The 72,089-nt window shown below is 33.4% G+C and overlaps 1 protein-coding gene and 2 pseudogenes across 1 annotated transcript; all 3 read right to left on the bottom strand.

Annotated features, from left to right (window-relative positions):
* Positions 1–7,565: 7,565 nt before the first annotated feature.
* LOC149159484 (putative pectate lyase 18) lies at positions 7,566–8,756 on the bottom strand (annotated as a pseudogene).
* Positions 8,757–25,239: 16,483 nt separating this feature from the next.
* On the bottom strand, positions 25,240–26,476 carry LOC149159483 (putative pectate lyase 18). The gene is made up of 3 exons (XM_089433493.1): positions 26,034–26,476; positions 25,830–25,933; positions 25,240–25,709 (listed from the first exon to the last, which is right to left on the bottom strand). The coding sequence occupies exons 1-3, from the start codon at positions 26,382–26,384 to the stop codon at positions 25,349–25,351; spliced, it is 816 nt and encodes a 271-aa protein (XP_089289619.1). The 5' UTR covers positions 26,385–26,476; the 3' UTR covers positions 25,240–25,348.
* A 318-nt stretch (positions 26,477–26,794) lies between these two features.
* Positions 26,795–67,593, bottom strand: LOC149159482 (arginyl-tRNA--protein transferase 1-like; annotated as a pseudogene).
* Between the last annotated feature and the right edge of the window lie 4,496 nt (positions 67,594–72,089).

Genomic DNA, 72,089 nt, shown 5'->3' with positions numbered 1-72,089 from the left:
ATCTTGGTTGAATATCTTTTTTGGTGAGATCTAGTCCAGATCTATGAAGGCGAATCTTCTAATGGACTGTGATCTCTATGGGCATGATCAGATTTGTGGATCTGAGTGTTTGGGTTGGTTCTGAAGTCCTCATATCTTTTATATCTGAAGGGACGCAGGTTCAGTGAAGGGAAAGTGCGCCGGGGACGCAGTACAATAAAGGCTCAGGTGCGTCTCTGAGGCAAAGGACGCGGCGCGACTGTGTTATTGGGTGCGTCTCTGAAGCAAAAGACGCGGCGCGATAGTGTTTCTGGGTGCGCCGGTCGCAGCAAAGCATAGAGGAACAGTGCGTCGGCACGCAGAACAGTGGAAGGTAGACTGCGTCCAGTCGCATAGGTCACAGAAAGAAAATATGCGTCCCTGTCTTAAGATGATCTGTTGACTGTATATTTCTGTTCATAAGGTGTTCTGGGTTATTTCTGTAATTATGATCTGATATCTGTAGTGGACTGTATCTGTTGTATACTTGTTGATCATTTAATTCTTCATGAAAAGAAGTAGGGGGTTGTAGCTCCCTTCCAGGAGAGACTGGAAAACGAGAGAGAGAGTTGTGCTCTCTGCAGGTTGCAGCCTGCGTGCTGGTAAAGGACTGCACCAGTACAAAATCATTGTAAAAAGAATTTCTTGAAAGAAGATAGAGAAATATTGCAGCAGGTGGTTTTCTCCCGCATTGGGTTTCCACCTTACATCTTGTGTTCTTTGGTGTGACTGTCTATTTTCTTTATTCATGCTCATTATTTTTATGGTACTGATATGCAGAATAATTCAAAAGATCAAATAAGGAGATTTGGTAAATTGCTTGATAATACTGATTCACCCCCCCTCTCAGTATTATTTCCAACAATTGGTATCAGAGCAGGTCCTTCAAAAAAGCTTGATCGCTTGAAGGTAGATCGTTCATTCATGAGCAACTACGAGAGAGAGAGCATCAATCAGGCCACCAGTTTTTGATGGGACAAACTTCAATTATTGGAAGGTAAGAGTTACTGCATATCTTCAATCTCTTGGTACTGAAGTTTGGACATTGTAGAAAACAGGCTATGCTTTTCCTTCAGCTACTCCTACAGATCCAGCTGAGAAAAAGAAGTATGAAACAAATGCAAAAGCAGTCAGTACTCTATTAGGAAGTATATCCAAACAGAATTCATGAAGGTAATGCACTTCAAATCAGCAAAAGAAATATGGGACAAAATGATCACAAGCTATGAAGGAGATGAACAGGTAAAACAAGCCAAACTTCAAACTCTCAGAATTCAATATGAGACTCTCAAGATGTATAATGATTGAAAGTGTGGCTAATTATTGTCTTCGGGTAGATGAGAATTGTAAATTGTATGAAAATTTTGGGGTGAAGAAGTAAAGGTGTCTCTAGTAGTTTTCAAAAGATTCTAAGATCATTATCCCAAGTTTGAATCCAAAGTATCTGCAATAGAAGAAAAAGAAAATCTCGTGTTCTTACTATGTCTCAGCTACATGGAATTCTAACTGCTTATGAAATGAGAAAGGGAGGACCATCAGAGAGAGGGAGGCTGCTTTTAAAGCATCAGGCAAAGAAGATTACTATGAAGCAAGCCATGATCCAGAAGAAGAGGAAGAAGAATCAAATTTTGTCAGAAATCTTCAAAGAGGTTCTGGAAGGTTCAGAGGTAAGCTACCTTTCAAATGCTTTGCTTGTGGAAGAGTAGGTCATTATGCTGCAAAATGCTCTTATAAGGATAAAGGAAAGGAACCAGTTAGATGGAACAAGAAACAAAGCGCAAATAAGAAAAGCTACTACACCCATGAAGATAGTGATGGCTTATCAAACAGTGATGAAGATGAACAAGGTAATAAATATAGGTTGTTAATGGCATTTGAAGATGATGATTATGAGGATGCTGTAGATGTGGATAACCTTTATGATGAAATTACTAGACTCAAGAGATGCATAGAAGAAAAGAACATGATTATTGATACTCTACAATTCCAAATTGATGAAAAGGAAAAACATCTTGAAAAATTAGAAGGTGAAATTGTTGGTCTTAGAAAGAAATTGAGAAAACAAAAACTATTAATCTCAAGTTTGTCAAAGGATCTGAAACTTTGGATGAGATTATCAGTGTGCAGCGGTCTCCACTAAATAGACAGGTTTGGCTATAATGGGAGAAACTTCTCAAGCATCCACTTCAAAAAGTTATCTTGATGCAGCAAGAAGAAATGAGCAAGAGCACAAGGAAGATCATCAGGTAAAGCAGGGACAAATGTCAAGCAGAAACTATCAGGGGCAATCCAGCTTAAGGGTGAAAAAAAGCCACAACCAGCCACAGGTAAAATCTTCTCAATTTGGTTCAAGAATAGATGAAATAGAAATTACAATCAGTTGGCTGGTAGATAGATCCAATAATCGCAGAAGCTTCTTCAATGGACAATGCTTTTCTTGCCATAACTTTGGTCACAAAGCAGCTCAATGTGTTGCGTATAAAACAATCATGACTAGGGAAGCTCAAAAACAAAGAAGTATGACAGGGATTACAAAAAGGACCTATAACAACTTTTCAGCTCTTGAAAATGAAGTTGAATGTTCTATTTGCAATAATTTTGGACATAAAGACTTTGAATGCAGAAGCAGGTTTCCGGAAAGAAAGGTACAAGAGCAGAAAAAGGAACAAGCCTCAGGCGCCAAAACATGGAGAATAAAAGGAACCTCAAACAGAAAGATGTGGGATAGCATTTTATGCAGAAGGACAAGAAAATCTATGGTACATTGACAGTGGATGTTCGAAGCATATGACAGGTGATAAAGAAAAACTTGAGTCTTATTCTAATTTAGAAAAGGGAAAGAAAGTCTCTTTTGGAAATGATACTCCTGCAACTATAAAAGGAAAAGGTATTGCTCCTTTAAAAGAAGATGTTAAGGCTGGAAATGTTTTGTTTGTTGATGGATTGAAGCATAATCTACTAAGTGTCAGCCAGATGTGTGATCAAAGAACCGAGGTTATATTCAGATCAAATGGATGCCTTGTTCGTGATCTTGATACAGGTAAAACAGTTCTCAAAGGAAAGAGAACTCCAAATAATCTATACATATTTGATGAAGGACAACAACAATGCTATCTAAGCAAGAATGAAGAGCACTGGTTATGGCATCGAAGGTTGGGACATCTAAGCTTCTCACAAATAAGGAAAGCTTGCAAATATCAGGCAGTTCGCGATCTTCCAGATATCAAAATTCCTGACAACACCATATGCAGATCATGTCAGTTTGGAAAACAAACCAGAACTAACTTTCCAGAGAAAGAAGGATCAGCCAGCATGCCTCTTGAGCTAGTACATACAGATGTATGTGGACCATTCAGAAAAAGAACACCTAGAGGAGAGGAATACTTGATATTATTTATTGACGACTTCTCCAGGTTTGTTTGGTTAGGACTTATGAAGCACAAAGATGAAGCATTCGAAAAATTCAAAACCTTCAAAGCCTTGGCTGAAAATGAATCAGGTCACAAAATTAAGTGCCTCAGATCTGACAGAGGTGGGGAATTTACTTCAAATGAATTTTTCGATTTCTGTGATGAACATGGGATAAGGAGAGAATTCTCTACAGCTAGAACGCCTCAGCAAAATGGAGTTGTTGAAAGAATGAACAGAACAATCCAACAAATGGCTCGTGCTATGCTTGATGAATCAGGAACCCCCGCAACCTTCTGGGGTGAGGCTGCACATACTGCGGTTATTATTCTCAACAAGACAATGTCCGGGTAAACAGCACTCAAACCCCTCATGAGCTCTGGAGTGGTAAAACTCCTTCGGTAAAGCACTTCAAAATATTTGGGAGCAAATGCTATATCAAGAATACTGAGGAGCAGCTTGGCAAACTTGATCCTAGAGCAGATGAAGGCATTCTTCTTGGCTATTCTCCACATAGCAAAGCATACAAATGCTACAATAAAAGACTTGGCAGAATTGTTGACAGCATTGATGTAGTGGTTGATGAAAAGGGATATATTCCTAGGCAAATACATCGTGAAGACATCGAAGAAGATGAGAGCTACCCTCAAAGACAGAATGATGAAGAAGAAGAACCTCAAGAAGAATCTCAAGAAGAACCTCACGAAGAAGCAGAAGAACGGACAAGAATAGAAGAAAAGACTCCATCCAGATATGTTCAGAAGAACCATCCAGAATCTCAGATCATGGGACAAAAAGAAGCAGGTATACAAACTAGAAGAACAGTTGCAGAAGCTTCAAGCTATTTGGCATTACTTTCCTCCACCGAACCACAAAATGTGAAAGAGGCATGCAAAGATGAATGTTGGGTGAAAGCAATGGATGAAGAACTTGAGCAAATCGAAAAGAACAACACTTGGGAGCTGGTTCCTAGACCAAAAGATAAGAATGTTATTGGAACAAAATGGGTCTTCAAAAATAAATTGAATGAAAATGGAGAAGTAATTAGAAACAAAGCCAGACTCGTTTGTAAAGGGTATGCGCAGCAAGAAGGAATAGACTTTGAAGAAACTTTTGCTCCTGTTGCAAGACTTGAGGCCATCCGAATGTTCCTTACTCTCTCAAGTTTTCAGAACTTCAAAGTATTTCAAATGGATGTGAAATCAGCCTTTTTGAATGGAGACTTGGAAGAAGAAGTGTACATTGAACAGCCAGATGGGTTCATTCTTGGAAATGATCCAAATCTTGTATGCCGATTGAAAAAGGCTCTCTATGGTCTCAAACAAGCTCCAAGGGCTTGGTACTACCGGTTGGACAAATATCTTCATCAACAAGGTTTCTTAAAAGGTTCAGCAGATAGCAATCTGTATATAAAAGTTGAAAATGACAAATTGCTAATACTTGTTGTGTATGTTGATGACATTATTTTTGGCAGTAATGAAGAAGCTATGAGTCAAAGCTTTGCCTCAGTCATGCAGAAAGAATTTGAAATGTCCTTGCTAGGAGAACTGACATATTTCCTTGGTTTGCAAATCCAACAGAAGGAAGGAGGAATCTTTTTATCTCAAACCAAGTATCTCAAGCAGATTTTAAAGAAATATGGCATGGAAGATGCAAAAACCAGTATGTACACCCATGGTCACAGGATGTAGTCTCAGTGCAAATGATGAATCTGTAGCAGTACATCAACCAACCTACAGATCTATGATTGGAAGTTTACTATATTTGACAGGTACCCGACCAGACATCATGCATGCAGTTGGAATAGTTGGAAGATTTCAGGCAAATCCGAAGGAGACTCATCTTCAAGCAGTGAAGAGAATTTTCAAATATCTTCAAGGGACTCAAAATTATGGCTTATGGTATCCTAGAGATACAGATCTTACTCTTCATGCCTATACAGATGCAGATTGGGCCGGAAGCGTGAATGACAGGAAAAGCACAAGTGGTGGTGCGTTCTTTATGGGTCCCAGACTGGTCTCTTGGTTCAGCAAGAAACAGAGTTCAATTGCCTTGTCTACAGCTGAAGCGGAATATGTTGCTGCTGCATCTTGTTGCACCCAACTTCTTTGGATGATGCAGACTTTGCAGGATTATCACATCACTTGTACACCTCCTATTCCTATCTTATGTGACAACACAAGTGCAATCAGCATCTCAAAGAATCCGGTTATGCATTCAAAAACCAAGCACATACCAATCAAGTACCATTTTCTCCGGGAACAAGTACTTGAACAGAAGGTCAAGTTGGAGTATGTTCCTTCTAAGGAACAAGTTGCTGATATTTTCACCAAACCGTTTGCCCAGGGACACTTTGAATACCTCAGGCAAAAGCTGGGGGTTGTTGATGCATCATCTTACTGTTGATCATCTTCCTATTGGTGGTATAGGCTCAGGGGGAGCACATAATGCATTGTTGGCATTATGGAAAAGGAGATCTTGGAAATAGCTGCAATATGTCTCTATCTTACAGATCTGGAGATGCATGAGCATAGGGGGAGCATACCCTTTTCCTTGATGTCAAAAGGGGAGAATGAAGCTGAAGATTATGTGGTTGCCATCAAGTCCAAAGGGGGAGATTGTTGGCATTATGATTCAGGTGTTGTCCTTGATGGCAAACCCATTCAGGTGATAAATCAAGAAGGACGCAGGAAATATGTTCAGCAAGTGCGTCCCCGCAGGTATACCATACAGAACCCGCGTCCAGGGACGCAGGCCAGCCGTTCAGGAGGTGCGTCCGCCCAGTGCACACATTTCAAGGCAGAGAAAAGCACGTGGGGGTTTCTTGTGTGGTATCTAGCCGACGGTTTTGTGTTTCTATGGTGTCGGCTCGTGGTTTTGTTCCATGTTTTGGGGAGAAGCTTGCTTATATAAAGCAAAGGAGTTCATTTGGATTATGAATTATCTTGGTTGAATATCTTTTGGTGAGATCTAGTCCAGATCTATGAAGGCGAATCTTCTAATGGACTGTGATCTCTATGGCGCATGATCAGATTTGTGGATCTGAGTGTTTGGGTTGGTTCTGAAGTCCTCATATCTTTTATATCTGAAGCGACGCAGGTTCAGTGAAGGGAAAGTGCGCCGGGACGCAGTACAGTAAAGGCTCAGGTGCGTCTCTGAGGCAAAGGACGCGGCGCGACTGTGTTATTGGGTGCGTCTCTGAAGCAAAAGACGCGGCGCGATAGTGTTTCTGGGTGCGCCGGTCGCAGCAAAGCATAGAGGAACAGTGCGTCGGCACGCAGAACAGTGGAAGGTAGACTGCGTCCAGTCGCAGGTCACAGAAAGAAAATATGCGTCCCTGTCTTAAGATGATCTGTTGACTGTATATTTCTGTTCATAAGGTGTTCTGGGTTATTTCTGTAATTACTGATCTGATATCTGTAGTGGACTGTATCTGTTGTATACTTGTTGATCATTTAATTCTTCATGAAAAGAAGTAGGGGGTTGTAGCTCCCTTCCAGGAGAGACTGGAAAATGAGAGAGAGTTGTAGCTCTCTGCAGGTTGCAGCCTGCGTGCTGGTAAAGGACTGCACCAGTACAAAATCATTGTAAAAAGAATTTCTTGAAAGAAGATAGAGACATATTGCAGCAGGTGGTTTTCTCCCGCATTGGGTTTCCACCTTACATCTTGTGTTCTTTGGTGTGACTGTCTATTTTCTTTATTCATGCTCATTATTTTATGGTGCTGATATGCAAGAATAATTCAAAAGATCAAATAAGGAAGATTTGGTAAATTGCTTGATAATACTGATTCACCCCCCCTCTCAGTATTATTTCCAACACACAAACATTTTATATTTATGAAATTGAAAAGGTAATAATATCATATGAACATCCATATATTGGATAACTTAGGATACAAGATAATGTCTAGTAATTGCTCCTCATTATTAGCTAAAGTTGCAAACCGTGAATAGGACTGCCGATAATTTTTGGAATTAAGAACTGTGAGAAGGGGGGCATTCAAGAATACACGGTTTTGAAAATTAATGACAATGTCTATAGGCACTCAAATGCCAGAGGACACAATTTCGAAAAGAAATCACAATGTTTGAGAAAAGTCAAATTCATTCGTGATAATGGCTAGCAGGATGTTGGAATTAGCAGGCAGTTTCTTTCTTACATGAGAGCACACCTGCATTCCTAGTGAGCATTTCCACAAGGGATGAACTCTTTGGTTTGGCACTATATGCGGTTGCATAGGTCGAAGGCACTTGTGATCCTGATGGCGTGAAATATGCACCATTTAGCAGCACATCCTCTTCTGATATCCAGTTCCTCTTTTTCCATTCACTTTCTATGGCATTTTGCCTCTTGGTTAATTCTTTAGCTAAGGGATGTGCAGATGCCATGAATCTATTTCCCTGACTCAGTATGGTGGGGTTTGAACTTAAACCAATGGCATACATTCCCCACTTATTGTAATCATTGTTAAACACATGGAAGTATCCAAATCGGCACCTACATCTAGTTAATTCATAATTTAATTTCTAAATAACATAATAGTTATTTCATACCTTTCCTTCACAAAAAATTCAAAATAAGATGGGAAATGAATGAGATAACTATTAAATTATTCACCTTGGAATTCGTTGGACGAGACCTTGGCCAAAATGGTTGAGTGAAACCATTTCCTACATAACATTGTCATGATGGTGGTCGTGACTGTGACCCAATAGCATCACCTACCATTGGAGAAAATCAGAGCATTGTGAAAGTAGAAGATAAGGAATAAAATAGAGTGAATTTCAATTAATGAATGAAAGAGTATGTGAGGTCACCTCATTGTGGCGAGTGAAATAACTGTTGGAAATGTTGATATAGGTGGATGACTTGACTACGTCAGTGAGGCCATCTTCACAGTTAGACATAGAGAAGTTTTCCACCCATATGTGCCTCGCTGTCGAGATGGAAATCCCATCTCCATGATTTATTTTTCTTGACCCACTCTTCAAAGGATACATATTTACTACAACATTTCCTATACTTTTACAGTCATGAATGTGGATCCCATGAATGATGATGCTTGTCACATATTTTATGGTGATAAATGGGCCCTTACCAATGTGGAATTTGGTGCCTCATCCATCGATTGTTTTGAAGCTGTGAATAACAAGCTCTTGCTTGAGTTGGATGAGCATGTCATTGTGGAAGATGATCCACAACGGCTCTGTCTGAATCACAGCATGATGCGGTGTGCCATGGGATGGATTCATGGCATCATCCCCAACATTTGTAACCACATAAAACTTGTCATTTTTGCCTCTGATGGCATGCTTGCCAAATCCAATGCTGCAATCTTCCAGTTGTTTTCTGTTGCACTCCCAATTGCAGTCGCAATGCCAACAGTCATCAATAGGATTACTCGTTGCACATGACAACGTGCACGACTCATCTCCTCCTCTTGTGTTCTTGTTAATAATGCTTCTGCTTCTATTTGAATATGCATACATTGAAGCATTTAGTGTCAATTCAACCTCCAACAATGAATAATTAAAAAAGAAAAATAGAAATATTGAAAAAATGGAATGTAATGTTGCATTGAGCGATTTATTTACTCTTGAATTATTTTCATTATGTTTCTCTCATCTTTCTCCACATGAAATGTGGACCTACTTATATTTCCTGGTGGCTCTACTATCTTGCGTCCCATAAACTTATCTCCATATTTTGATCCAAATGGCTTTGGCGCCCCACCATGAACGTAGCGGAGTATTCCTATCAACAGCACGCAGCTCAAAATACTAATTGGATTGCTCATTTTGACAACCAGGACTCAGCTTTGTCTTCTCAAGAGAACAACAACACTAACAACACTAGTAGGGGTTGCTTCTGCTCTAAGCCACTCTTGCAAATGTCGGGGCCTTCTTATAGTATCTACCATTTTTTCGTTACTATCATGATTTCATCACACTTGGTAAATTACACTATGAATGTAGGGACATGCATCCACTGGAGGAATATGTCAAACATAAGTTGTGATATATATATATATATATATATATATATATATATATATATATATATATATATATATATATATATATATATATATATATATATTCACATTATTAATTTTTATACTTCAATCATTATAATAATAAACATACATATTTCTGGTAAATGTTGCATTTTATATTCTACATTGACTCTAAATATGAAAAAATACACTATAGCCATTGTCTATTCATACTTATTAATTTATCACTAGGTAAATGTTTATAGACAAACATGTATTACATTCTTTAGGTTGTAGGAAGGTAATCTAATTCTTTATGCAAAACGCTTCCCCTTTACAGAGAGAAATAACAAATGACAAAGCATCCTAAACTCACATATTTATAAATATGTCATCATTTATATAGCATACAATATTTTCAACATTCAATATATACACATTTTATTAAATACCAATATTACTTCACAATTTTCTAGAATTCGAGCATGCACTACAAGTTAAAATATTTTATGGAGATAGTTTCTCTTCCACAAGGATAAATATAACTAGCAATAAATAATTGTAGTTATTGTTAAAAGACTTCATTTGAACAATATTTAAGAATTGTTGAAACCAATTGTATTATTATTTTAACAATATATGCTTTAACAATAATGTAAATTTGAACTTTGATTGTCTATGACTTATTTTTAATTTGTATTTAATTGTAGCTGTAAAAAGTTATAACACTTTTCTTTTGTCTAAAATATGTGATTTTGTAATAAGTGTTAAATATTTTGATTTAATGACATTGTATTTAATTTATGTTTTATATATTCATCATTTAGATAAATGTTTTAGGTTAACATTATTTGATGTAACCTTTGGATATCATGCACATATTATAATTGATCCCATGTTCATTATTCATATTTATATTCATGTTTTATCCCCAAATCTATTATTTTTTATGAAATTTGAAATAATTTAAGATTCATTAAATATAGTTAATATATTATTTTAACAACGTGATGTTATTTTTTAGAAAATAATCAGATTATGAGAGTGTCAATAGTGTATGTTGATAAAGTAAATATATATTTTTAGTATTGTAATTCCTTTAGTTTCATTGTAATTTACACTAATAATTGAGTGCATTCCAGATTTGTTAATTACCTAACTTTCTTGATTGATGTGCTTTGACTAGATTGATGTTTGGCACTCTTTTGGATTATACAATCATTTAACAATTCTTCATGTCATGAATGTATATGAATCATGAACATATTAAGAGTTACTTAATGATTGGATATATATGATATTGTACTATTGCAGTAATCTACTTATACAAATATATTCATAACCTTTCAAGTGGATATGAAGAACCAGATGGATATGTAATAAAATCTGAGTTAAGTTACACACCTAAGTTGTGCATTAGACATTATCTATCAATTTGAATATGAAGTTGTGAACATGCTAATATGATTTAAACTTGCTGGAAAATGAACTATTTGATGTGTATATGTAAACTCCTATGAATATATAAATAAACATTGCTAATTATTAATAGACATGTGTAAATGTTGTAAAGAGATGTTAATACATGATAGAGAAATCACACCTCAATGACCACGAGCCTCTCACTATGACTAAACGGAATGTAGATAACATAGAAATTTTAGATGTTAAATTAATTTCCTTCCTAAAATAAAAATGCCTAATTAAACTATATGAGTAAATTAAACATAGATAACATAGAAATTTTGGCTGTTATATTAATTTCCTTCCTACCATAAAAATGTCTAATTGAATGGATGATCATAACCTAGCCATTGATACTGATTATATTGGAATCAATAGTAATGTTAATATACTGATTATATTGGAATCAATCGTAATGTTGATATAAATTAAATATTTTAAGAAAAGTATCCTTTATGTGAATCCAATTGAAAATTACATTATGAACAAGTAATTTGTGAAAATAATATTTATACGAGGATAATTACATGCATTTCATAAGAGTACGCATTCAAGGTAAAAATAGATTTTATTTCTATGTGGAATTTGAAATGGAAGTTGGACATTAACAATATGTATTAGTATAAAATTAATATATCTTTTTTTAAATGAAATAACACATTAAAAAATAAAGAAAGTTATAAAAGATAATAAAAAACATTGAAAATTGGAACAATTGTTGAGAGGGGAAATAATAATATACATTTTCAGAAATTAGAATTTTTTTAAATGAAATATTAGATGAAATAATCAAGTTAGAAAAGATAATAAGGAACATTGAAAATTGGAACAATTGTTGAGGGATGAAATAATAATATACATTTTTAGAAACTAAAACTATTTATGGAAGAGAAATGTGGATGGATGAATAATAAATATATTAGTGAATACATAATTAAAAATTTTGGATGAGTCAACATATCTTATTTTGTAAAGTAATGTAAGAATAACATAACGAGCTGCTATATAAGACATCTAACTTTCTTTTTTTAGAAAATTTCAAAATAAAATGTTAAATATTTTTCTCATAATGATATTAAATTTTTGATTAAGTTTTATTTTAAAATAAATATTCCATATCCCGGATGCAGGTGATTAGAGGCACATTCACTGCGATGGGACTGGAGTGGGCGAAGCTGAGACGCCACCTGCCAGCCATGTACAGAGGACTGAATGCCATGTGGGGGTAGGATCATGCACAGGTGGGAGTAATAGAGTGTAAGGGAATGTCTGGGCCAGCATTAATACGCCATCCCTCCTCACATGCGATGACTGTTATCGACCCTTGGCTCCCATGAATGCCATAGTTATGGCGGGAGGGTCTCGAGGTAGAGGAAATTGTTTATTAGCCAGTTTCCACCATGGCTATACGCTGCTGTTTCTTATGCTGTTTTGGATGGTTGTGGGTGCTGCTGGTGCAAAGGCTTCGTGGTGGTTGGGCTCTGGCTCTTATTCACAGTCCTCAGTTATGGTTGTGGGCTCCCGACCGCAAGCTTGTGTACTCGATCCGCGTTGTACCTCTCCTGTTGTTTGTGTTGTTTACATTCAAGCTGCTGTCATGACTAGGCCCCACCAAAGGATGCTCAGTCGTAGAGGCTCAGCGCGGGGTGCTCCTTCATGCCCTTCCTCCGGTGACACCGCCTCGAATCAGGAACCTCGATCACGCAGTGGAAGAGGGGGCATTCTGAGGCCTAATCAATTCCTCAAACCCAGCTCTCCAGGCTCTTCGACTTCGCCCTCCTTCGGCTCTGCTATCTTCACCTTCAATTGCTCCCTTAATCGCCCTCAGATCACTGCACATGTTTCTGTCCTCTTTCTAGAGGAAGCCCAAGAAGAGGGCGATCCTAGTGCTCCAATGCCAATTACAGAGGATGCCCATGAAGAGGGCGAACCCAGTGCTCTGATGCCAATTGCAGGCTTGCAGCAAGAGATGGAACCGTTGGCCAACATTGTCAGTGTCAATCCAATGGCGCCTGTTCCTCCAGTCACGCGCGAAAATGAGGCGACCCAAGCTCAAGACCTGGCTGAAGGGGGTTGGTGCAAGGTCGTGGAGGAGATACCAGATGTTTAATCAAGCTTTGCAGCTTCTTAACAGGTTTTGCGGCCCAATTGAAAGGCCTTTCTTGTTAAATGTGTCAAACTCTGTTTCTGCAATCGTGTCGAGGTCAATCTCTAGTTTTTGTTGTGTTTTCTTGCTATTTGTGTTCTTCTGGATCCCCTGCGTGGGACTGCAAAACAATATCTCTTCCAATTTCTCAGTTTTGGACAATGTATGTCTCAAACGGCCTTCCTCTCAGGCTAGTTGGCTCACTATGCTCAACATGTTGTAATTTTACTCTTTTACTATGAATAATAGTATAGTCTTATTTAGAAAAATAAAAATAAAAATTCCATATCTCTTTTATAGCTATATAATTTGTTACTTAAAAAGCGAAATTATTTAATTATTATTAATTTATACACTTTTATATCACCCTTGTAACTTCAAAAGTAACTCCACTCCCTCTTCCGTTCACAAGGCTGAACAATAAGAGAACCCTTATCAAGTAGTATGGAAACCATATCTTCAATTTACGAAAGAAATAAAATTCTCCAACAAAATGTTACAACTTATATTCATAAAATGGATAAATTAAAAATATAATACATACAAATTTAGTAAACATAAACTCATTTTAATATTTTTGAAATTTTATGTTAGCTTATTGTATATTCATAAGATAGCTGAATTAAAAATAATACATATAAATTTAATATACATAAATTCATTTTAATATCTTTCAAAGCTTTATGCTAACTTATTGCTAACTTGTACACATTCCCATAATCTTTTTAACTTTAGGATGGCCAATCCTCACACCCTGTGATTGTATCTTGATGCTAACTTTAAGCATTACATGAGAAAGCGATGAAAGCTAACGATCCCTAAAAGTTTGCAATATTCAATTATCTTTGGAAAAAAATGTGAATTTTTGGAGGCTTAAAAGTCAAAAGATCGAAGTTTGTTGTATTCAGATGCAAATTTAACTGACATGTGGAAAGCCATTGGTTTTTCGAATCCTCATTGCTTGCCGTCAGATCTCTATAACAGTATTTTCACATGACATAAGTTGCATTGCACGTTTAATATGAATTTAAGCACACCTAAATCTAGGTAAATATCTAATCATTAAAAGGATCATGTTTAACATGTAAACGGTACAAAAATGTCAATAAAGATTAAGCTTAATCTATAAATTTAAATTGAGCTAAAATAATAAAAATAAAATATTTATTAATTTAGCGAAAATAAATTTGAAATTAATTAAAATAAAAGTAAGATTATTATGATGGTAAGATTATTATGTTATATTTTTAAATTTGTTTTTAATTTTATAAAATTTCTATTTTTATTTTTTATTTTTTAAACATTATAATAATTTTTAATAATATATTTTTAAAAATAATTAAATAAATATAATTAATTAATTTTATATAAATATATTTATTAATATTTAATTTATTTTTTACTAATTTAATATATTCAATTTTATTTTGATCTCTCTTTTAAACATAAGAAGAACATATCATCACCTCACTCAGACACAAACACTATGTCAACAACATAAAAAAAACTATATCCTCACTTCACCCTCACACAAACACTACTTCAGCCCAGCGCAATCACACATAAAAATAGGCAAAAACAAGAGCTCGTGTATGCAAGTGAACGAGAAAAACTTTTCTTCAAAACACTTAATCAATTTTTATTGGAATATAAAGATGCACATGTGAATATAAAGATATATTTTTAGGAATGAAGGTTTAAGTTTATATATATAAATGATATCGTTACGATTGTAATATTTGTGTTTTGATATTTTAAATTATATATAAGTTTATATAGTTAATAGATTTATCTGAAATTTTATTTGAAATAGAGTTAGTTAAAATTTATATTTTTCAAGGTTTTATAATTTGTAATGGTGTAATTAAGTGGCCAAACTACAACTAAATGATTTGTATTCATGGACTTGAGCTTAGTGTTGATTTGTATTTATGGACTTGAACTTAGTGTTGTACATTATGCCAAAATGTAAATCTTGACCTATTAAATGACCATGATCTTGACTACCATGATATTGACTCTCATAATAGACCTTTAACCTTAACTCCAAACTTTTCCATGCAAAACAAGCACATGCATGACAATTGAGAGAGTCAAAGGAACCTACTTTTGGACAAGAGCAAAAATTGTTAGCTTCTTAAAGTATTTAAATAGGGATTTACACCTCTTAACTTATAACGATAACATTGAAAAACCTCTATGATAATTTCACAACGACCATTAACAAGTTCTCTAGGAAGGTGTCATATAGAAAGAATAATAGAACTGCCAATCTTTGGTATGATAATGATTGCAAAATTTCTAGAAAAACTATTAGAGATGCTCCTAACAAAACCTTAAAGCTTGATAATATAAATACCTAGAAAACCTCTATGATAATTTCACAATGACCATTAACAAGTTCTCTAGAAATATGTCATATAAAAAGAATAATAGAACTATCATCTTTGGTATGATAATGATTTCAAAATTGTTAGAAAAACTATTAGAGATTCTCCTAACGAAACCTTAAAGCTTGATAATATAAATACCTAGAAATTGTGTATTAAAAGAAAGAAAATATATCTTACAAATAAAAAGAAAGAGAAACTACTACACCTCTTTGAGTTTGATCCTAAAAAGTTTTAGAGGAAAATTGTCATTCCTAAGTCTAAAGAAAAATTTTTGATTCCTTTGAAGAACTAGAATATTTACCTTTAAAAAGTCAATGGATCCCCTAACACCATGGTCACGATTTTGAATTCCTTATAGAGAATCATATATTTTCTTTGGAGGATATCGAGTTTGGGGTTAAGAAACTTGCTAGTGAGAAAGCTAAGAACGTTGAAGGATACAAAGTTGAAATTTTTGAAATGGGAGAATATTTCCTCATCTTGCACATACGCAACCATTTTAATTTCGTAGTGAACCAGTTCTTCCCTATCACTTGGATATAGAGCCTTATTGCTTCTATATTTAAAAGCGAGGATAAAATAATTCTGTCTAATTACAAGACCTTGATGTTTAGCCATATTTTAGCCAAACTATATGTGCTTATTTTTGAAAAAGAAGATTAGTATTTGGCTTGAAAACAATGGTAAAAGAGCTAACGGCCAAGTTGGGTGTAAGAGATATAATTCAACCATGGACCATCTTGTTACTCTTAGGATAATTGGAGAGGAATGCTTCAATAACGAAATTTATCTCTTTTGTGGTTTTGTTTACTTTATAAAAGCTTTTGGCACTATTCCTAGAAAAGAGTCATGGAAGAGGCTAGAAGAGGTAATGGTTCCTATCGAGTTCAAATATTTTATGGCAAGGCTATATGAGAATTATATTGCAAAGTTTATGGCCACTCAGGGTTGTTCGGAGGAAATTATATGAAATATTGGATTTAGGTATGTTTTTCCCATATCCCTTACCATTTTTGGCATATAGATGTATAAGTTCTAAGAGATTTTGGAATATGTAGGTTGGGTTGGCCCCAAAGTCACTTGTATGATCATTAAACTTCTCCTTTACATTGATTATATTGTTATTTCTCCAAGGAACTATTATGATCATGGGAAGAAACTCAAAAGCCTCCAAGATTTTTACTTCAAATGGATATGACTACAAATACGAACAAAACCAAAGTCATAATATCCAAAAATATCATCTATGATATTTTCATTCATGGAAAACAACTCCTTGCAAGAAGTTCGTTCATACAAATATCTGGGAAATGACATCCATAAGAAGCACAATTGGAATTATAACATTGAGAAAAGGATAAATGGAGGCTAGAAATTTTATTATGGGTTGAAAATGATTGTAAGTTGGTAGATTTTTAGATTTCGTATAAAAAATATCCTCTTTGAGACTCTTGTCACTCCTGTTGTTTTACAAGGGTGTGGGGTTTGGGGTTGAAATATATCTAGAGATTCATGGAAGAAGATTGAAGCAATAGAAAAGTATTTTATTGCCTAAAACCTCAAGAATACAAGACTCTCTACCCCGTCCTCCTAATTCAAGAAAGACATTCCCACATAAAAACTTGGTTTTTGACTAGTTTTCATATGTATAAGAAGTCATATAACATGGAGGGCAAGAGGTTTCCCAATATTCCTTCCAACTCTACTCAAAATTCCCTCCTTCAAGTCAAAAAGGGTGGCATAAGGATCACGAGTATTGGCTATATCATTGAGGAATAAAGGAGGAGATCATGTTTCACAATTTGGATAATACTAAAAATAATATTACTTCCAAATTTAAGGAGAAATTAAAGAAAGATATCATATTTGACAATTTGGATAATAATCAAAATATTATTACTTCCAAATTCAAGGAGAAATTTTCGGAAAATAAAGAGGTGGAGGGGAAAAAAATACGATGTTATAAGGAGGTGATTAACCCCAATCTCAAAAACCAAAATTATCTCCCTGCCTTGACTAGTGCTAAGAAGAAAATGAACATTGTCAATATTAGAAATAATTATCATGAGGTTAAGAGTGAAACTAGGTATTGATTATTTTCCAAAATTCCATAAGATGAAAGAGTTTATCACCTCTGCTATCCTCAGAGGGTTGAAGAGGGAAATCACTTTCTATTAGATTTTGCATCTTATACTCATATTATATCTAATATTGAAAATATTTGTAATTATATAAACCTTTTTAACCTTTTAACTCAGTAAAATGATGGTGATCTAAGAGTTCTCATGGAATTATATTTTCTTTTGTGGAAATCAATTTTAGGTGAATTATGGATTTCACGGAGACACACTTTGCTTTGGCATGCTAGAAATTCTTTTTGGTTTGTTGGTGCAAAGAGGAACTTTGTTTCTTTTTTTTGAACTTCATTTTCTCTCCACTTAATGTATTTCAGCTATGAAAACAATTTAGATAAGTACTTAGAGACTTGATCTCATTTTGTCTTGTTTGTTTCCATTTTGGAAATGATAACTATGCTAGATGTAATGGAGTGATAATTTTTGTCTATGGCTTTGTTGTACTCGGGTTGTTGGGTTGTTATGTTTTACTGGATGGATCTAAATGTCAAGCTCTATAGTCACTTTTTTCAAATGAAATATAAGTAATTCAATTTACCAAAAAAAAAAAAAATGGAAATGAGAACTAAAAGGAGAGGGATACTATTTTGAAAATAATCAAAATGTTTGAGGGTGCTTGAATTCAATCATGATATTGGGTAAGAAGTTGTAGTTAACTTTGAGTCTTTTTATTTGATGAGAGAATTCTTGTATTCCTAGTGATTTATTCCATAAGGGCCAACATATTTGGTGTGAAACTATATGCAATTTCATATCCCAAAATCTCATGTGATATGCATAGCTAAGCACCACATCAATTTTTGGTTTCTAGTTTAAATTCTATTTAATTTCATTATTGTTTTAAATTGGCTTAAATTAAAATAGTGGGGTTTGAACTTCCATGGATGGCATACACTTTCCATGAATTCTAGTTATTTTTAATTACATATATGTGTCCAAACCAACACCTACATTCATGTAATTCACAATTTAATCTACAAATAATAATATTAACAATGTTGTTCTTTCAAAAAAATGCAAAATGATATAGGAAGTGGTAGAACGAAAAAAATAAAATAAAAAAATTAATATTCACCTTGTTTTTTGATGCTCAGTACCTTCACCAAAATGGTTTCTTATACCCACATAATTCTATCATCATGGCAATTGTTAGTTTGACCCAACATTAACACCTACAATAGGAAAAAAACATTCCAACCTAAATATCTTATCATTGTCAATCTATAAGAGACTGAATAAAGTAGTGTGAATTGTAGTGAATTTATTAGTTAACACATGGTCCGTGATTGAATATTGAAGTTCGCCTTGTTGTAGTGAGTGAAATAATTGTTAAAAATTGGAATAAACATGGGTTAATTTATTATGTCAATGAGACCATCTTCATAGTTAGACATGGAGCAATGGTCAACCCATATTTTCCTCCATGTGAAGATTGAAGAGATATGTTTACTATAATGTTTCTTACATGCTTATAGGTTTGAATGTGCATGGCAAGAATGATTATGTCTATAAAATTTTTGTTATCATTATACAAAAGCTCTTAGAAATACAAATGATGGTTTCTCATTCATAGATTGTTTTGAAACTATAAATTATCAACTCTTACTTTAGTTAGATAACCATGTCATTATAGAAGATGGCCTAGAGTGGCTCCACTTGAATCACACCTTCTGACACCCCACTATCACCTAGCTAAGGGACATTAGGAATCAACTTTTCCTTTATTACCACATTTTTATAGGAAGTAAACTTAACTCAATAATACATGAATGTGACTTGAAAATGGACTAAATAAGAGGGTAAACCAAGTATATAGGTTGATGGTATAGAATGGTTGATTGTGTAGTTGAGTAAATCAACTAATGGATATAGTATATTAGAGTAACACATACGCCAACCCGCGGGTGTAGACTCTTGTCGAATTCAACCTTTTATCAGTCTAATTTTGTATTTACTATCGATTCAATTTTTAATTTTTAACATGGCTCGCAAAACTTTGGATTCCAATGCTAATCATGCCATTAGTATCTAATTCCTATTAGCATCATTTTAAATACTTAGTGACATATTGAGGGTGAATTACTAACTAAATTATTCTGTTCTAGTTCCCCTATATCATGATTTTCATTTATTATGAGTGTGCCATCATGAATTCAGTAATCTAGGAACAAGTGAGAATCTTTAAAAAGATGTGCATGTTCATAATGTTATCGATTTAGTACTCCCCAGATCACCTCACATACATGTCAATTTGGATTTTAAAGAACATGTGCACAATTTCAATTGCTTGTGAATGCTTTCAAGAATGTTTATGCATTCAAAAAGCATGAGTTAGGCTTCAACAATGCATGGGAAATCTATAAAAAAAACACGCTTTCAAGAATAAGTGTGTATTTTCAAAACATGTATGTTATTTTTATGTCTAGAATCATTAAGATGTATGGAGCGAGGGAGGGATAGAGGGGTAGAGTTGGGGTTTGGTTGTTAAAAAAGGAATAAGGAAGGGGTGGAGGGATGGAGGGATAGATATGGAAATGAAGGGAGTGGAGTGAGGGTGGAGAGACAAAAGATGATAAGGATGGGGAGACATGAGAACAATGCTATAAAGGGATAAAGAGGGAGTTAATGAGTGAGAGGAAATGAATAAAAGGGAGATAGAGTCACGAGGTAGAGAAAGAGAAGTAAGAAGAGGGAGACTTAGAGAGGGAAAGGTGGGTGATAGGGGGCATTAGGGAAGGGAGTTAGAGAGAGAGTATGGAGGAGAGAAGAACAAGGAAAGAAAGAGAGTGAGCATGTGTGTGTGTGTGTGTGTGTGTGTGTGTGTGTGTGTGTGAGAGAGAGAGAGAGAGAGAGAGAGAGAGAATTGTGGGAGATAAAGCGGGGAGAGAGAGAGGGAGAGATGGGAGTATGTACACAATGGCTAATATATATGTTTTAATAATTTCATGATATTTTTTTTTATAAATGATCACATTATGAGAGTAACAAAATTGTATGTTGATAAAGTTAATATCATTATTTTAGTATTTTAATACAATAATAAATGATTGCAATTTAGATATTTTAATTACATGACTTTATTGATTGATGTGCTTTGGCTAGATTGATGTTTGGTACTCTTCAGGATTACTGTAATCTAAAATTTTATCATGCCATGAATATATATGAAACCTGAACGTATCAACAATTATATAAGGTTGTTGGATAGTTTTAATGGGTGTTTGAATGATTGAGTTGATTTGACATTGTATATATATGATTTGTACTATTAAGGTAACCTACTTCTACAAATATATTAATGACCTCAAGTAGATATGAAGAACCACATGGATATGTAATGAAAATGAGATAAGTTACACACCTATATTGTGGATAGGGCATTATCCATCAATTTGAATATGATGTTGTGAACATGCTAATATGAATTAAAGCTGGTTGGAAAATGAGCTATTTGTTATATATATATATATATATATATATATATATATATATATATATATATATATATATATATATATATATATATATATATATATAATTCCTATTTAACCGTAGATATTTTTAAGATCTAAATTGGAATAAATAAAAATCAAATTATTATTAAGTTATTATTATTATAATAAAAAAGATAGAGTGATGAGTATTATTATATTAAAAATCCTGAATAGATAATATTTTCAAATATATATTAATAATAGAATTTGATTTTTTTTACAGTTGTCAAATTTCAAGGATTTGGGTGTCCCAAAGGTTTTTGATTTGGTTTTTAACCTTTTAACTCAATAAAATGATGGCGATCTAAGAGTTCTCATGGAATTATATTTTCTTTCGTGGAAATCAATTTTAGGTGAATTATGGATTTCACGGAGACACACTTTGCTTTGGCATGTTAGAAATTCTTTTTGGTTTGTTGGTGCAAAGAGGAACTTTGTTTCTTTTTTTGAACTTCATTTTCTCTCCACTTAATGTATTTCAACTATTAAAACAATGTAGATAAGTACTTATAGACTTGGTCTCATCTTGTCTTGTTTGTTTCCATTGTGGAAATGATAACTATGCTAGATGTAATGGAGTGAGAATTTTTCTCTCTGGCTTTGTCGTACTCGGGTTTTTGGGTTGTTATGTTTTATTGGATGGATCTAAATGTTAAGATCTATAGTCACTTTCTTTTCAGATGAAATATAAGTAATTCAATTTACCAAAAATGAAAAAAGTGGAAATGAGAACTAAAAGGAGAGGGATACTATTTTGAAAATAATAAAAATGTTTGGGGGTGCTTGAATTCAATCATGATAGTGGGTAAGAAGTTTAGTTAACTTTGAGTTTTTTTATTTGATGAGAGAATGATTTTATTCCAAGTGATTTATTTCATTAGGGCCAACATCTTTAGTATGAAACTATATGCAATTCCATATCACAAAAGCTCATGTGATATGCATAGCTAAGCACCACATGAATTTTTGGTTTCTAGTTTAAGTTCTGTTTAATTTCATTATTGTTTTAAATTGGCTTAAATGAAAATAGTGGGTTTTGAACTTCCATGGATACATACACTTGTCATGAATTCTAGTTATTTTTAATTACATATATGTTTCCGAACCAACACCTACATTCATGTAATTCACAATTTAATATACAAATAATAATATTAAAAATGTTGTTCTTTCAAAAAAAAATGCAAAATGAAATAGGAAGTGGTAGAACGAAAAAATAATTAATATTCACCTTGTCTTTTGATGCTCAGTACCTTCACCAAAATGGTTTCTTATGCCCACATAATTCTTTCATCATGGCAATTGTCATTCTGACCCAACATTAACACCTACAATAGGAAAAAAACATACCAACCTAAATATCTTATCATTGTCAATCTATAAGAGAATGAATAAAGTAGTGTGAATTGTAGTGAATTTATTAGTTAACACATGGTCCGTGATTGAATATTGAAGTTCGCCTTGTTGTAGTGAGTGAAATAATTGTTAAAAATGGGAATAAGAATGGGTTGATTATGACAATAAGACCATCTTCACAGTTATACATGGAATAATGGTCCACCCATATTTTCCTCCCTGTGAAGGTTGAAGAGATATGTTTACTATAATGTTTGTTACATGCTTATAGGTTTGAATGCGCATGGCAAGAATGATTATGTCTATAACATTTTTGTTATCATTATACACAAGCTCTTAGAAATACAAATGATGGTTTCTCATTCATAGGTTGTTTTGAAACTATAAATTATCAACTCTTACTTTAGTTATATAACCATGTCATTATAGAAGATGGCCTAGAGTGGCTCCATTTGAATCACACCTTCTGACACCCCACTATCACCTAGATAAGGGACATTAGGAATCAACTTTTCCTTTATTACTACTTTTTTATAGGAAGTCAACTTAACTCAATAATACATGAATGTGGCTTGAAAATGGACTAAATAAGAGGGTAAACCAAGTGTATAGGTTGATGGTATAGAAGGGTTGATTGTGTAGTTGAGTAAATCAACTAATAGAACTAGTAGATTAGAGTAACACATACGCCAACCCATGGCTGTAGAAACTTGTCGAATTCAACCTTTTATTAGTCTATTTTTGTATTTACTATCGATTCAATTTTTCATTTTTAACATGGCTCACAAAATATTGGATTCCAATGTTAATCATGCCATTAGTATCTAATTCCTATTAGCATCATTCTAAATACTTAGTGATATATTGAGTGTGAATTACTAACTAAATTATTCTGTTCTAGTTCCCCTATACCATGATTTTAATTTATTATGAGGGTGCCATCATGAATTCACTAATCTAGTAACAAATGAGAATCTTTGAAAAGATGCACATGTTCATAATGTTATCGATTTAGTACTCCCCAGATCACCTCACATACATGTCAATTTGGATTTTGAAGAACATGTGCACAATTTCAATTGCTTGTGCATGCTTTCAAGAATGTGTATGCATTCAAAAAGCATGAGTTAGGCTTCAACAAGACGTGGGAAATCTATAAAAAAACACGCTTTCAGGAATGAGTGTTTATTTTCAAAACATGTATGTTCTTTTATGTCTAGAATCATTAAGATGTATGGAGCGAGGGAGGGATAGAGGGGTAGAGTTGGGGTTTGGTTGTTAAGGACGGAATATGGAAGGGGTGAAGGGATGGAAGGATAGATATGGAAATGAAGGGAGTGGAGTGAGGGCGGAGAGACAAAAGATGATAAGGATGGGGAGACATGAGAAGAGTGGTGTAAATGCATAAAGAGGGAGTTAATGAGTGAGAGGAAATGAATAAAAGGGAGATAGAGTCACGAGGTAGAGAAAGAGAATTAAGAAGAAGGAGACTTAGAGAGGGAAAGGTGGGGGATAGGGGGCATTGGGGAAGGGTGTTAGAGGGAGTGTATGGAAGATAGAAGAACAAGGAAAGAAAGAGAGTGAGCATGTGTGTGTGTGTGTGTGTGTGTGTGTGTGTGAGAGAGAGAGAGAGAGAGAGAGAGAGAGAGAATTGTGGGAGATAAAACGGGAAGAGGGAGAGAAGGAGAGATGGGAGGATGTACATAATGGCTAATATATATGTTTTAGTAATTTCATGATATTTTTTTTTATAAATGATCATATTATGAGAGTATCAATATTGTATGTTCATAAAGTTGATATCATTATTTTAGTATTTTAATGTCTTCTTTTCACAATAATTTACAATAATAATTGACTGCATTTTAGAGTTTTTAATTACATGACTTTATTGATTGATGTGCTTTGGCTAGATTGATGTTTGGTACTCTTCGGGATTACTGTAATCTAAAATTTCATCATGCCATGAATATATATGAATCCTGAACATATCAACAGTTATATAAGGTTGTTGGATAGTTTTAATGGGTGTTTGAAGGAGTGAGTTGATTTGACATTGTATATATATGAATTGTACTATTAAGGTAGCCTATTTCTACAAATCTATTAATGACCTCAAGTAGATATGAAGAACCACATGGATATGTAATGAAAATGAGGTAAGTTACACACCTATATTGTGGATAGAGCATTATCCATCAATTTGAATATAATGGTGTGAACATGCTAATATGATTTAAAGCTGGTTGGAAAATGAACTATTTGTTATATATATATATATATATATATATATATATATATATAATTCCTATTTAATCGTACATATTTTTAAGATATAAATTTGAATAGATAAAAATCAAATTATTATTAAATTATTATTATTATTATTATTATTATTATTATTATTATAAAAAAGATAAGAGTGATGAGTATTATTATATTAAAAATCTTGAATAGATAATATTTTCAAATATATATTAATAATAGAATTTGATTTTTTTACAGCTGTCAAATTTCAAAGTTTTGGGTGTTCCAAAGGCTTTTGATGGGGCTAAATCTATTTCCACCATCAAAACCATAATTCAAAACCATAATTCAAATACTATTGCTGCAAAATTTTTAGGAAAAAAAATTAACCAAAGAGTCAAGACACTTTGGCACATAATTCTTCTGATTAAGTCCTTCATTGCGGACAAAGTTTAAAATGATTATTTTTAAAATTTACATTTTCATATAAACATGAATCTTTTATACTTGCGAAATTGACAAAGTAATAAATTGCAGATCAATATCAATATGCCGGATAACTTATTATCATAAAAGATAATGTGAAGGATAAGAAGGGCGACATTGAAGCAGACACAGTTTACAAAAGTAAAAGCAATGTTTGCGGCTGCTCAAGTTCAGGTGTCATAATTGTGGGTAAGAAGTTGCAGTTAGCAGCGAGTTCCTTTCTTGCACGAGAGCACGCCTGCGTTCCTGGTGATCTCTTCCACAACGGCTGAGCTCTTTGGTCTGCCACTGTATGCGGTTGCATAGGTCGAAAGCACCTGAGATCCTGACGGCGTGAAATATGCACCATTTAGTAGCATATCATCTTCTGATATCCAGTTCCACTTTTTCCATTCACTTTCTGTGGCGTTTTGCCTCTTGGTTACTTGTTTAGCCAAGGGATTTGCAGATGCCATGAATCTATTGCCCTGACTCAAAATGGTGGGGTTTGAACTTCCACCGATGGCATACATTCCCCACTCAGTGTAATCGTTGTTAAACACATGGAAGTATCCAAATCGGCACCTACATCCATTTAATTCATCATTTAATCTCTAAATAATATAATAACTATTTCATACTTTTCCTTCACAACAAAATGCAAAACAAGACGGGAAATGAATGAAATAGCAAAAAATTACTCACCTTGGCATTCGTTGCACGAGACCTTTGCCAAAATGGTTGAGTGCAACCGTTGCCTGCATAACTTTGTCATGATGGTGGTCGTCACTGTGACCCAATAACATCACCTACCATTGGAGAGAAGCAGGCCATTGTCAAGGTAGAAGAGAAGGAACAAAATAGAGTGAATTGCAATTAATGAAGGAATGAGTATGTGAGGTCGCTTACCTTGTTGTGGCGAGTGAAGTAATTGTTGGAAATGATGATATAGGTGGATGACTTGATTGCGTCAATGAGGCCATCTTCGCAGTTAGACATAGAGCAATGGTCCACCCAGATGTGCCTCGCTCTCGAGATGGAAATCCCATCGCCATGATTTATTTTTCTATTCAGAGGAAAGGTGTTTACCATAGCGTTTCGTAGACGCTTACACTCATGAATGTTGATGCCATGAATGATGATGTTTGTCACATCTTTTATGGTGATACACGGGCCCTTACCAATGTGAACGTTGGCGCCTCGTCCATCGATTGTTTTGAAGCTGTTAATAACCAGCTCTTCCCTGAGCTGGATGAGCATGTCATTCTGGAAGATGATCCACAGCGGCTCCGTCTGAATCACGGCATGACGCAGTGTGCCATGGGATGGATTCACGGCATCATCACCGGCATCCGTAACGACATAAAACTTGCCGTTCTTGCCTCCGATGGCATCCTTGCCAAATCCAATGCCGCAATCTGCCAGCCGTTTTCTGTTGCGCTCCCAGTTGGGATCGCACCGCCAACAGTCGTCGATGGGATTACCCGTTGCACAGGACAACACGGTCAGCTCCTCTTCTTCTCTTGTACTGTTACTAATGCTTCTGCTTCTGTTTGAATACACATATGAAGCATTCTCGTGTCAATTCAGCCTCCAACATCAAATAATTAAAAAAAACAACAACACAGAGATTAACAAAACGGAACGTAATGTCGCAGTGAGCGATTTACTTACTGTTGAACTATTTTCGCTCCGTTCCTCTGATCTTTCTCCCCAGGAAACGTGGATCTAGTTATATTGCCCGGTGCCTCCACTATCTTCCGTCCCATAAACTTCTCTCCATATTTTGATTCAAATGGCTTTGGCGCGCCGCCATGAACGCAACTGAGTATTCCAATCAACAGCATGCAGCTCAAAATACTAATTTGATTCCTCATTTTGACAGCCACGACTCACGTTTGTCTTCTCAAAGAAACACCAACGTTAAGAACACTGGTGCTGGTTGCTTCTGCTCTGAGCCACTCTTTCAAATGCCGAGGCCTTCTTATAGCTTCCACCGTTTTGTCGTTACTATCATTTCATCACACTTGGGAAATTGCAGTATGAATTTCCTTGCGCATGTTTTTATGATGGCTTAAGGAAAGTAGGGACGTGCATTGACTGGAGGGAGATGGCAAACGTCAGCTGCGAATCTTTTAAACACAGCACAGACTTGGAAGTCGAACAGTGATGTTTGACAACTAAAAACCACCGTCGACGACATATTTTTATGTTCGCGTGGGGCTGAACATTTTTATGAGATATTGCAAACATTCAAGCAGCGGTTTTCTGAAGTCTTTACTGAACTTCAAAGAAAATGGTGAACCCTTACCAACCGACACTGCAGTACCGCTCTTTCACTGATACACATGGTGAAGGAAAACTCCACACAAAATACGGAATATTGTGAACTTCTGACCATTGGCTTTCCCAATCCTAATTCTTACCCGTCAAATCTCTATAATAGTATTTTCACATGTCATAACTGGCAATTCACGTTTCATCTGAATTTCAGATCAAGTTTAACATTTAAATCTTCGTTAAACGTCTAATCGTTCAAGAGATTAAGTTTAACATGTAAATGTCAGGAAGCTGTCAAATCATTAATGATTAAGTTTAATATATAAGTTTAATATATAGATTTATAATCATATAAAAAGAATATATATTAAGTTGATCAATTTACTCTAGGAAGATGAAATTAATTAATTTGAAAATATTGTTTTTATATATAAATAAAATAAATTAATATTACTTTTCACAATTATTTACCTGACTTTTTAGTACCATTTTTTAGATATGATTTATGATTGAAAATTTATACTTTTAAATTTATCTATGAGGCTAAGAGTATTGTGTTATATTTTTATATTTTATTTGAAATTTATAAAATCTACATTATTAATTTTTATCTTTCATATATTATCATAATTATTATTAATTTTTTAATAAATAATTAAATAAATAAAATAAAATAAATATAATTGATTTTATATTAATATATTTATTTACTTTTAAAATTAATTTATATTATATTAATATATATATACATCATAGTTCTAAGTGATAGTTTAATTAGTAGAATTCTCATTGTTAAGTAACTTGCCAACTGGAAAGTTATGTGGTCAAATTTCCGAGACACCTTTCAAATTAGGCCTGATCAAATAAGCCCGCGGATAAATCCCTTTAAATAGATCTACCTAAACCACAATTGAAAAAAATATATATACATTATTACTTTTTATACTTTAATCATTATAATAATAATAATAAATTCCCCAAACATTATTCATATATATTTTTTCTCTGTGATATATTTTGTTTTCTTAACTTAAAATATGAAAAACTTGAGTGTCCATTCTTTCTCGTTAAGTTCTCTTTACATAAATGTTTATAAGTAAACACGTGTTACATTCTTTAAACTATAAGTTCTCTTAATCATTTATGCAAAACATTTCCCCTGTGCGTAGAGCAATAAAAAAATATAAATCATCCTAAACTCTCACATTTTATTAAGCTAAAAAACTTATATTTAATTAAATTGAATATCCACCCAGCGCCATTATAGTGCCCTCTATCCAAATGATGGCAATCTTAATATACAAAGAGAAAAGTGAGAAATTGTTAATTTGTAAGAGGCTGAAGATTTTATTAAAATGAGAATTTGGAGCACATATACATAAATAAATCACAAAGGCTTAAACTCCAAATATGTCCACCCTCTAACCGTGGATGAATGTGCTATGAAGTCACTTGAGGATAATTTGTATAATCTATGGGAAATATTTTAAGAAAGGTATCTTTTATGTCAACGTAATTCAAAATTATATTATGAATATTTAAATTTTTAATGTAATATTAATGTGAGGTTAATTACATGTATTTTATAAGAGTAAGAGTATGTATTAGGGTAAAAATAAATTTTATTTTTATGTGGAATTTAAAATGAAAGTTACACATTAACAATATGTATTAGTATAAATTTGATATACAATTTTACATTTTTTAAAAATGAAATAATACATGAAAAAATCAAGAAAGTTAGAAAAAATAATAGGAAACATTGAAAATTGGCACAATTGTTGAGAGAGGAAACAATAATATACATTTTTAGAAATTAGAATTATTTATGCAAGAGACATGTGGATGGATGAATAATAAATATATTAGTGAATACATAATTAGAAGTTTTGCATGAGTAGACATGTCTTATTGTGAACAAATAATGTAAGAAGAGTGATAAAGAATTGCTATACAAGACACCAAGCATTTTTTTAGAGAAATTTTCAAAATAAAATGTTAAACGATTTTCTCCTAATTATATTAAATTTTGAATGAGCTTTATTTTGAAATAAATATTTCATATTTCTTTTATAACTATATAACTGATTAGTGAAAAACTAAAGTCATTTAATTATTGTTAATTTATACACATTTATATAACCTTTATAACTTCAAACATATAGCTACACTCTATTTTCCATTCACAAAATTAAACGAACCACTAGAAACCCTATCTTCCTTTTACAGAAAAATATAAAATTCTCCAACAACAAATTACAACTTATAAATACATATATCTATAAAATAGCTCAATTAAAAATAATACATACAGATTTCATAAGCTTAAACTGATTTTAATATCTCTTCAAGTTAACTTATTGCTAACTCGTATTTATAACTTCAAGATGTAGAATCCGCACTCCCTGTTAATGTATCTCGATGCTAACTTTAAATATTAGATGAGACGAGCATGGAAAGCGACTGATACCTCAAAGTTTTCAATAATCAATAATCTTGTGGAAATTTTGAGAACTGTTGGAGACTTAAAAAGTCAAAAGATCGAAGTTTGTTGTATTGAGATGCAAATTGCAAGGGAACCGATGTGGAAAGCCTTGCGAACGAACAGTAAAACATCAAGTAACATATCTCTAATGATGTAATGCGGTTTGAAAATCCGTCATGTCACTGTGAAAACGTGCGCCTACAATTTTTTTAGAAAAAGTTGTACCATTAGTTACATTATTTTAAATAATACATACAGATTTCATAAGCTTAAACTGATTTTAATATCTCTTCAAGTTAACTTATTGCTAACTCGTATTTATAACTTCAAGATGTAGAATCCCCACTCCCTGTTAATGTATCTCGATGCTAACTTTAAATATTAGATGAGACGAGCATGGAAAGCGACTGATACCTAAAAGTTTTCAATAATCAATAATCTTGTGGAAATTTTGAGAACTGTTGGAGACTTAAAAAGTCAAAAGATTGAAGTTTGTTGTATTGAGATGCAAATTGCAAGGGAACCGATGTGGAAAGCCTTGCGAACGAACAGTAAAACATCAAGTAACATATCTCTAATGATGTAATGCGGTTTGAAAATCCGTCATGTCACTGTGAAAACGTGCGCCTACATTTTTTTTTAGAAAAAGTTGTACCATTAGTTACATTATTTTAATAACTAAAATAGTTATAACGTGGTAGGAAAATAATTTAGGGTAATAGTCTTAATTTTTAGAAAAAGTTGTACACTATTTTAATAATTATAGTAGTTATGAGTGGTCGGAATATAATTTATGTGTTAATTTTTTAATATATAATTGATAACTATTTATATAAATTTGTTATTTAAATTATTTTTTAAATAATATTATTTTTTTGTTTATAAATAAATAAATGCTATATAGTAGCTAGTAATTATTGTTTAGTTTAAATATAATTGAATTAAACTAAAAATATTAAATTTATTTTAGAATTAAGGTTTAGAATCCAGTGAATTTAGGGTTTACCGATTGGTAGAATGAGATATTTTGTTAATTGTAATTTTGTATTGTTGTGATGGAGAATCCAAACCTATTCAACTACAAATCTTATTGTAATGATAATATTTTTATTGAAAAATACATCTTAAAAAATTTTACATTTTGTATGTAAAATATAAATAAATATATTTTAAAACATAATTGTTCTTAAGAGCAAAATTAATATATTCCTTAAAAAAATATAAATATTCAAATGAATTTGTTTTCTATACTTAATAATTTGATAATCATTTTAATTTACTATTAATATTTTTTACTATTTCTATTAATATTAAATAAAATTCTATAATATTAATTAAAAGTCATTTATGAATTTAACAAAAAATTTAATAAAAAATAATATATATAACTAATTTTTATTTCGAAAATAATTATATAATAAAAAAATAAAAATATTTTACTATTTTCTATATTTGTTTAAATTTATAGTTTGAAGCATTCATTATTTAAAATACATGATTTTAAAAATTTCCCTCGATTATTAATTATTAACGAGTTTATCCGATTGCATTGGTCTATGTACTAATTTTATCTACATTGCTCAGAACTCTCTCCACGTGAAACTTGGATCTAGTTATATTACCCGGTGCCCCTATCCCATAAACTTTTCTCCATACTTTGATACAAATGGCTTGGGTCCCCCGCGCTGAACGCAGCGGAGTATTACTATACAAATTTGATTGCTCGTTTTGACAGACAGACTCACGTTTGTCTTCTCAAGTAAACAACAACAATGGTGCTGCTTGCCTCTGCTCCTCCAATAGTATTTTCACATATCATAACTGGGAATTGACGTTTCATATGAATTTGATCTACTCTTCATATGAATTTCAGATCAAGTTTAACATGTAAATCTTAGGTAAATATCTAATCGTTACGTTTAATATGAATTTAAGATCAAGTTTAACATTTAAATCTTAGTTAAACATCTAATCGTTTTTAACATGTAAATGTTAGGAAGATGTCGCATCATTAATGATTAAGTTTAATATATAGATTTAGAGTCATATAAAAAAATATGTATTAATTTGATCAATGGAATTAATTAATTTGAAAGTATTGTTTTTATATATAAATAAAATAAATTAATATTACTTTTCACAATTATTTACGTGAGTTTTTGGGCACTATCTTTTAGATACGATTTTTGATTGAAAATTTATACCTTTTAAATTTATCTATGAGGCTAAGAGTATTGTGTTATATTTTTATATTTTTACAAAATGATAAAGTAGTTCAGCCCTCTTCTCGGCTATATCACCTGGTCCAACTTCCAATGTTGGGCCTCTTTCATTAAGTGCTCAAACTTGTCTTTATATAGATTTACAATGCTCATAGTGTAAGAATTATGTCTCCAATGGCTCCATAATAGTAAAAGGAGACCCCGCTTGGGCTCTTGTTGGGCTCAATTTGGCCAAAAACTGAAGAAGTTATGTTCTAGAGAATTTTTTCTGCTGACTCCTCTACAAACTAGGCTTCTCTACTCACTCTCCTCTACAAATTAGACTTCTCTACTAATTGTTCTATGAATTCTTCCATTCCAATGCCTGTCAAGTGCCAATTTCGCCCAACATCAGTGAGATGCTTGTCGGTTTAGGTGCAATTTGTTATTTCTTTTAAATGTGTAAAAAGGCTTATTGGCGAAAAATTTGGGCCACATAGGACAATGAGCCTCAGGCTTGGGGCTAAAGCCCAACCCCGTCAGCCTAGCCCCCTAGTCCGTCAGCATTCAGTTCCATGGCGCATATAGCTTGGGGTTGGCCCCCATATTATCCACATCCATTCCACTAAGCTATGTGTTGCGTCTGCCTTCGGCAGTACGGTTCAAGGTTTAGACCGTGGGTAAGGGCCAAGCCCCGAGCGCTTGGTCGCTCTGCCCATGGGCTCATGGGTAGTGTAGTGACCAAGGGCGAGGGGCTTTGCCCCGACCCCCACCCCGAAGTTCAACCTGCTTAAATTTTAAATAGGATTTCGATGCTATGATTTATTAAGTAACATCATTCAAGATGCAGTAGAGCGTCACATTTCTTGTTCAGAGATCCCACTGTTTGAACCCAGTCGGGCCTTAGGCCAACCCATACCAAAATTTTATGCTGTGTCGGGGTGCCACGTGGCATCCCACCATTGGTCCACTTAAAAACTCTAGCCACCAATCAAAACTTACCAAATCGAATTAATCACATGAGGCCACTTGGTGGCCTCCCATTAATCCGAGAATACCAGTGAACCTATACAGTCAGCCTGTTGATTCATTGTATGAACTGCCCAGTTAGTAGTCCTACATCCATCCTGCAAAAATTTTACTTGTTTGGGAAAGAGATCAGAATGCAATATTGGGAGAATACGATATCGATTTTGAGTGATTCAAGTTGCATTGGATTCAGGTCGGTAAGGTCTACGCTTTGGCACTAGTTTCGAGCATTTTTCAACACTTGTTTCAATTTTGAGCAGTTTACTAATCCTTTGGATCACTCCTCCACACTAGAATCTTTTGGACATCCAAAAGACTATTTTCAATCAACAAAAATATGAGGGCATAGTTACCTCACACTTCCAATCTCAATCCATCTGGCTTTGCTTGGATTTGTACCATTGAGCCCCACACAAAGGTATTCCATGTTCCCTCTTCTTGAAGTTCATTTTTTTCTGTCAAGGATAATATCCTGCTGCAATTATTCAGGAAATTTGGGAGAGAAATATTTTATTAAAGGAATATGAACATTATCTCCTTGATCCTCAATTAAAAGAGGCCCATATAATCTAAAATTCTCAACATTAACAACTAAATACATTTGCATATATGGAGGCAAATCCAACTGGAAGGCATTATTACCAATATTTTCTAAAACTTAAAAGGTCGATACTATTGGTTTCAATTTTTTACCTTCTCCTTGAAGTCTCTCCTTGCTCATGTAAAGCAAAACTTCATCTCTAACATGAAAATTGTGGTCAACACGATGCTTATCATGCCTTTTCCTGTACTTGGCTTGACTCTTTTCCAAGTGTTCTTGAAACATTTGATGCACCAATTGAACTTGTTCAATGAATCTTCATTATCTCCACTAATAGCAGCATCTTTCCCAAACCTAAAATCTAAAGGTTATTTTCGTAAGTATCCCAAGTATGCCTCAAATGGAGATGTTTGAGTCGATGAATTCTTTGCCCGTTTGTAAGCATTTTGAATGTAGTGTAAGTGTTCATCCCAAAGATTAGGATGTTTGTTTCAATAATCACAAAGAAGATGTAATACTGTTTTGTTCACCACTTTTGTCTGAACATCGGTTTGTAGATGGAATGATGTGATCTTTTTCAACTTGGTGTCCATGTGTCCCCATAAGCTTGACCAAAATTTCCTGACAAATCGAGAATCTTGATAAAAAATAATAGATTTGGCCAACCCACAATGCACCCATACAATTTTAAAGAACATTTGTGGAGTGTGTTCACTTGTAACCTACTTCTTACAAGGCATGAAAATACACATCTTGCAGAAACAATCCACCACAACATAAAGATAATCATGATTTTTTTTTAACATAGGTAACCCTCCTAAAAATTCCATAGAAACACTTTCCCAAGGATGCAAAGGAACTGGAAGTGTCGTATACAATCCTAACTTTCTATTGCTAGTTTTACTAGTAGCACATACATAACATCCTCCTACATGTTGCAACACACTTTCATTCATACAAGGCCAATAAAAATACCTTGGTAATTGTGTCACTCTCTTTCCTACACCAAAATGGCCAACAATAAGAGAAGTATGTGCTTCCCTTATCATGTTGATTCTTTCACCCTATGGAATGCATAACTTGCCAAGATGATACAACAATATATCATGAACATAATAATCTAATTCCTCTACTTAGTTTCCTTGACACAAAGTTGCATATACATCTTTAAAATAGTCATCTAAAGCATACTATTCAATACATATGTCATGCATGATAGAATTATGCTTAATAATAATTGATGGACTAACAATTGTTGTGGATACCATATCAACAACTTTGTTATAGATACCTTTTTTATACATTATAATCAAATGGAATTGTTGCAGGTAACCCATCCATATCAAATGACTCTCTTGTTGTAGCTTGGTGTGTTATTGCAAGTATTGCAATGGTTGATGATCAATGTGAATTATAGTTTCTTTTCCTATCAAACAGTGTTCCCATTTTTTCACACTTTGCACCAATGCGTACAATTCTTTGTCATATCTAGATTGGTTAACTACTACACCAATAAGAGTTCCAGAATGCTAACAAATGGGCTTACCGTGTTGCATCAAGACTGCTCCCATGGCATAGTCAGTTGCATTGGTATATATCTCAAATGGATGTCTTAAATCAGGGAGTGCAAGTATTGGTGTTGTATTGATTCTCTCTTTCAATGCATTGAAGGCATTCTGTTGCTTGCCTCCACACTGAAAAAATTGTTTCACACTTGTCAAGGCATGTAATGGAGTTGCAATTGATGAGATGTTGGAAATGCACTTTCTCGAATAATGGGTTTCTCCCAAAAATCTCTTAACTTCTGTTACATTATTGGATTTAGGCCAATCCACAATGACTCTATCCTTTGATAGATCTATCTTCAATTCACCCAGTCCAACAATATGTCCCAAATACACTAACGAGGTTTCTCCCAATTCACATTTAGACATCTTTAAAAACAAACTTTATTTATTTAATACATCTAAGACTTAGCTGACATGCTTGACATGCTCTTCATGAGTCTTGCCACAAATCAATATGTCATCTAAGTAGACTATCATAAAGGATTCAAGAAAAAGTCTGAGGACATAATTCATAACTCCCATGAATGTTGCAGGAGAGTTACAAAGTCCAAATGGCATAACCAACCATTCAAACAAACCTTGCTTTGTTTTGAAATTTGTGTTCCATATGTCTCCTTCAAAAATGCTAATATGATGATAGCCATTTCTCAAGTCCAACTTAGTGAAATAAACAATATCTTTCAACTGATCAAGTAAATCATTAATTTGAGGAAGAGGGTAACGATTCTTTACTGTGATCTTGTTCAAGGATTTGAATACCACAGACATACACCATGTACCATATTTATTTGGTACTAAAACAATTGGTGACCCACATGGCTATGTGCTTGGTCTGATGACCCCTTCATCAAGTAACTCTTGGATTTTTTTCTTAATTTCTGCATTCTCCATAACTGTATCCTGTACATGCCAATGTTTGGAAGAGGAAAATCTTGCTGCAATTGGATCTCATCTTGGATTCCTCTTTTAGGAGGAAATCCTTCAGGTTCCTGAAACATCTTATCATAGGTGTTAACAACCAAATCAAATCAGATTTTAATCTTGCATCATATCCTTGGAAGGCTTCATTTTCAAAATTTTCTTTGGGTTTGATCATCAAGACTACAAAATTCTTACTAACATTAAAAATCCTCTGCATTTATCCAACATTCACAAGTGATAAATTCAACTTCTTTCTATGTTCTCTAACAAAGTACTCAATTAAATTTGTAAAAAGGTGATATTTTTTCTCATGGCGATGAAATATGGTTCTCCTGTCATATAGATATGGGCTTCCCAAAACAATGCCAAAAATGTCAAGTGGAATTATATCAAGCTCTACCTCATCTATAAGTTTGCAATGATGGAAAATTCTAGTTCACATCTTTTTGTCACATACAATTTTGCATTGTCACATATCCAACCTAAAGGATAAGGTTTTGGATGAGGAATGGTTTCCAAGTTTAATTTCTTAATAATGTCTTATGAAATAAGATTTTCTTGTGATCCACAATCAAACAACATATCTATCTTGGTATGTTTTCAAATGAATCTAATGTGGACAAACTCTATTCTTTCATTTTCGTGTTGAGTTTCATTGAGGTTACTGGAAAAACTAGTACTTGCAATAAATTCCTTACCTTTAAATCCCATGGTTGTGACCTTTGTTTCATCCCTGGAATTGGATCCTAAATCATGTTTTGTAGTTGTAGAAGTCTTTTGTTTCCCTTTGTTGTTAAACTTTCAAGGTCTCATTTCAGGATGAAGTTTCCAACGATGATCTTCATCATGACCTTCTTTTGAACAAATGTTTACATGTGAGTTTTTTCTCCCTCGTTCTTGACTGAAGCATTCTTCTCCCCTTTTTCTTTGACTTTCCCCTTTCCTTTGTCTCCACTCTTGAACGGATTTTTGCTTCCATATTGGGGACCATTCTTTCCCCTTGCTTCTAAATGAGTTTCCTGTACACAAACTTCATCTAGTTTTGTAGGGGTTAAACATGAGAGTTATGTTTCTCAAATAACTATGTAAACCTCGAATCTATTTGAGTAGAGTTTCTCGAGAGGATAAATCTATACCCAAAATCAAAGATCTTTTCCTAAATTCTTGAGTATAGCTTTGCACATTTTTACCCTTAGCTCTCCTAATGTTTTTCCAATCCATTATAGCTTTTTGCATGTATGCTAATAGATAAAATTCTCATCTTATTGCAACAAAAAAATAATTCCAAGAGGATAAAACCTTACCACTTTTATTCATGTCCTCTTGAGTTTTCACCTACAACCAAATCGGTGTTGCACTTTCCAACCTGTTAGCGCTCAAATCTGCCTCAGGTTGAGGAAGGCAAAACTCTAGGCAACATCAAACCAAGCTCAGCCTCGTAGCTAGCCCTATGAGGATAGGAGAGGGCTCTCTCCGGGTTTATCTCGGAAAAATATAATCAAAGGGGTTGAGATGACCGATAAGGAATACTGATTTTAGGCTATGTTGAGGGCCCAGAAATCGAGTCAACAACAAAGGGGATACCCACCCAGTCCGGAACCTGGTTGGCGGCTCCTTACCCGTTTGGAGTAGCGGGTCCAACTGGGGATAACTGGACCAGCTTCCTGATGCATGGGATGTGTGTGTGTGTGTAAAGTTTGATTATGTTAGTTCTGAAGGCATTCTACAAATAATGTAAATCTAACTTGCAAAGTGACTCTAAGCTACTATAATCTAATGGAAATAACACACACAAGATCTACACTAACCTGGGATATATATTTCTTCTATTATGCAATCTAGAAATATTTCATACAATAACTGGTAATAAAGATTATTCAGCCATTATAAGAATATAAACCGTTTAAGATGAACTGTTCTGCCTAAGAAGTTAAACAAAACAGTTGTGAAAAAGCACATCGCATAATCAAATCATTAGCATGTTAAGCATAAATCAATAAGTCCACCGTACAGAAGTGCCAAATGATAACCCATGTGTTCATACATTAACATGCAAACAATATCAGCTGTATATCGCTCTAGGAATACAAACAGGAATTAATCAAGAGATAAAAGTACCATTTATGACTAATTCTTACTCACAGACTTCAAGCAATAACGATCTATCTCTACTTGCTTCTAACATCTACCAAGAGTACAGAAGTGCAACATCAGTAGCAGACATTAAGACACAAACATAAATAAATCTCGATCCTTCCATTCATCAAAACCTCCTCTGAGGGTGCAGAAGTTCATGTTCCGAGGACAAGTTTTCGACAAATTTCTGGACCCTTCTCCAATGCAATGAGAAGCGTTGAAATACTACTATCTAATGCTAATAATAGTATTATTACAAAATTTAGGACACGGTTCTCAAATGACCGCCCTTTTTCTAATTCAGTAAAACAAAAAAAAACAAGAAAAAACAACTTTCTAAATGAAATTACTTCTTAATTTGGTCTCTGAAATTGCAGCTTTCAAGCATGGGCTTGAGAAGAGTCGGTTGGCCGACTTCTGTGTTTAACTGGGCTGTGAAAACGGCATCCATAAGAGCTGCCGCTACTTTCTCGGCCGCGTTCATGATGCACCTTACTGTCATGCATTGGCTATGGGGCTTAACTAAGTCCAGTAACTTTCCCAGTTTAGTCTAGCCAATGTCTGAATTGCCTTTCCGTTTGCCTGTGCCTTCTGCTTCCATTCTGCCTCCAGCTGTAACGCGCTCGGTAAGTACCCCGGGGTGGATATTATCCTATGTATGGGCAACATAAGCCCATGACAAATCTGGTAAAAATGGGGGGCGAACTGGGAATCCCATAAGATTTTATGATAGACATGAATAGGCAATGGGTCCTGGGTAGTCCATTGCCAACCCATAGTAGGGAATTTTGATACATGACAGACAGAGTCCATTATATAGGCAGACAAATAAAAAGGAGGATAGAACCTTTGGGAGAAGGATCTCTTAGAACGATAGTGGAGAACTGTCGTGTATAGAGTGTCAGAAAGGATTTTGGCCCAATCTACTATCTCGGAGTTAGTCGCGGCATCAATTGACGGTAGCCATTCAGATGGAAATTTATTGATATCGGGTTTACCAAATAGCCTACAGAGCATGGCTGCAGCAAAACAATACGGAGAGGTAAGAGAACTAGTGCTATACATACCGTTCTTATCTTTTTTTAGTGGTTCATCCCTTTTTGACCATTCCTTGGTAGTGTCTGATAGGTCCGGATTCTTTGCTGCGAACTTCCTAACAAAATCTGCATTGTAGGTCGTTTGTGGTTCAGGAAGGTGATACATGAGTTTCAGGTCTTGAGCCGCGAACGATCCCACGAGCCCATGTCCTTTGAATTTGAACTGCCTATGATGCAACTCCGCATCATCTAAAATCCACTTGATCATGTCTGTATACGGTAGGATCTTCGGCCTTGCTGCTATTCTGTGGAGGAAAGAGCACGCTAGGTCTTCCAGGGATGCTTCTGAAGGACGTGGTGCATCTGTGACAACAGCAGTTACCTTGATTACTCTAGGGTTCTCCTCTTCTAACAGCCTATACATGCCTTCCCATGTGGAAATGCCTGCATCTTTATTGCATGCGGTATCTGTGTAGAGGGGCGCCATCTCCTTGGTCTTTTCCCTTGTCTCTGAGCTCTGAGCTTTGTTCTTCTTCCCCATCTCGCTTATCGTTTCTGGTTGATTTTGCCTTCGCACTTTTCTCCTGCAGATTATGAGTAAAATGGAAAGATTGATCAGAAAGGTGATGGGAGAGTTTTAAATGCAAGAGATAAATCAGATAGGCCACCTTACGTGAAGCAAATCCGCATTAAGGCACGCGTCTTTATGCCACTTAATAACTGACAACTAATTCATTACTAACATTAAAAGCGCATAATTTCCAAGTCAGGTTATAGTAAGTGGATTTTCATTGGGTGGCGTGCTCAAAGGAGTCGTACTAAGGTGCTTTTAAGACTTGCCAATGTATCCTTGCATGTCGCGCGATCGCAAACGGTAGTGATCGCAACATCGCAGATTGCCATATCGCAGATCGCAATATCGCAGATCGCAACGATTCAAATGTTTGCCAATGTACCCTGCCTCATTTCTGCGATATGCGATTGCGCGATCGCAACATCATAGATCGGCGGACTTGTAAGCTTTTCTTTATGGATGCTAGTGTATTTGCGATGTGATGTTGTTTACTAACACCGAGGTGATGTGCATATTGGCTTTTAGAGGGGAAACGAAGGCGTTTCTTTAATTTTTTGTGATGCGACCTTAAGATTTGCTTTTATGGACATAGGTTTAGGCTTAAGTTGTCCAAGAGACCTTTCCTAAGCTTATGCTTGTAACTTCAAAAGAAATCTTTGTTTTTTCTGAAAATTAACTAAGGGTTCCCATTCATTCTAGCATCATGGCCGATACTAGTTTGAACGAGGGGGGGGTTGTTGCTGGCCACAACAGGCTAGTAAAGAGATATGAAATGAGGTTTTAATGAATGATTGGGTTTTCTGGGCTGTATGGGGCAAAGAACAGCTTGAACAGGGAAATGTAATAAAAAACACAGATTATCTCCTGAGGCAAGATAGGCAAGAAATTTAACATTTAAATTGAGATAAATGGAATGGAAAGACTGCTGAGAAGTCGACAAGGGCATAGAAGATGGATCCTTTTCAAACAGAAGAAAACATTAAATATGAACACTTCCTCAAGACAGAGCAAATAATTTGAATTCTGCCTTTATCACTTAAAAGTATTCAACGGAAATGATTATGAAATGAAACAGTAAACATAACAAGGAACGTATGAGACAGAGAAGCAACATATGTCAAATGTTATACCACAGGAATCTCAGGAGTCAGAGCTGTATTTTTTTTTATTGAATCCCTGTCAAAACTATACAATGAAACTCTGTTTTTCTCCACGCACCGCTCTCAGAACTCTCTCCAACCTCTACAAATGGTTTTTTCAATACATTAAATAAACTCTACTAGGGGAAAACAAATCGACCCCAAGACAAGGAATTTGTTTTATCATTATTAAACAAACAAAACTAAGAGCCAATCAGCGTTTCTGAAGATAGAAAAGCGCTCCATTTTCTACTCGAATCTGTTGATAACTGATGAAGAGGTGGCATTTACAGGTGTCAATCCCATTACTGAAGACAAACATAGGCAATCGGATCTTGTTCTCTGCCACTTTGCCCATTCTGGAAATTACAACGGCCCCCAAATTTCTGGAAATGCATTGGCCATTTTACCGAAATTAGGAAAAGATCTTGATAATATGGATTAAATCCACTGCATGGATCGAATGCCGGAGTATTTGTAATTGACTGCCACATCACAGAATACAGACCCGCCACGATCAAAACCGATCCCACCACACTTCCAACGTGAAGATTTGCATGAAGAATGAAGCATTCCAAAATTGCCACTACTATGGTATTCAATGGATTGAAAACTGGTGCAAATACTAGTCCTTTTAAGTGTACACACCACGTTTGCACAAACAAATCAACCCCGTATAAACGTAGCTGAGAAGCTCAAGATTCTAGCCAATGGTCCAGACACTTGATGTGTGATGCTCAAAAATCAAAGCAATTACACCGAGCTGCAATGCTCCGAACATACACATCAGTGCAGTCAATGACAATTGAGCTGGATACTTCTTCAAAACTGGAGCCTGAAATATAATCCAGGACGACCAAGCAAAAACGCTGGCAAAAAGCAGAATGGAACCCAATATGCTGTTGCTAGCTGTGGAATTGTATGCATTTAGCATTTTAATTACAAAACCCTTGTATAAGGTCATCACCATTGCACCACCTACACAAACAATAGTTTCCACAACCTTTGCTAGCCCTCTCAGGTCTCCTAATGTCGATGTTTTTATATCTCAGAACAGTGGCCATCACAAACGTGACTACTGGGATTAAATTTGTTGTTGCAGCAGCAAAAGCGGAATTGGTATAGTTCAATCTCGCGAAGTAAAAGTACTGAGTTATTGCAATTCCGTCGAATGCGAGCAAGAAGATTTGCAGACTTGGAGGTGATTAGACATGATCTGGGTGCATAAATATAAACAAATTTTGTGCTGGACTGAATGCGTAGCGTGCTATCCCAGTGCGTAGTGCATAGCCTGATGCGTAGCGCCTGTGTATTTTTACACTGGCTGCTGATGCCCAATGCGTAGCGCTCAGCTTGGTGCGTAGCGCACACCTCCAATGCATAGCGCACACTTTCAACTCTGTCCACGGGTATGTAATGCAGCTTCGGCCTTCCAAATTGCTCAAACACAATTTTGCCTCCACAACCATGGCAACTGAGAGCAAGCTGCCATCATTGTCATCACTCAAGCCGATTGCTAATCCTTACTGACTGTGTTGTAAAGAAAATAGGCCGCATGCACATGTTGTTCTTTAGTTGCATCATTGCCACCGCTTGCATTTCCGCCTATAATAGAAGGAGATAAACAGTATATGCAACATAATATTAGAATGAACACTGCTAGAGATACATTGTGCACTCAACCCAGACAATAAGCAATACGTTCAGAACGTTTTGTGCCAACTACTTTAATATACTTCTGCAAGTGTCCGGTTAACAAATAAAACCTCCGTCGACCCATAATACCAGAAGCCTTCATGTCCTTAAATCGAAACCGCAGACCATTCCATTGAATTAAAACCCCACCAATATCTTCAGTATCAAAATCCACAGCGGGTGCTTCAACGCCATTCTCAACACCCATGGAATGGTCACTGCTACCTGAGCTTTGAAATTCATGTAACTCTCCATCACGGAATTCCAGATTATCCTCCATTTCATGTTCATCTTGCCCATAGGAATCATGAATTTCATCAGTGGCAGGGCTTTAAAATTGGTTTTGCATGGTCACAAACATCACAGAAACAAAGGTATGCTGCTTTATCAAGCACCAACTTTGCAAGCTGGAAAGGAGTCCACTGGTAATGCACAACACATAGAAGTTCCGAAGGATTATATGCTGCCTTGTATCTCATTTTCGGACAAGAGTGAATGTAGTAACCAAGATAGTAGTACTGAAGAGTAGGGCAGTGCTTTTGTGCTTCTTGCACCCATTTTATTTCCTCTAGAGCTGAATACTTCCCAAGTGATAAGAACGCCAAATCAGGATCCCAAAACATGTACTTACTTGAAATACATTTAGGTAATATATCAACCACACCGACAACAACCAATCTACCATCAATCAAGTACTGCTGGTGAAATGAGCCAAAGCCACAAGGAGGAGTAGAGTTGTCATTCCCTGGTGGAACAAAAATAAGTGAAGTTTCCACAAGAAATCTTTTGTAAGAACTCTCCCGCACTTCCTCCGGTCTATCGTTATGCACCCTTATTTGATACTTCTTGTACAAGGCAAACTCTTCAGGATCAAATGTTGATCTTTTCATACGAATCTCCAGCTTGTGTTTTTCATGATGCTGAAAACTTTTATTATCATCAAAATCCTTGTCTCTTTTACAATTACCTCCAGTTTTCGTTGGAGATGGTAGATCACATTCCATAACAGGAAAATTTTCACAATGAAAACTCTGCATCGAATCCTTTGATACACTGACAGACATTAAATTAAGATGGCCATTGCATGCTTGTACAAGGATACCAGAAAGTCCAGATGCTTCTAATTTGGAAGCCAATTTCTCTGCTATTACCATGGGAGAAAGTTGTTCTGAAATTTCTTTGTGACCTTTGACATCCAATGAAACATCAAATGCACTCTTTATGTTTTCTGGCACCATCTTATGCCTCAAGCTGGCTGCAATTTGAAATGAGATATTGCAGGTATATTCTATGTCTCTAGAAACTCCCTTAAATTTTTTCTTCATACCAGCTGTCAATCTTTTCACAGTCATGAGGGGAAATTTAGTGTCAGCAGGTAATTCCCCAATTTCAACACAAGCCTTCAATGCAACAAGTCTTTAACTTTGGAATCTCAATCACGATACATGGTAAACCTTTCGATCTCTGAGAAGTACACTGGTAGCATGACAGCGTATTTACAGAAAACAAACTTGAAAATTTCTTCTTCAAAACCGAGTTTTGAAGAAGAAATACCTTTGAGCACTTTGACGATGACAATCCTAAAATGAAAACTTATTGAAGCTCCCTTCTGGCCTGCAAGTGTTATCAATACATTCTGAGAACAAGCTATGCAAACATCTAAGCTGTGGTTGGTGAAGGCTGGTTGACATTAGCCTGCATATTTGAAAAGAGACTTTGACAGCCACCTGTCTGAATTGGACTCTAACAGAGGATTTGAGAAGACAGAGTCTAACACAACCTAAGAGAAGCAAGCTGGATTTTGGTTTCATCATCCTTGATTCTTTGTATCCTGCAATACGCTTCAATCTAACGAACCCAATTATCTAATTTGTCAGTATTTGCCTCTGCATTGTACATAAGAAATTCAAACTTTATGTCAAGCTTTAAGAAAGGAGTTTTTCCATGTCCCTTTGGAGAATTTTGAGGTGTTTGTGAAGGATTAGAAGTAGTAGAATATGAGGATGAGCATGAGGATGGAGGTTAAGGTAGTGGCTTGTCACCATTCACCCCATTCCCTTTTGGAGGTTTTGAGCTCTCTATTTGCAACCTTAAGTTCCTCTCCTCATAAACAACTTTCACTATTTCAGACATTTGAAAGAAATATTTTTTAAAATTTATCTCATCTTCAGACATCCCTTCACGACCTTCATGTGCCATGATTAGTGAATGTTGAGATATGCGTGTTCTCCTTGAAACAATTTGAGACCTTGACTCCACAAGCTCTCCTTCTCCTATTTTGAGCTTCAACCTTGCAAGCATCATAAAAAACATGCAAACAAAATCAAACCTTCAAAATAACCTTAAGCACTGATACCAAACTACTATGTTATACAAAATTGACGGTGATACGAAAATTTGCAAAGTAAAATTTTATATCTTTTAGGCAATGGATCACTTTGCAAAAGCACATAAAATAATAGTTTTAAAACTCATTTAACAACATAAAAACATAGACAAATATACCATATGAGAAATACAAAAAATTAAAATGATAAAGGAGTTCACCCCTCTCCTCGTCCAGCTTCCAATGTTGAGCCTCTTTGATTAAGTGCTCAACATTGACTAAATAAGAGGGTAAAACAAGTATATAGGTTAATGGTGTAGTTGAGTAAATAAACTAATAGATCTTGTAGACTAGAGAAATACATATGCCAACCCATGGGTGTAGACTCTTGGCCAATTCATGCTTTTATCAGTGTAATTTTGTATTTTCTATAGATTCATTTTTTCTTATCTAACATGGGTCACAAAACTTTGGATTCCAATACTAATCATGCCAATAGGCTTTAATTATTACTAGCATCATTTTAAATACATAGCAACTTACTCAGGGTGCATTACTAAACTAAATTGTGTTATGCAAGTTCCACTATATCATGATTTTAATCTATTATGAGGGTGCTTCGAAGATAATGATGGCATAAGAAGTCATAATGGGGCCATAATGAAATCATTAATGTAAGAAAAAGTGAGAAAGCTTTAAAATATGTGTACATGTTCGTAATACTATAGAATTTGTGATCCCCATGTTGCCTCACATACATATTAGTTTGGATTTTCAAGAACATGTGCACGTTTTCAAATTATTGTGCATGTTTTCGAGAGCATGTGCACATTCTCAAAAGCATGAGTAAGATTTCAACAGTGTGGGGGAGATTTCAAAAAAACACATGCTTTCAAGAATGTGTCTATTTTTGAGAACATGGATGTTATTTCATGTCTAGAATCTTTAAGATGTAGGGAGCAAGGGAGGGAGGGAGAGATATAGCTGGAAGTTTGCTTCAAATGATGGAATAAGTAAGCGAGGGAGGGAAGCAGGGACATATATGGAAATCAAGGAAGTGGAGTAAGTGTGGAGAGAAAAAGGAGGATAAAGAGAGGGAATGAAGGAGAGAGGTGTAAATGGATAAGGAGAGAGTTAATGAGTGAGAGTCAGAAATTAAGAGGGAGATAGAGTCACAGGGTAGATAAAGAGAGGTAGGAAGAGGGAAATGTAGAGAGGGAAAGGTGGGTGATAGTGGCCAATGGGTAAGGGAGATAAAGGGAGAGTAGAGAAGAGAGAAGAACAAGGAAGGGAGAGAGTGAGCATGTGTGTGTATGAGAGAGAGAGATAGAGGAGAGAGATGGAGGAAGGTACACAATGAATAATATATATGTTTAAATAATGTCATGTTCTTTTTGATAAAATGATCATATTATGAGAGTATCAATATTTTATGTTAATAAAGTTAATATCTTTTTTAGTGTTGTAATGTCTCTCTTTTCACTCTAATTTACAATAATAATTGAGTGCATTTTAGATTTGTTAATTACATGAATTTCTTGATTGATGTCCTTCAACTAGAATTATGTTTGGTACTATTTAGGATTATACAGTCATCTAATAATTCATCATGGCATGAATATATAAGAATCACAAACATAACAATAGTTATATAATGTTGTTGGATACTTTGATTGGGCATATGAATAAGTGACTTGATTTTATGGTGTATATATATGATTTGTACTATTAATCTAAACTTCTTGTATAAATCTACTAATGACCTCTAAAGTGTATATGAAGAACCACATGGATATTTAATGTAACTTGAAGTTGCATACATAAGTTGTGGATAAGACATTATCCATCAATTTGAATATGATGTTGTGAAGATGTTAATATGATTTAAAACTTGTTAGAAAATGAGCTATTTGATGTGTATATGTAAATGTGTGTGTGTGTGTGTTTGTATATATATATATATATATATATATATATATATATATATTATTTCTAATTAACCTTAGATATGTGTAAGTGTTGTAAGGAGAGGTTGATACATGATCGAGAAATTACACATTTCCATGATGTGGGCCATATGAAGTAACTCAAAAGGTATAACTAAGGGGCATGTTATAGTTACATGCAATCCTCAAACCTCAATGACCATGAGCCTCTCACCTTGAATAAACTAAGGGGCATGTTATCACCTTGAATAAACTAAGGGGCATATTATCACCTTGGATAAACTAAGGGGCATGTTATAGATACATGCAATCCTCATACCTCAAAGACCATGAGCATCTCACCTTGAGTAAATGGAATGTAGATAACATAGAATTTTTCCTTGTTATATTGGTTTTCTTCCTACAATGAAAATTCCTAATTCGATGGATGACCATAACCTCACCATTAGTACTAATTATATTGGTATCAGTAGTAATATTGATACATATTTAGTATTTCAACAAATATATGCTTTATGTGCATCCCATTCAAAATAACATTATGAAAAAGAAAATTTATGAAAGTAATATTCCTACAAGGATAATTACATGCATTCAATAAGGGTGAGCATCTAAGGTAAAAATATATTCCATTTCTTTGTGGAATTTGAAATGGAAGTTAGACATTAAGAATATGCATTGGTATAAATTTAATATAGTATCTTACATTTTTTTAATTAAAAAATAAATGTTACTTGAAATAACCAAGAAAGCTAGAAATGATAATAGAAAATTTGTTGATAGCAGGAATAATAATGTACATCTTTAGAAATTAGAATTATTTATGGAAGGGACATGTGAATGGATGAATAATAATGATATTAGTGAATTAATAATTAGAAATTTTACATAAGTGGACATGTTTTGTTTTCTACAAATAATGTAAGCCCACTAAGAGAGTGAGTGGCCATATAAAAAATCTAGATGACTATTTTACTACTAAAAAATTGCAAAATAAAATGGCAAAGAATTTTCTCCTAATTTTATTAAATATTTATTAAGTTTTATTTGGAAATAGATATTGATATCTCTTTAATTGCTACATAATTTCTTAATAAAATTTTTAGATCATTTGATTATTGTTAATTTGTAAACATTCATATAATCTTTGTAACTTCAAATCAAAATCCCCACTTCCTTTTCCATTTACTAAGGTGGAGAATGATATAACCCTAAACCACTAGCATAAGAAACCTATAATAACTTTATAGAAAAAAATAAAGTTCTTAGGGTTAAACTAAAAACAACACATATACAACTAATATTCATAAAATCTATATATAAACTTATTTTATTTCAATATCTTTTAAAACTAACTTGTACAAATTTATATAATCTTAAAATGTATATATAAACTTATTTCAATATCTTTTAAAGCTAACTTATACAAATTCATATAATCTTCGTAACTTGAAGGAGGAACCCTCACTCCCCCTTCCCCTAACTATCACATGAGAAAAGCGTGAAAAGCGAACGATACCTAAAAGTTTGCAAGAACAATACCTACAAGTTTGCAAAATTCAATAATCTTTTGAGAAAGTTGAGAAATGTTCAGATCGACGCTTTCGTGTTCAGACGAAAATTTAACTGACATGCTAGCGAACAGTTAGTGAGATTAGGGATGCTTTAATCTACGAAATATTTCAACTTAAATTTTTGTTTTTATCATTCATATTTTAATGTATGAATGATCGTTATTTAAACGTATCTATTTTAAAGCAATAAAATACCATTTTTACTCGGAGTTGAAAAAAAAATTTAAAGTTATTTATTTTATTATCTCAAGTATATCAGTTCCATTGAAAATATATAATATATTTGTTCGAGGGTAGATCAATTTTTGAGATTCCAAAAAAACAAAAAGAGGGGTGGGAAGTTTAATTGGTGACGGTATTTGTTGTGAAATATTATATAAATTAAGGTAACTAAATTCAAATTCATTTAAAAAAAAAAAATCAACAATGTAAAATTCAATATAGAATTCAGTAATACATATTTTACAAATATTTAACATTTTATTTAACTTTATTTTAAAATTTGAATGAACAATCAGTATATTAAATTTTTTAATGAAAATTTTTTAAATTATTTTTTAATAGAGATATTTATCTTTACCTGTCTCTAATATTAATTTCCCCTATCTAAGATGTTATAGAACCTTTCTCTCTAAAATAGTTCAGAAATAATAAGGAGCAAAATGCATCAAATTTATAAATATCTTTCACTAGAAAACATGTAAAAGTAAAATCTAATAATAAGAAACAAAATTCAAAACTAAAATTCAATGTAAAAATTGAAATACTAGATATTAAAAAATGATTCAAAATTTGGAAAATATAAATGCGATTTACAAACATTCAGGCCACTTAATATTTTTCTATTATTTTAGATTTGAGAGTTACCGTCTATTTTATTTTATATATAGGAACTACTGGTTTACAATTACAATATGCCATTTTATAATCTTTACAATATAGGAATTAATTTTTTATATAAACATAATTTATAGAATATACTAAGAGAACCAGATCTTAACTGTGACCCTCTTATACAACCTGGGTGAGAAACTGAGGAGACCTTCACAGTGGCCATCTTATACAACCTGGGTTTTCCTCGGTATCTTTCCCTCCATTATTTCCACCATGGTTCGGCAGGTCAAAACATGAAACTTACAACTTGTTGATTAATTGTATTAAGTACTTATTGACTGGATTTACTACCTATTGAAGTAATTTAGAGAGGGCAGTCTGCTTTAGACATTTATGGATTGAGATTCTTCCTTCCCTTGATCCACCGATGCTCATGTTGGGCATAACAGGCTGGGTGATAAGAAGAGAGTAGGTAGAATGGAGGTTTCCCTTGATCCACCGATGCTCATGTTGGGCATAACGGGCTGGGTGATAAGGAGAGAGTAGGTACAATGGAGGTTCTGAGCTTGCACTTGCTTAGTAACGCTTATTGGGTAAGCACTATTTCTCTTGTTCAAGTCAGTTACCAGTTGCGAGATACTTATCAAGTTATGTTTGTACATTGCTCTATTTGATCTGGGTGGGATATGAGTGACATTATTCTAGTTGATTTGGGTCGGATATGAATGACTGAATGATCTAGGTCAAATATGAGTGACTGAATGATTGTCCCAAAGATTCACTAACTCTATGGAAAGGAAGATCATGTGTTGGGGGCACGAATCACATTGGACAGTGAAGGTTGGAGGCGACAATTCAGGCGAGGTACCAGAAAGTTTTGACTACGCCATAATGCATCATACAAAAGTTGTACTTTATTGAAGTGGCAAATTTGGTACTTAACAGAATTGGCAAATTTAGGTAATTTTTGGGAAATAGGACCCAATTTGGTAACTATGCTATAAATCATGAAATTAAAAGTTTAAATCCCTATGGATTAAACCAACCAAAATAAAAAATAAATAAATAAATAAAACAAAAACATAAATAGTGAAAAAAATTAGAAAAGTCAAAATTAAGAAACAATAATTGAAATAGAAAAAAATAATAAAAAAAACCTATCATTAATAGAAAAAGTTAAAAACTATTTCAAATGTTTTCTCACTTGAAACTCCTAATCCTATAAATATTTTTGACAACATTAATGTAAGTATATTGAAAGAATCTTAACTAGAGTGCTTTGGTAAACACTTAGTTTCCCTAATTGTGTTCCAATCAAATATATGCTTTAACCGACCTATTTGTGACTTTTAAGAAATTGTTATATTTTCAATTGCACAATATTAATAAATAATATATAAGAAATAGTATAAATAAATTTTAGTATAACACTATCAATTTCTTAATATACAATTGATAACTACTCATGTGAATTTACCTTTTGGAATATCTAAATCAATTTTTCCTTTTAGTAAAAATGATTCAATTCTCTTTCATACATCTTATAAATAAATAATGTTTTTCTTATTTAAATTATCTTTAAAAAAATGTTTTTAAATTTAGCTATTCATTTTAGATCTCATTTGTGGGGAACTAAGTTTCCCTAAAACAATTGCTTAAATATAATTGCATATTTTATATACTCTTTTATTTTATATAGAGTATTGTAATACAATATTTTTTTTCCCTTTTAATTCTTGGAATTTTAATTATGTTTATATTTAATTATTATATATTTTATTTATGTTAGATTTTTGTGCTTACTTTTCTTCTTCAGTCATAAAAATGATGTGTAATTTCTTAAATTTTAAATAAATAAATTTGTGTCAACTTTATATATAGAGATAAGAAAATGTGTGCAATTTTTTGTGAAGTTGAAATGTGGTATTTAAAAAATATATTAATATGAAAAAAAAATTAGACATAAATAAATTAGATATTTCAATTTGTTCGCATTATATAAATATTTCAATATCCATTTTATATATGAAAGATCAAAATTGAGAAACTTAATAGGAGTAAAAAAAAACACCCTCTATAACCCAATATGAAAGAGATATCTAATTTCTTATATTCTTAAGATAGAGTTCACACAAAACATTTTAAAAAATTATTAATAAAAGAAAATTCAATGTAATTCATAAATAAATATTAAATGCCCCTTAATTAATGTAAAGTAATCCAAAGTAAGAGATTTCTTATTGAACGAATAAGTGATTTTGGAGATGTGTATATCCTTCAATATTTTCTATGGAGTTCATATATGTCATTTGAAAATATATTAATAAAAAAAACATGTCACTTAATATCAATATCTTCTCATCTCTCGCTTGGAAATACATGGAAATTAAATTCTTATATGAGGAAGATATGTGATTCCTTCAATAAAAATCATGTAAACTATAAATAAAATATTTCAATGCCCAACTTCAGTGAAATAATTTTGTACCCAATTTACATGTATATAAAATGAAAGAGTAAGTGAAGAACAATAAGGTATTATTATGTTCATACATTATTTGTAATTATCTTTGAGGGAGTTGTGTAATTCATGCAACTCTTAATAGGGAGATGATACATGGCATTTGAAAAACTATTAAAATAAGAACGTTATTTCAATGTTAAGTGAAGTAGAAAGTAAAAAAGTATTATGGTTAAAACATTTGAATGTTGTTTTGTTTACTATAAGGGAGATGTATAATTCCTTTCATGATCAACATGGTATTGACACACGAAAAATAAAGTATATCCATTTTAACTATAAATCTATCACGGTTGAAAAAGATCAAAATTTGAGGAAACATTCTCTCCTCATGACATTTGAGTGGCATGTTACCAATATGTGATTAAGATGGATTTTTAAATGTCTTTTATATAAGTATTCAACATTAAAACATTTTACTTAACATGTGCATTGAAATATTTTACTTATGAATCACAATGTTCATATTAAAATATTGTTATATTATATATTATATATATATATTATATATATATATATATATATATATATATTATATATATATATATATATATATATATATATATATAGCTTAATCTACAACGGTGGTAGTATTGTAATAGTGTTACACGGGGTCGAATCCCACCGGCTACCACTATAACAGCTAGGAGGAACCACCCAGCCCCAAGGAACAGTCCCTCAGGGTACAGTCCCTCAGGGTAAGACAAGACTTGAACCCGTGACTTTCACAGTAGCACCAACGACTTAGCAGACCGTTCGCTGACCACAAGACCAAACCCCTGTGGGCTAGAAAAATAGTAGGGCGTAACCCTAAGGGCGTTCAGGAGATTTGACCTTGTGACCTCAGGATAGACGAGATACTTAGCAACAAGAACTTGATCAACTGAAGTATCCCTTAGGGCTTTATTACTAATATATTTTTAACTACACATAAATATTTAAATACTTTATCTATACTTTATATTAAATTATTCATTATCATTAGTATCTTTTAAATATCATATATTAATTTTATATGAATAATGAAATGAATTTTACATTTCCTTCTTATTACCCATATTAGAAAGTAATTGATTTTTTTTTTCTTAATCATTTCTTATTTTTGGGCATTGGAACATTTTATTATAAACAACACTAAAATGATTTATTTCTTTGTATATATAAAGAAAGTTGATATTAAAATAAATTAATTTACATGATATTCAAGTAATTTATTGAAGACCTAAAATTAAAAATTATACATCTTTCTCACACTCAAAATTGAAAATATAATATTCTTTGAGATAAAATTATTTTACTTCACATGAACAATTAACTATTTTATTTATAATTAAGAGTGAGGGTTAAATATGTTTAAGACATATTTCTAAGACTCAGTTGTAATATCAATAATGGAGAAAGAATGTGAGATTATGATTATTGATGTTTTAGAATGCTTTTAATTAAAAGTAACGAAATATGAATATTGATTTTTGTTTTTTATTCGTTGACATTGGTTTTTTATGTAGAAAATATTTTATTTTTATTTCAAAAGGGACAAATGTAAACTCAATATTGAGCAAGGAGGGAATTACACATCTCCCCCATACTAAGTTGTAGAATTTGCTTCCCCCCAATACCATGAAATATTTAAATATCTTAAATATATATATATATATATATATATATATATATATATATATAGTTACTGGTGTCTATGAGTTTTCTTCTCCAAAATAATCCTTATCTCTAAAATACATAACTTTGTGTATTCTTGCACTATTTTCTCAACTAGGGGATCGAACCCAACCTAGGCCACAAAACCCCTTACCATGAATAGATTTATGCCCACAAAGTAATGAACTGGTGATAACCTGTGTGATTGCATGAACTTTGTTGACACTCTGTTATAATTTTTTCAAGTATCAAATTCATGCATGTGCTCCTCGCGAATTAAATGATAGGTTTAATAAAATGTTTTTAAATCCTATGAAGTGACTTGGCTTTATTATTTTTTCAAAATATGGAGAGCACTCTATCTCATAAAATAATGTTACATGTTAATTGAATAGGAAAAATAAGTTAGTTGAGAATAGATTTATTTGTTACTATAAAAACCAGTTTGTATTTGTGTTCCCTCTTTTATTCCCTACACATGTGACTCTCCATAAGACAAAAAATCTACCATATTTTTACGATTCAATCCAAAACTCTGAGAAAATATTCTCGATGTAGATGAGTTCCAATAAAAAAATACACCTCCAGAATAGGAAATTCTAGGGTTACCCTGAGAAGGTCCATCAAAAGTAAATTTGATAATAGCACAATGAAGGGGAAAATAAGTATTTTATGAAGAAGTCAGGTCCTGAAGAGGCTTATCTATGAGAATGCTCATGTTTTAAGTCAAATTTAGTCTCTTCAAGGTTGCTACCTCTAAAATGTCTACCTTTCAATCATCGATCAACCAAGAGACAACAAGAAGGGTTTCTCTAATTTTTTGTATAATCGCGTCATTTAACATAGTAACCAAACTCTTCTTATCCCTAAAAATTCTTGCATTCCTTTCCTTCCACAAATTCCAGAGAATAAAACATGTAACTAGGATCCAATCACTATTAAATATAGGGTCTTTTAACATAGAACAATTCCATAAAACTAATGATTCTACTATATTGACTTGGTTTTCATTATTATTACCGAAAACGAAGGGAAGAATGGACCACACTCCCTTTGAAAATGTACATGAGTTAAGCATATGCTCTATATTTTCTTTAGCATGTGAAAAAGTGTACAAAAGGATGGTCCTTCAACACCATTTTTTCTAATCCACTCCCAAGTAAGTAGTTTGCACCTTACAATCAACAATAGCTAAGTCAAAATTTTGGGATAGTGAATGTCTGACGAGATGTTGCTCCAAATATTGTTTTTCTCTTGATCTTCATGGCCTATAAGAAATGAGTGAGCTTCATTTAAATTTAACATTCTTGTAGGACTATTACCGAGACACCAAAAATCTTTCTCTCGTGATAATTGTATTTTTCTTTCCAATAATTCTTGTTGAAATAATTCCCATGGAAATACCTGAGATGAGAAGAGCTAGAGTTGCTTAACGTTCCACCTCTTCCAAATTTCATCATCTATCTCCACTTGCCATTAGTTCCTAACCCGCACTGCTCCTAAGTTCATTGTAAAAAGTTTCAAAATTCTAATGTCTTCTCTCTTAGTAATTCGTGGTAACTATTTCCATGCTTCTTCCCAAAACATGGTTTAACCCCCCTTATGTATCTCCCAAAAAGAAAGACTCATCACCACCTTTTTATTTTCCTGAGCCCATCTCCATATACTTGATCCATCAACAATCAAATTATATCTCAATCTTCCTCTTGCTACAAGAGGGGAATGTTATTTTGCAACCAGATCTTATTCCATAAATCTATCCCACCTACCAACCACCATCACCATAAGTTTACCCCTAATTCGACACTTAATGTTTCCGAGTCACGCAAACCTAACACGTCAACAAACCTTGGTAGAATTAGAGTTTCCCATGCCACCAAGGATCATTTTCTTTCCTTATTTGCACCCCTTCATAGGAAATATCTCCATTTATAAATAAAAGTCTTCCAAATAAACTTAGGTGTAGACATAAACAACATTTGATAAATGGGAATGACTTGAAACATTGGTTTCATGAGGTCCAATATTGTTGTAAAATTCAAAGGTCAAAACGTCTAATTTTCAATCTTGTTGGTGAGACTTAAAAGGAAACGTTTCCCATACGAAGTGTGCTTTGAATTTAAATCTAACGACACACTGAGATAATTGACAAGGATACCTTAGGATTTCATAAAAATTTAGAGAAGGGAACTAAACTCTTTCACCTCTATAAGGATTGGTTTACCAAATAGACATATATCATCAACAAATTATTTTTATTTCATAGGGAGGCCTTCACCAAATAAATGGAACCCTCAAACATTCCCTGTAGATTTTTTAAAATAATCTCCCTAGTCCTCCCATTGCCAAGATGAATAAAAGGGGGATAAGGGATCTCCTTTCCTGAGCCCACATGACAGGTCAAAAGTACCCGAAGGGGAACCATTAATAAATATAGATAAAAAGGGTTTCGATATAAGATATCTCACCCACGAGATCCATTTCCAAGAGAAACTATAAGCATCTAGGTCTTGCAGTAAATAAGCTTAGCTAATCCTATTAGAAGCCTTTGACAAATGTAGCTTCATGATCATTATTGATTTATTCATAATTTTCAAAGATTGAATAATATCTTGCACTATTATAATTCCACTAGAAATGTTTCTTCCCTCTACAAAGCTAGTTTGTTCCGAACAAATATGTATTGTCAACGATGGCTTCAAATGATTAAAAATAACAATGGAAATCACCTTGTAAATGAGATTGCACAATGGAATGGTTCTAAAACCAATAGGATCTTATTATTTTCCAACCTTATGAATTAGGGTAAAAAAGTGAGCATTCAAACCTCCCCACATAAACTAAAACTTCCTAGATTCCTCCACCACCTCATGAATCTCTTTGTCCAAAAAAATCCAACCAACTTTGAAAAAAATTGAAGTATAGCCATCTAGATCATGCGATATGTTTTGAGGCATAGACATGATTACTTACAACACTTCTTGGAAACCAATTGGTCACATTAAAGCTAATTTCTGCTCCTTACTGATATTTTTGGAGTACATGTTCTAATATTATTGATAGCAAATTTTATATTGTGTGAAGGATTTTTTAGTACATCCCTATGATAAGCTATCGATTCCTCCTCAATTTGCTAATGTTGTAGACTTCTCTATCTATTATTTCCAGTCAATGAGAAAACATAGCTCACATGCCTGTGTTGAATCATAGATTTGTAAAAAAAGTTAGAGTTATTTCCCCCCCTCTTTCAACCATTGAACTCTAGATTTTGTCGCCATAATGTTTCTTCCTGTTGCATTCTCATTTGTAGCTTATTTAGTGTGATCCCCTCCTTCATCAATAAATCAAAAGAGCGTCCTTCTATAATCATATGCTACTGACTATCCTTTATCTAATATTCCAACCTTTGTTTTTCCTTAATGTATTACCAAATTTTGCCTTTATCCATGATAGAATATTTTCTTTCAATTCGTCAAGTTTCAACTACAAGGTATGCATCTTATTATTTCCTTGTATTGTAATTGTCCCCCACCATACTCTAGCTTTCTCTAAGAACTCAGGTGGCTTAAGCCAAAATCTCTCAAAACAAAAAGGTTTTTTACATGGGGCTTCCTTAAAATAAATCTCAGAATGAATTAGCCAATGATCTAATCCAAGATAGGGGATAATAGTTTCTTTGGTAAAGAATTCCTTATCGAACATTGATTCAGACACCAAAAGTCAGTCAAAGTGATTGGATACCTAACGTCTACCCCATCTTCAATTACTCATATTCATATTTTTATCCCATAGATATGATTTTTAATTAAATTTGGAATAATTCAAGTTTAAACTTCCTTAAAAAGGGTTAATATTTTTCTTTTAATAATGTCACGTTATTTTTGTGAAAATAATGAGATTATGAGATTATCAATATTGTATGTTGATAAAGTTAATATCATTTTGTAGCAATGTATGCCTCTCTTTTCACTATAATTTAGAATAATCATTGAGTGCATTCTAGATTTGATGAACATCTAACTTTCTTGATTGATGTGCTTTGACTAGACTGATGTTTGGTACTCTTTTGGATTATACACTCTAATAATTTTTCATGTCATGGATATATGTGAATCATGAAAATAGCAAGGGTTACTTATTTTTGTGAAATAGTTTGATTGGATGTATGAACAAGTAACTTGTTTGACGGTGGATATATATGGTTTGTAAAATTCCATTGATATACTTATTCAAATCTATTAATGACCTCTCAAGTGGATATGAAGAACTCCATGGATATGTAATGCAAAGTGAGTTAAGTTACATGCCTGAGTTGTGGATAGGACATTATCTATCAACTTGAATATGAAGTTATGAACATGCTAGTATGAGTAAGAACTTGTTGGAAGAAATATATATATATATATATATATATATATATATATATATATATATATATATATATATATATATATATATATATATATATATATATATATATATAGAGAGAGAGAGATATAGATATATATTATTGCTAATTAATCTTATACATGTGTAACTGTTGTAAGAAGAGGTTGATACATGATAAATAGATTTCACATTTCCATGAGGGAAGATCATATGAAGCAACTCACAAAGTATAACTAATATAAGGACCATGTGAGTAAATGGAATATAAATAACAAAGAAATTTTCCATGTTATATTGGTTTTCTTCCTACCATGAAAATGTCTACTTGAAAAGATGACCATAACCTCACCATTGATACTGATAATATTGGTATCAATAGTAATGTTGATACATATTCAATAATTTAAGAAATATATCCATTATTTGGATCCCATTCAAATTTACATTATGAATAAATAAATTCATGAAAGTAATCTTCCTATAAGGATAATTACATGGATTTCATGAGTGTGAACATTGAAGTAAAAATGCATTTCATTTCTTTATGTAATTTGAAATGGAAGTTAGATATTAACAATACATATTAGTATAAATTTAATACATTATCTTACATTTTTTAATTTAAAAGTAAAACATTTTTTGAAATAATCAAGAAAAATGATAATAGGAAACTTTAAAAATTTGAAAAATTACAGAGCAAGGAAATAATGATATACATTTTTAGAAATTAGAATTATTTATGAAAGGGACAAGTGGATGAATGAATAATAAAGATATTAGTTAGTTAATGATTAGAAATTTGCTAAACACATTGAATTTTGTACAAACAATATAGATAGGGAGTGGCTATATAAAATATCTAAATAGTTATTTTAGTATTGAAAATTTTTATTTAAAAATAAATATTCAATATCTCTTCAATAACTACATAATTTATTAGTAAAATGCTCTAGCCATTTGCTTATTGTTAATTTGTACACATTTATATAAATTTTATAACTTCAAATAGAAAATTCTAAAGCCCTACCATCCTAAAACCTATCTTCACTTTACATAATAAAAAAATTAATCTCAACAACAAATTACAACTAATATTCATAATACCATTAAGTTAAAAAAAACACATACATTTAATATGGATAGGCCTGTTTCAGTATCTTTTAAAGATTTATGTTAACCTTTTGCTAACTTGTAAAAATTCATATAACCTTTATAATTTGAAATCTAACCTTTGTAACTTGGAGGTGGAAGCCTCACTTGATCTTATTGTATTGGATCATATCTTTAACTATCACACGAGGAAAGCGAACGATACCTAAACTTTGCGATATTCAATAATATTTTGATAAATTTGAGGCGTAAAAGTCAATAGATCGACGCTTCTTGTATTCAGATGCATGCAAAGACACGTGGAAAGCCTGGCCAGCGAACTGCAAGTCATCAAACGGTCATCTGTGATGATGTAATGCTGTGAGATTTCTAAACCCCTCATATCACTGTGACAACGTGCTCCTACGTCCAATAGTTTCAATTTGAAATTGTCGTTTTCAAATGCGTTCTCCAGCAAATGAAAATGATGTGTTCCATGTTTGGTTTTTCTTATTTATATTTTAACGCAGGAGTGATCGATATTCAAACGTATTTCTAAAGAACAGAAAACCCTGAAGCGGAAATAAAAAATTATAAAAAATTAAGTTATTTATTTTATTATTTTGTTTTATTATCTTCAATATATAAATTTTATTGAAAATATATAAAATATTTCCTCACGAGGGTAGTTTCAGTAGTTTTAATTATAAATATTTATTTCGGGTTAAGGTAAAATATTACAAACATATAAAAAAAATTGATGTTGTAAATTTAAATTGAAAATAGAAAAAGAGATCATTATGGGAATTTTAATTAGGGATTCTTTTGTTGTAAAGTATTGTGTAAACCATGAGATTTGAAGTTCAAATCCCAGTGGAATACACATGTTGTAAGTGATTTATTTGTGACTTTTATGAAATAGTTGTATCTTCTGTTGCACAACATTAATAACTAACATATATGAGATAGTATGACATTTTAATGTGTTCCCATTAAATAAATATTTGAAAATCTAATTGATATATAAGTGATTAAATGTGAGAAACTTAATAGGTGTAAAACAAAACCTTTTGCAACCCAATATGAGAGAAATGTATAGCTTCTTAAGTAATTAGCATAGAGTTCACACTACATTTTAAAAAGTTATTAATAAAAAATAATTCAACGTCACTCAAAGAAATATTAAAATGGGACCTTAAATAATGTAACGTAAGATAAGGTGATTGAAAGTGAGATATTTCTTATTTGGCTTATAGGTGATTTTGGAGATATGTATGCCCTTCAATTTTTTATATGGAATTCACATATATCATTTGAAATGATATTAATAACCAAAAAATATGTCAATTAATCATGTACGAAATTTACAAGGATATTAAAAAAAACCTCATCGTAGAGTTGACTAAAAAATGTCAACTATAAATAAAATATTTAGATGCCCAACTTAAATGAAATAATGGTGTACCAAATCTACAAGTATATAAAAAGAAAAGGTAACTCAAAATTAAAAAAATGTGATTATGTCATTATACTTATGTTTGAGAGACCCTGTAATTCATGCAAAATTGTATACTTATGTTTGAGAGATTGTTGTAATTCATGCAAATCTTAATATATAGTATATATATGGCATTTGAAAAACTATTAATAACAAAAAATCATTTCAATGTTAGTGAACTAGAAAGTAAAATGATATCATTGTTAAAACCTTTGAATGTAGTATTATTTACTATAAGGGAGATGTGTGATTCCTTTCATGCTTAACATGAAATTGACATGTGAGAATTAAAGTATATCTATTTTGACTATAAATATATTGTGAGTTGAAAAATATTAAAATTTGAGGAAATTCTTTCTCCTGTAAGGGTGACAATTTAGTGATGTTTTACTCAACATATTGTTAAGATAGATCTATACTCATTATAGATATTTATGCATTCACATATACAATTATAAAATGAAAAAATGCACATGCTACACACACCATGTGTATTTTTGAATACAGAAATGGATTAAACCCTTCCAAATATCTCTTGGACACTTGGATCGTGTACACAACACAATCCAAACCTAGAATTCCAACCATTCTTTGTTGGATTTTAGATCAAATTTATTGAACAAAATACCTAAAAATGGTGAGAATTATAGATAATTAAAATATTAAAATGTTTTAATATCTTTATATATATATATATAAAAGACACGAATGAGAAGTGATTTTATTAAATTTGTGCCTAGTCACAACAAATACCAGGGGAATTCAATGCATTGCCATGTCTTTATGGGATCTTTTATTGAGACAATAACTAAACTCATGGGATACATATTCCAATAATTTCCATAGGTATTACAAATGAGACCTTATTCATGTTTACAACAATATATTCTTATGTATTCTGAGCATAAGAGAATGAAAAAATAGTACATTGAGTTATTTTTGGGGTTTCTGGAGCAGATAATTTGCACAAAGTTGGGAACCTGAAGCCAAGTTAGAATCTATTTCACGTTCTTGGTTTTCTTTATTGGATTTCCTACCTGAGAGGGGCTTACATTGTGCTTGATGAGAAGGTTTTTCCAGTGTTTTCTCCCATGCATGATTTTGCATGAACTACTCTAATTGTCATACATAAAAATAATGTAATACTAAAAAATTATCTACATAGCATTTTTTTATTAATTTCTTGATGTTGCTTTTAGGCTAAAATTTCCTCTAATGTTTTCTCAAAATATGGCTTGGACCAAGAGGGATGACTAATGAACAGGCTTGTTATTCTTTTTCCACTGACACTTTTGAATTTCCCTAATCCTCATTAGGGGATTCCTTCATAGGGGTATCTTCTTCTTGTTCAGGATCTTGAAGGGCCTTAAAAGAGTTTTTGTTGAAGGAAGGCTTCAGGATTGAATATGATGCAATATATTTTTTTGGGTTTGTAAGCTTGTTATGTCATTTTCAGGAGAAGGAAAGTATTCTCAAAACTCTATCCGACCGACAGAATCAACGATGACTAGACCCCAGTACAGAGGATAGAGAGAAGTCCCCAATAGTCCACCATGGTGAGGAAAATGCAGAATCAGCAGAGGGACATGAGGAGGATGAAGAGTGGCATTTGGATAATTTTTCTCACCAAAGAAAGACAAAAATATAGAAGATGGAATTACAGGGTGAGTTCAAAAAAATAAACCATCACTTTTTGAAGGAGAATTTGAAGAGGCAACTGAAGCATGACTGATTGACATGGGTAAATATTTTCAGATTTATGAATATGCTGACAAACTTAAAGCACGATTTGAAGTTTACCAATTAAGGGGAAAGGCCATGCTCTAGTGGGAAGAAATTAAAACTATGAGAAAGATTGATGAAGAACAAGTGACGTGGCAATAATTCTAGAAACATTTTAAGGACAAATATTTGATCGAATGTTACTATGATGAAAAATAAAAGGAGTTCCATGAGCTAAGGTTTGGGACCTTTACCATGGATGAATATGTGAAGTGATTCACCTCCTGTTACAATATGTCCCGTACATGTCGGAGGAAAAAGCCAAAATTCAGCGGTTTATTAGCAGTCTACCCAATTTTATGAAGGAAAAGTTAGAATTTGACTATCCTAGAACAATGGATGATGTTGTGCGAAAAGCTCATATCTATTATCAGCAAATGAAATAGGAAAGTGAAGTGCCCAAAGAAGCTTTAGTCAAAAGAATGAAGAATTTACCCCAAACAGACAATGAAACATAAATTTAAGGAGTAATCAACAAAGAACTTTTGTGAAGTTTACCAGGAATGCGCCCAAGGTCCTAGTATACACCAAAAATAGACAGACAAAGGAAATTATTAAACCTGCCACTGATCAATCGCCAAAACAATCTCTGCAACGCTGGGGATGTGGGGAATCTGACTATTACAAGAAGTTCCTACACAAAACTTGAACAGAGAAGCTTTCAAATATGTATGAAACCTCCATAGTTGGAGATATAGCAAGAAGTATGCCTAGAATTAATGACGCTTTGGACGATCATGAAGCAGAATACTAGCCCACCATGATCGAGTGCGAAGGTAAGATTGATGATGAACATGTTTCTGTTTTATTTGCTCTATGTGCTAGCCTACATTACATTAGTCCCAAAGTGGTAGAGAAATGTGAGCTGCTAAGACACAAATTTAAGAAATCTTGGCTAGTTCAGCTAGCCACCAGAACTAAGAGAAAGGTATCTACGAAAATAGAAAACTACCATATAACAGTTTCAGGACAACCCATCCATGTTGATCTAAATATACTTCCATTAGGTTCATATGATGTACTAATAGGGATGGATTGGTTGGAAGGGCATTGGTCCCTAGTGGATTGTAAAGAGAAATACGTAAGCTACCTCACAGAGTTGGGGCAAATAAAGGAAGTTGAAGGAATCAAGAAAAACATTAAATTGCATCCTATTACTACTAACCAGCTAGGAAGATGCATTAGAAAGGGTTGCCAGATTTATGTTTGTCCAATTAGGATACTCTAATGACGAAAATAAGATGACTTCATTAGAGAATATTCCTGTAATTCAAGATTTTGTGGATGTGTTTCCTAAATCCATCCCTAGATTGCCACCTAGACGTGATATTGATTTTACCATTGAACTAGTACTTGGAGCAACTCTTGTTTCAAAAGCTCCCTACCACGTGATCGCTCTAGAGTTAACAGAACTCAAAATGCAACTTCAAGAACTTTTAGATAAAGGGTACATTCACCCTACTGTATCTCCTTGGGGAGCCCCTGTGTTGTTTGTTCGAAAGAAAGACTGGACCTTAAGGCTATGCATTGACTATTGTAAGCTAAATAAACTGATTGTAAAAAAGAATTATTCTTTACCTCGTATTGATGATTTATTTGATCAAGTGCAAGGGGCCAGCGCATTCTCAAAAATTGATTTAAGGTCTGGTTACCACCATATCAAAATAGAGGATGAAGACATTTGCAAAACTGCATTCCCAACTCATTACAGTCATTACGAGTTTGTAGTACTGCCTTTCGACCTTACCAATACCCTAGCCACTTTCATGTGCCTATGCATGGCATTTTTTAGCCTTTTCTAAATAGATTTGTACTGATTTTTATTGATGATATATTAATTTATTCAAAAAATGAGGAGGAGCATGAGAAGCGCTTGAGAATAGTCTTGCAGATTTTGCAAGACAATCAGTTGTACGCTAAGTATATCAAGTGCGATTTTTACAAAGACCAGCTTCAGTACTTGTGCCATGTTATATCAGCTGAGGGAATAGCGGTAGATCTAGGAAACATGAAAAATATAATTGAATGGACAACTCCAAATGTTGCTGACATTAGATCATTTTTGGGCCTAGCAAGTTATTATTGTCGATTCATTAAAGGCTTTTCAAAAATAACTTTTCCTATGACCTTGCTATAGAAAAAGGGGCATGCCCTTCACTCGACAATGGATTGTCAACGAAGTTTTGAGCAGTTAAAGAAATTACTTCCCACTACACTGGTGCTAAAGGTAGCAGATCCAGAAAAATCATTTGTGGTATCCACAGATGCAATTAAGGAGGGGGTCGGTGGGGTATTAACACAAGAAGGAAAAGTCATAGCCTGAGAATCACGGAAACTGAAGGACTATGAGCAGTGATACTCTGCATATGATTTGGAGTTAACCGCAGTAGTGCACACACTTAAAATATGGTGGCACTACCTCCTAGGAAAGAAATTTATGTTATTAATTGATCATAGCAGCCTAACAAATTTCTTTAACCAGTCTAGTTTAAATGCTCGGCAGGCCAGGTGGACCACATTCCTGAGCGAATTTTACTTCGAAATGAAGCACCTTAAAGGAAAAGAGAATCGAGTGGCCGATGCATTGAGTAGGAAAATGCATTGTGTCTACGAAAGACAATTCAGTCAAATAAAATCTAACCTTCTTGAAATCATCAAGGAAGAATCCCTCAAAGGCCCAAAATATGCATTCCTTTGGTAGAAAGCATTAGAGGATCGAAAGAGGGGGAAACAATCTAATTATGTTATAAACTCTGACAAATTTTTAACATTCAGAAACAGGGTTTATGTTCCCAACCAAAATTCTATCAAACAATTGTTACTGGATGAGTTTCACAAGAAGCCTTACATCGCCCACCCAGGATACCAAAAGCTTGTGTCAGTCATCAGGAAAAATTATTTCTGGCTACGTTTAAGGAAACATGTTGCGGAATACTTATCAAAGTGTTTAGAGTGTCAGTTGGTGAAGGTAGAGCATCAACATCCTACTGGTCTATTACAATCTTTATCCATTCTCGAGTGGAAATGGGAGACGATCACTCTAGATTTCATCACAGGACTACCCCCCACTACGAAGTAGCATGACTCAATTATGGTGGTAGTGGATAAGCTAATCAAAACTGTCCATTTCATACCTGTAAAATCCACCTACAAGACTATAGAAATCGCAGATATATTCATGACGGAAATTTTCCGATTACACAGGATACCCAAGGTAGTAATTTTCAAGAGAGATGTAAAATTTACATCCACATTTTGGAAAACCCTCTTTGCTGGGTTAGGTACTCAGATTCAATTTAGTACTGCCTACCATCCACAAAGGGATGGCCAGACAGAACAAGTGAGTCAAATCCTGGAAGACATTTTGAGGATGTTCATAATGCCACAACCACACAAGTGAGAGGACTACCTCCATAGGGTAGAGTTCGCCTATAATAATGGCCATCACGAATCATTACGCATGAGCCCTTTTGAGGTGTTGTATGGAATAAAGTGTCGGGTACCCATAGATTAGAATAGCCTGGTTAATAAGTTAGCATTGGGTCGTGATATGTTAGCTGAAATGGAGGCCATTGTGAAAAAGTTCCACCAGAACTTAAAATTCACTTAGGATAGGCAAAATATATATGCAGATAAAAAAATGACTCATAAAGGCCAACATACCAGATTGTGTATGCCTAGTAACTATCAGGAGCAGGAAGTGCTTGGAGGGGGATGCTGGATGTAATTGCCAGGTCCATGGCTAGGTGGTGAGGCCTTGCAGAAAAACAGAAAGTATTTATACATCTCTAAAACAATCATAAACAGATAAGTGACCAACTCTGGGCTTATCATTTAATTCCTAGAAGGCATTATCTTCAACTAGGAACAAAAAATCATTGTTATAGCTAAATATTTAAGTATATTCTATTGTATAAAGAATGGAAAAGTAGTAAGTATATTCTATCTTTTTCTAGGATTATGCTCTCTTGGTTTAGGTAACACAATGATACAATCTATTAAACAGATTACCAAAAATATTGATACTGTTAATTTTATTCTAAACTTTAACTGTTTATTCGTAGGAACATAATATACACAACACACTGATGTCTCAAGCAATGAAAGAGAAAATAATCTCAAAATTCCTGTAAGATAATTCCTTCTCATAGCAAATTTGAGATTATAGCAATAGAAATAAGTTTAAGAATCACAAGAAACAATAGCTATATGACAATAAAACCATAAATCATATTAATGTAATGCATAAATTGGATGGAACCCTATCGCTACAATTAAACAACATTGGAATCCTTCAAACACACGAAGGGCGACAATTAGTCCAAAGCTATCAGAATTTTCTTCCATTTAATCATCAATCAAAATGTTGAATACATATATAATCATGACAGAGTGATTATGGTCCATTTCAGATCTCGGTCCAATCTGGAAGGAAGGAAGTGAGGATATCATGCACCCTAGCTGAGCAACCATAAACAACCAGAAAAGAAAATAGCCAAGCTATGCATCAAGGAAACCCTATTAAGGGAAGCTAAAAACTATTTATGCAGTGAAGTTTTGGCTAAGATGGACTTAAAGCCAACAAACCCTCTCATTGGTAAATTATCAAAACCCTTAACTACTATCAATAGTAAACAAAACAAACAAACTAAATTCCCCTCTTCAATGTCATCGGAGGGTTTCATGGCAGAACAACCTGGAGACATAGAAGACGAGTACGTTGTTAGAGTGCCTTCCATAGCTACGCTTCGTGAAAGACATTTGACAAAGGGTTTACCTGCAATGGCAAACTAGAGGATTAAACCTTGGATTTCGTGAACAATTTTTTAACTAGATATAAGACCAAAAATATTTTAATTTTCCCACTTACCTATGTAAGAGCCACCCCAGGTGAGGGAGAGCTTAATACTTGTAGTCACCATGAGATAGTTAACCCTCTCTACAGGAAAAACAAAAAAGGAAATAGAGGAATTCTCAGCGCAAACTTAAAGCCCTTACCTCGGAGGAGAGACCTTCCTTGTGCTTTGCGATTTAGCTGGAGGAACAATGTAGCACTCGAAGAGCACACCTGCAGCATAAGTATTCTTCAGTAGTTTTCGATCTGAGCAAGGGAATTAATTTTAATTTATAGTATAGTAGAAACCCTTACAATCTTACTTGAGATCTTGCCTGAGGACGATGAACCATGGAGGTCTGGTGCCAGCATGGTGCCCCCTATCAACCCTAAAAATATTTGCAGAACCGCCATAGTATTCCCTACCGACCTTGAAAAATTGAAGAGACACAATACTCGGGAAATACCACGCCCAAATGAGAAATGAGCGAGTTTGACAAATGAAGGAGATGCTTAGGGTTAGCAAGAAGTGTTGGAACCATCAGATCCATCCACCATGGATCTTAAGGTGGAAAAACATTTCCATTAATGCCTTGGCCCTCTGGCGGTAGGCCAGGCTGTCAGCATTAAAGCCAAACCTCAAGTGGTGGCACCACATCACAATATGCTATCCAGGTGGTGTAATTGCCACAATTTTCGAGCACATGCTTGGTGGGGCAGAGCCAATGGCTCTTGTAGTTTCGTTGTATGGCCATAAATTAACACTCTAATAACCCTTTCCAATCAAGCTGAATCTTTTCAATTATATGCATGCACATTATGGTTAAATAAATGCAAGAGCTTAGGATAACATTCGGTAATACTTTAAGTGACAGTTCAATAAAAAAGAAAAAAAAAATCATATAGTATAGCAATGAGTGTTACAATCCATGATCCTAATAAAAAATAATCAACTAATACATTTGCAGTTGTTTATTTGTGTATGGGATACACACAATAATATGTCATTTTGAATATTGAAATATATTTTCAAAACTAAGAAAATAGATTACAAGTTATGTCCATGTATTATTTGTGTTTGTGAAGAAATTGGGCAATAAGTTCTTGATTTATGAATTACTAATCCAAGTTTCCAAATTTTGCTATTATAATGTTAACTTCAATCATTTCATCATTATTATTTATATTTACATTGTGTTTAAAGTGAAAAAATATAAGGTAATAATTATTTAAGTTAGAATTTTTCAACCACTTATTTTCATATTTTGTTCGAAGAATTGTTATAGTAGATTATTTTCAAAATTTCTATTCCTAAATAATAATTGAAATGAATTAGATCAATTATTTTGACAAATAAACTTTTATATTATCAATAAAAATCTTTGAATTTCTAGTGATTGTTAGGTCATTAAATCCTCTTTTATTAGGAAATAATCAATTTGGGTGACTAAATCATTACCTCTTTGGTGTGATTGTCATGTTGAAGATAGTTGTACGCACAACATAAATTTAGTTATCATGAAGGTTTTAGATACACAAATATTCTCTTCCGAGAAAAAAAAGGTCTTATGTTACGCCAACCAATCAAATGTAAATTTGAAGCAAGAACTCCAATCTATTGTCGATCTAACAAAAAAAATACCAAAAAACTCCAATCTCTTTATGATCTAACTGAAAAATATACCTTAGTTGAGGTTGAGTATTGAGATTGATTACTGGATCATTTAGCTTTGATGGTGTCATCACTTGAAGTCAATTTCTATTGGATCAATCAAAAATGTACCCAGCTGTGTGAAATATATTTATCATTTACGAATTAAAAGAACAACATTTAACTCAAGATAAACAAAATAAGTTACTTTAAAAGCATATCACTACATATAAGATAGTTCAATATAAAATAAATATTAAGAACATGTCAGTACATATAAAGTCATAAAATACCAAGTTGAATAATTACATGAATTCTAAGTGACAAATGAAGGAGGTTGTTTGAAGATTCACTGAAAGCACATATTTTTGGTTACTCCCATATAACTTTGGAAAATTGTTCTTTATGGAAAATTCTATGAATTTGATCAATGGTATACATATAACACTAACTTGAAGTTAAAAATGGTACAATCAATTTTATCGCTAGGATTCAATTTCTCGAAAAACCAGTTTTTCTAAGAAATCATCAGTTTGGACATATTGGAGACTTCACAAGATGATTAACTCTTTGGTGTGATATTCATGGTGAAGATAGTTTCATGCACAAAAGAAATATATTTATCAGGAAGGTTTCACATACCTAACTATCCCTTTACTAGAAATAGACCTTATTTTTTCGAACTCCAATTTATTTACAATCTAACAAAAAATATACCTTAGTGGAGGTTCACCATTGGTATTGATTATTGTATTGTTTAGATTTGATGGTGCCATCACTTGAAGGAAGATTCAATTGGAGCAGTCATCAATGGAAATATAACTCAATATTCATCATTTCCAAATTAAAAGAAGAACATATAACTCAATATAAACAAAAATAAGTTATTTCAAAAGCATATTACTACATATCAAACAATTTAATATAAACAAATCTTAAGAACATGTCAATACATATCAAGTCATAATGTACAAATTTGAATTGACAAAATCAAAACATAGGCTTATCTAGCTCCTCATATAAAAAAAAATCGTGGAGGAAGAAGTAGGTCACTTTTCTTCAAGAATTACATGAATTATGAGTGAAAAATGGAGGATTTTTTTTAATATTCATGAATTACATAAATTATAAGTGAAAAGTGGAGGAGTTTCAAAAATTCATTTATTTTGGGTTATTCTCATATAACTCCAACAAATCAATCCTTATGGACAATGCTATGAATATGAACAATATGGGGACAATCTCATTGCTTGGATTCAATTTTTGCAAAAGATTTTTTTTTTCCAAGAAATCATCTGTTTCGACATATTGGAGACTTCACAAGATTACCTCTTTGGTGCGATCATGTTGGTCGAGATAGTTGCATGCACAAAATAAATTTATTTATCGGGTGGGTTTTACATACCTAACTATCCTCTTATGAGAAATAGGCCTTATTTTGTCTAGTTTCCCAAATCATCCAATTCATTTCCAATGAGAATACTACCTTAACTAATCAAATGTAAACAAGGAGTGAAAATTCAAGTCCATTTATGATCTAACAATAAGGGAACTACTTTTTTCGAGGTTGAGATTTGACATTAATTATTGTATCATTTTAGGGTTAATTGTGCAAGAACTTTGAGCCTGATATTTGTTGGTCCAATCCCAAATGGTCCCAACGGTATGAAAAAAGTCATTATTTCCAAATCTAAACAACAGTGTATAGGTGAATATAAACGATTTACTTAAAAATGAATATAAACAAGTTATTTTAAGAACATGTTAACATACATAGTCTTACCGAGCTCTGGGTATTGGCACAAACACTGGTTGTGGAGGAAGATGTAGGTATATTTTCTACATGAATTACATCATTTATGAATCATAAATAAAGAAGGTTCTTTAAAAATTAACTAAAATAACAATTTCTGGATTGTTCTCTTACAAATCTTGCAAATCATTCTTATGTAAAGTGTTAGGGGATCTGTAACAAGCACAATGCTAATGATTAGTGGTCATAGAACTAGAGGACACAACCACAACCCTAACATCTCGAGTGATATTCAAATTGCATTCCCCCCCATTGCTCCCATTTTCCATTATGTTGGCATGGTTGTTAAAGTCTTAGAAATTGTCAATGTGTAGAACTTGGAAATGAAATGGGGCACTAACGATTCTTTATTCTCATTGACTCTCAAATTGGTGACAATTTTCCTTACGAGGGAATAGAATGTGGTATAAAATGTTTCAAATATTGTAATACCTTGCTCTGTGTTGTTCTCTTCTGCTTGTAGAACTGTAAGAAGGTTTCTAGATTCCAAGAGACTCAAAAAAGTCTTGAATGACCCAACTAATGATAGCAAAGCTGTCATATTGGTGAAGACCAATGCCAGTGTTAGTGTTAGGTTTGGGTTCAATGTGGATGTTAGTTTAGCCGCCAGAACTACAATGCCTCCATTTCCATTACAATGGCTATGTCCAAATTACCATGTTGAAGGATGTCATGCCAAGCATTACTTTAACCTTGTGAACAAATCTAACAAGGTTGTTGCAGAGGTCTATATGTTCCCGTAAGTCTTGTTACATTCAATATGTATGCTTAGAGTAATTCATTGGACTACAGTCATGCCAAGTTCTAAAAAAATATTTTGTTTTGTAGGTTAAGCCAAAGCAGGTTAGACCATAAATAAGCTTCGTAGGAGATGTGTTCAATCTGATAGTGATGCATGGCTACAACCAAGCTTTCATTATGGGATTGATTATCACTGTAGATTAGATCATTCTGTCATCTAGTTTTGTAGCGTTAAACATGAGATGTTTCTCATCTACTTTTGTAGGGTTAAACATGAGATGTTTCTCAAATAACTATGTAAACCTCGGATCTATTTGAGTAGAGTGTCTCGAGAGGATAAATCTATACCCAAAATCAAAGATCTTTTCCTAAATTCTTGATTATAGCTTTGCACATTTTTAACCTTAGCTTGACTAATGTTTTTACAATCCATTATAGAATTTTTCATGTATGCTAATAGATAAAATTCTCATCTTATTGCAACAAAAAAATAATTCCAAGAGGATAAAGCCTTACCACTTTTATTCATGTCCTCTTGAGTTTTCACCTCCCAACAAATGGGTGTTGCACTTTCCAACCTAAGAGAAGCAAGCTGGATTTTGGTTTCATCATCCTTGATTCTTCGTATCTTACAATACACTTCAATCTGACGAACCTAATTATCTAATTTGTCAGTATTTACCTTTCCATTGTACATAAGAAATT

Source organism: Pinus tabuliformis, chromosome 5_2, assembly GCF_031772625.1.
Source record: "Pinus tabuliformis cultivar Carrire ecotype Pingquan chromosome 5_2, CPIR1, whole genome shotgun sequence".
Classification (NCBI taxonomy): Eukaryota; Viridiplantae; Streptophyta; class Pinopsida; order Pinales; family Pinaceae; genus Pinus; species Pinus tabuliformis.
The sequence above is the reverse complement of the archived record's forward strand: the minus strand, read 5'-3'. Positions and strand labels throughout refer to the sequence as shown.

Excerpts from the sequence above, each read along its gene's own strand:
- LOC149159483 (XM_089433493.1), bottom strand. The coding sequence starts at position 26,384 with ATGCTCATCCAGCTCAGGGAAGAGCTGGTTATTAACAGCTTCAAAACA. Across the intron at positions 25,934-26,033 it reads ACTTCACTCGCCACAACAAG|GTGATGTTATTGGGTCACAG; the intron begins GTAAGCGACCTC and ends CTCCAATGGTAG. Across the intron at positions 25,710-25,829 it reads CTCGTGCAACGAATGCCAAG|GTGCCGATTTGGATACTTCC; the intron begins GTGAGTAATTTT and ends AAATGGATGTAG.